General features: G+C 43.2%; 3 protein-coding genes across 6 annotated transcripts in view; 2 read left to right on the forward strand and 1 right to left on the reverse strand.

Annotated features, from left to right (window-relative positions):
• Positions 1-13,453: 13,453 nt before the first annotated feature.
• On the reverse strand, positions 13,454-19,987 carry LOC149271823 (denticleless protein homolog B-like). Its single transcript, XM_089507118.1, has 13 exons — positions 19,882-19,987; positions 19,406-19,504; positions 19,039-19,100; positions 18,565-18,685; positions 18,411-18,476; positions 17,841-17,956; positions 17,542-17,615; positions 17,179-17,282; positions 16,780-16,884; positions 15,747-15,859; positions 15,382-15,471; positions 14,885-15,005; positions 13,454-14,286 (listed from the first exon to the last, which is right to left on the reverse strand). The coding sequence occupies exons 1-13, from the start codon at positions 19,916-19,918 to the stop codon at positions 13,454-13,456; spliced, it is 1,941 nt and encodes a 646-aa protein (XP_089363244.1). The 5' UTR covers positions 19,919-19,987.
• Positions 19,988-21,809: 1,822 nt separating this feature from the next.
• LOC149271824 (integrator complex subunit 7-like) lies at positions 21,810-40,504 on the forward strand. Of its 4 annotated transcripts, none has more exons than XM_089507119.1 (20): positions 21,810-21,909; positions 23,239-23,368; positions 24,433-24,579; positions 25,044-25,181; positions 25,940-25,986; positions 26,921-27,120; positions 28,091-28,213; positions 28,470-28,587; positions 29,287-29,421; positions 30,819-30,916; positions 31,271-31,510; positions 32,043-32,180; positions 34,103-34,309; positions 34,965-35,159; positions 36,079-36,182; positions 36,533-36,601; positions 36,834-36,966; positions 37,928-38,026; positions 38,312-38,497; positions 40,190-40,504. In XM_089507119.1, exons 1-20 carry the CDS (start codon positions 21,810-21,812, stop codon positions 40,502-40,504), a joined length of 2,922 nt encoding a protein of 973 aa, XP_089363245.1. The 4 variants fall into 4 exon arrangements, with proteins under 4 accessions (XP_089363245.1, XP_089363247.1, XP_089363246.1 ...); XM_089507121.1 differs by having other exon boundaries at positions 37,988-38,026; XM_089507120.1 differs by having other exon boundaries at positions 36,834-36,924.
• A 16,639-nt stretch (positions 40,505-57,143) lies between these two features.
• Positions 57,144-72,089, forward strand: part of LOC149271825 (acyl-CoA:lysophosphatidylglycerol acyltransferase 1-like) — a 30,153-nt gene continuing 15,207 nt past the window's right edge. Inside the window, exon 1 of the mRNA XM_089507127.1 lies at positions 57,144-57,381. Within this exon, the coding sequence (XP_089363253.1) occupies positions 57,144-57,381 (238 nt within the window). The remainder of the gene's footprint in view (positions 57,382-72,089) is intronic.

Genomic DNA, 72,089 nt, shown 5'->3' on the forward strand with positions numbered 1-72,089 from the left:
AAATGTATTCCAGGTTTGGTTGAAAGTTTCAGTATATAAACCTTCAGTTCCTCGAAAACACAGATGACTGCAACACATATAAGAAAAGCAAAAAGAAGTACGTTGTGTAAATGTTACTAAGTGATAAAGAACGTACAATGTGTTTCTGCTGATGGATGTGGGTTATAGGTGGGCTACAACCAGTACCTGTGGATGGGGCCTGTGCCTGATCTGTCATGGCCCTCTAGCTGGCCCACTTGGCCTGCTACATGGGACTGGGCCCTCACTGCTACCCATGGCTGGGTGCTTTGGAGCAGGTGGCCCCTTTCTCGGGATTGGAGCCTCGTGGCCCCATTGGGAGCATGGAGCGTAGGGTGGGACAAGGAAGGGGGACCCTGTTTATAGGTTTGTAAAGGGCCCCCAGATTTCTTTTGGGGCCCTGGATATGAAAAAAAAAAAGGCGATTGGTCTTGTACTAACAAGGTAACCTAACAACGCATCCTTACACATTTCTTATTTCTTTTGTATTATTTTCTGGATTAGCTATAACTGATTTATAATCCACCTCATTTTAAGCAGTGTCCTCTACCAGTTTTCAGTCTTTGTGCATACAAAGGCAATTTATCATTTATACTTTAAATTAAAGTTTAATGTATTAATGTGCCTGCAATTTTTACAGGGGAGGGCTAACAACCAATCGGTAACTACGAGTGCTTTTGTCATCTAGGCCAAGATCGGGGGCCCGCGTTGATGTCACATCTGCTTTACATCAGTCCAGCAAACAAGGTTCTACGTGTGGCCCCCAAATCATGGGGACCACAAGACTCTTGAAATATTAACTCTTTAGTAGCTCATTGTAAGGATTCTTTGTAGTGACTGGCCAAATGTGCCAACCAAATGGCTCTAATACCTCATGGAAACCTTAACTCATTTAAAGATGCAATTAATTAAGTCAACTGTATTCAAGCAGGGATGTCAACCATAACATACTGGAAGCAAGAGCACCAAGTGGGTGTTTTATATATGATCCCAGCGGGGTGGAATGGGCAGGAACCAGTACCAGACCTTGTGACCCTGAGAATCTACCCCTTCACCCTGAGATTGGGGCAAAAACCCTGATCGCCCTTGTAACTAGGTAGTGGCACCATAACATAGCAAATCACCCAACAGTGCAATTTGTAGCCTGGCTGGGGCACTGTTGCCCCTGGACCTGCCACCCTAGACCTAGTCGTCCTAGGCCAAAATTTTGCCACTGCTAGCTATAATAATACCCAAGAGGAAGAGTTACATATCTTAAAGAGAAGAAACTCTAGGCGCTGTATGCGGAAATGCAAGTAAAACATACAGAAAAAGCCTTTTGGAACTAAATTGAACATCAGAAACTTTATTCCTTTAAAATTTTGCCTCAATCAGAATTTTTACCGGAGCACTTTAATGTCACGTGACACAAAGGCAGGCACTGATAGGCTGTTGCCATAGAAACTGAAAAATAGCTTTGCATTGTTTTACGTGATTAAACTGTCAGAGGAAAGAATAAAACGACGGATCTGCTAAGGTCTGTTTGCACTCTACATACTAGTGGAGCCACATATTGAAATGTCAGCGAGCCATGTCTGTGCACATACTATATAAGAATAAGCATGCAGTGTTCCGGGGACCGACTAATTCAATTCCTTCCCACGGAGGAGCCTTCTGAGAACATGCTGTTGGACCCAAGGGTTGCTTTAGGTTTCATGTTCTCCAATGTTTGTTTTGCTGCCTAGGGAACATGCGCAGGACCCGTGTCCCTTATGTTCTATTTTGTCAACAGCGCTGTTATTTGTAATGTTGGGAAGTCAGCTGGTAATATTGACTTTGACAATCGTACCTGCAGAATGAATGAAAAGAAGCATTATAACTGCTGCTGTCCCCGTGGGTTGACCGTGGATTATTAAATACAGCATAAAAGACATTATTAAGCTTCTTCTCCGTCGTTAGTTTTATGGAGTGTACTCCCAGGCCCAGGCGTGGTTCAGTAACTCCTTGCGCTTCTGTATCCGCGGCGTTTAATAAAACGCCGTATATCACGTCAGTAAAAGGTTTACAATGAGCTACAGTGACCTCATTTTATACGAGCACTTCAAACAGCGCTTTGTGATGCAATAAAAACATTGCCTCGCAATTTCCATCGGTCCAAATTCATTGAATTATTAGATGTTACATTAAATTCTGTTCTGAAATGACCGGACCCCGTAGTGGGTGGCAATGCTTCGCTTTGCCGTTTGGCTCAGGAGTGTTGGATTAGGCATTTAGGATTAAAACGGATTTCACATTCCAGAACACGTGACATCGGACAGCCTGCAAATGAGCGTCTTGGGAGTTGCTGTTCACCCAGCCATATATATATATATTTATTTTCTAGAAATAAAGGCTGGCAGCTCCTTAATGGTCTCAGCACCTTCTAGAACACATTTTTTCATTTTGATGAGAAATACATTATTTTTAAAAAGGAAAGTAGCACAAAATATCGTCACCATATGTACTTCAATGCAAACGATAGCTGAGAGGCTCCCTTCAAATTAACATGGTGTCTCCCTTGTAAGCGCATAGGGGTATTCCATACCCCCGCCCATATGCATTCCCCCCCCCCCCCCCTTCATTTGCTGCTGTGCAGGAGATTATCCTTCTGCATGTTTAGGGTCATATTCAGTCTTTGCCACGTTATAGAAAGGACAACATCCTTTGGCACAACCCGTTTTATGATTACCGGTCCATTTTTTCTTCTGTGATCCTGTTCCAGGCTACCTTTGGAGTTTACCCCCATTGTGTTCAGAGGAAGGGCAGAACGTGACGTCGTAATGATGTCTGAGATATTCTGCAGGGAGCAAGGAGTTGTGTGATTTGCTCGCTGAGTCTTGGATAGCTTTGCATAATGACAAAAAAAAGGGAAAGGGAAGACAACAACGAGCGAGAAAAACACCAAGAGGGAAAGCGAGCCGGGGAAGGTAAACGGGAGATCGGGAGATGGTTGGGAGACGTTGCTGGTGGAAGCAGCTGTGTTTGTGGCAGCTGCTCCCCCATTCACTACGGAGATCGACAATGAAGACTTTGATAAAGCATGGCCTGCCCGGGGATGCCGCTCACGTGTCATGTAACCTTCCATGAGTACTGAAAGCGTTTCTCAGAAACATAGAATGTGACGGCAGATCAGACCCCTTCGGCCTTCTAGTCTGCCTGTTTTACCTACTGTAAAGATTCAGACCTTAATCAGTCGAAGAAGAAGAAAATGACAGATATGTAGCAAAGTAATAAAAGTGCTGCAGAATAATATGGGTCGCCCTCGGGGTTTGTGGGTCTGAGGGCAAGAATGGGCAAGCAAGTCCTGCTCTCCATACCTGGGAACTTCTGAGCTCCGGCTACCTGGAGCCTACCCTTGCGGGACGCGGCCATGACTGCCCACTGATGTCATAGGGCGGTACCGGTGATGTCGGCGGGCATTCCATTTACGCCAGGCGCTGATGTAAGGAAGTGTTCCCGCTGATATCCCAGGAAACACCCTCATTTAAAGGGGAAATGGGCAGGCGCGTCAAGAGCCCACGACCCAGAGGATTGGGGTGTCTAACCCGGAGAGTTCCCAGGTATGCTCAGAAACTGAGGGAGACAGTAGAGGCGCTGTAGGGTCATCCTCAGTGCCGGGCCCACGGTGGAAGCCGGTTTTTCACGTCTAAAGGTGACCCTGCAGGTTAGATTAGCAGAAACAGATAAAGCAGATGTGTCATTTTTACCAAGTTCTATTCACTAAATAAACCCATGCAACTGTGTTACAGATTATCATTTATATATATATATATATATATATATATATATAATATACCGATCAGCCATAACATTCTGAGCACTGACAGGTAAAGTGAATGACACTGATAATCTTGTTATCATGGCGTCTGTCAGTGGGGGGGATATATTAGGCAGCGAGTGAACATTTCATCCTTAAATCTGATGTGTTAGAAGCAGGAAAAACGAGCAAGCGTAAGGATCTGAGCAACTTTGACAAGGCCCAAATTGTGATGGCGAGATGACCGGGTCAGAGCATCTCCAAACCTGCAGCTCTAGTGGTGCTTAACTGGCACCATGTTTGCCACAGGCTGCCACTGGCCTCTGCTTCCACGAGCTAGATCTCTAAAACTCTCTAAAAGGTTTTAATAAATTAATTTTGTTAACTCGCAGCATAAGAAAAGTTTTGGCTCCACTCCTAACGCAAAGAATGCGCCTCTCACATGTAAATGAACTGCAACACTGAATAATACTTGAATATAGGGACTCATCATAATCATATCATAATGAAATCATATTTAAAACCTATTTTCCTCTTCTCTTCTTCGTCTGGCATGTATGGATCATGATTTACTCCTCACGTCTGTTAAAACCTATATTTCTTGGAAGACAATAAGACTATTATTTCATAAATACAGTTCCATCATGCGCACACCGTGTGTAATGCTTTATTAGTTAAAGTGTTACACATTCCAAGGACTGACATTTAAAGACAAATATTGATAAGGAGCAAATCTATATATTACATATGATAAAGGTTAACTACGCGGAGAGCTGTGCCACTTGTGGTTAGGCTGATTGCAGAAAGTGGGAGATGAATGTTACTTTATGATGTCAGCGTGACAAGTTACTTTATGATGTCAGCGTGACAACTTGTGAACTTCCCAGGGCAGGCTACCCGGAGCTCTCCCTCTTCTAGGGGAGTGGTGTTGTTTGGGGGAGGGGGTTATATCACTGTGTAGGAGGGGCTAGCCCCAGTCTCGAGTAGAAGGGAAAGGGGCTGGGGAGGGGGCATGGCTAAAAGCCACTCCCCTCACCTAGAGAAAGAAGAACATGACCCAGAGAAGTTCCCAAGATTGAATATAGGAGGCATCTCATAAATTAAAAGAAAAAATGATAAATTGGATGGATCTGTCCACTATTTGGCACAATATGCAAATTAATTACTTTACATTGGAGTTGGTTTTTTTTTTTTTGCATAGGTACCTTAGGTTGACAAAAAAATGGGCGACAGTGCAAAACCTATTTATCTCTTGGTCTATCTTTGCTACTATTCTGTAGGCACGGTTCTGGTAATAAAATGACAGTAGACACAGCCGCTTGGCTCCTGGGATTTGTGCAGCATTGAAGACAATGATATCTCCACATAGTGTCTGGAAAATAACTATCTGTCAGGGCCCAGTTAACTAGGGGCACACGCATCATACATCAGCTTATCAGTGCCATCCTAACCCCCCACAGCTAGTCTGTGCCATCATTGCCCCCAAACAGCTTGTCTGTGCCTTCTTTGCTCCTTGTAACATACACTCTGGCACACATACATAAACACACATGAATTTACACATGCTTACACTTATTCATACTCACACAAATACTTACACAATCATGCTAACACACACGCCATCTCACATCACTTACGCACACATGCTCACACACAAACACATACGCATCTATGCTCACACACACACATCTATGCTAACATACAAACACTTACACATACAAATTCATGTTAACGCACACTTATACATACACATCCATACTCACATACAATTATTCATAGACACTCATGCTCACATGCACTTATCAATGCACATATATGTAGACATTCACATTCATGCACATATATGTAGACATTCACATTCATGCTCACATACAAATTAATGCTCACAAACATACATACCTCTTCCCACACTGTGTCATCATGAAGAGGAATCCACATTTTCTTTAAAATTATGTTTTATTTGTGTTGCTGTGGAAAAATAACTGGGTGCAAGAAACGAGTTGCAACTTTAGGATAAATGCTCCAGGACCTCAAGTTCCTTAATCTATCAGTACATTGACTTTTCCATTGAACCATTTATTTCTTACTTTGAGGTGAACCTCTTGATTTTTTTTAATCACAGATAAATTGGTTGATGTATAACCTTTTTTGCCTGACTTTCAGTATTGTCAAATTTTTGTATTTAAGTCATATAGACCTTCACGTTGTCCTAGGCCAGTAACATCTCAATATGGTTTTATTGGCCTGTTAAGGATGCCAGCGAGTAAACCAGTGCTTTCCAGTACATTCTAGAATTCATTCCTGATGGCACTGATAATAGTAATTTGGAGAGGATGCATTGGCTCGGCATGTCTATTATTTCAGTGCCGCATGAGACAGACTGTCCCTGGCTCCCACTTGCTGGACTTTAAATATAATATTATGGCTGTATTAGGTTAGATGAAGATGTGGACTTTCTTAATGTGAATGTCACCAAAAACATTTACCTTTCTGTTCTATATGGGGTGGGATGGAGTTGGGTTACCTGTGCATGATGACAAGGACAGAGAGTATGGACCGGGGGTGAAGCCAAGTACCCCATCCAAAGATAAAATGATATCCCCAGATACCCCAGAGCCTCAGGGACACACCGATAAAGTTTCCAGCATGATTTAATACATTGCTGAAGTATACAATTGCTGTAAGTTGGAATTTAGATATGGTAGGGAAACCATGGGGTATGGTAGTAGGTCTAGTGGAGAGCTGTCCCTGTACCAAGAGTAGCAACACATGGGGGGGGGGGGGGTAAGTGATCCCTTGTGCTCCTCTGCCCAAAGGGCCTTTTGGAGAGATCCGAGATAACCAGTCCATGTACACTTCTGAGATTGGTGTCTACCCTTCTTTGTGTGTCTTCCCTTCCATGTCCTTAAACGATGGGTGTCAAGATATGAAGTGATGTCCCATCGCAGGGTTGCGCGGTGCAAGGAAAAGACCTTCGGCGAGGCAGGAGCAGAACAGGAGGCGCGTATAGGTTATTAATGCCCAGTAACAAAGGGCTGATTCTAGTAAACCTCTGATAATGAAAAAGCATGAAACAAGGGGATACGCTAAGGCTCGTCTCAGTGCGGCCAGGAAACACATAATTATTTTAGCCAACGGAGCTCATGGGCATGCCTGAGGGTATAGCGGGGATGCCCTTTATCAAGAAGATGTGTTCAGCCTATGATGGCTGGAATATCCCTTAAAGTATTACTTAGTTATGCAGGTTCTCTTTAAGTGACAGAAGTAATAAAAAACCCCCCTCTTTTTGTATATGTGGAATAAAAAAAAAAGGATTAGTTTTGTACGGATATATTTATTAAACTAACACACATAACAGTGTTAGGAAGCTCCAGGTCGGATACTATAAGTGTTCTTACACTAAAATACTCAACCAAAAGACCAAGCGATCTCAGACTATTCATTACTTTCTGTGGATTCTTCCCCCATTCATAGATTCCACAAACCCCTTAAACTATGACTCTTCTTTTTGTGTATTACCTCTGAGGAAGCCATTGGGCCAAACGCGTCAGGTCAACTACAAATAAAATATACATAAGTTGAATAAATTCTGTATTGAAAATTGTTTTTTTTATTAAATCCGGACTATATTTATTATGATATGTAATTTTTTTTAATTGTTATTTTTTTTCCAAACACTATAAAATCCTATCCATTTCTAGCGCTGACATCGTGTGCGTTGGATATTTGTCTTGTGTGCCTGGATAGAAGCAGAAATGATAAGGCGTTACGCTATTTACCATGACGGTTTGATGTCATCTACAGAGATATTTTGGAGGAACATACATGATATGTTTTTCCGCCTTGGGCATCTGTGATGTGTAAAACTAAATTAGCGCACCGCTGACCTGTCAAGAACTAGTTGCCGGATTAAATTAATCTCCCATCTACATGTTAAACCCAGGATAAAAATTGCTTCTCCCTTTGTCTGGGTAGAAGGACACAACCGAGATAACGATGTTTACATAGATCTCCGTCAGACGTGGAATAAAAGGCTTGAATGAAGCATTTTACAAATAGTAACAGCTGGCCTTCAGAGTATCCCCGTCACATTCTGTTCTGCACATTCCAACTGTGCTTTAGAAAGTGCCGCTCCTAACCTTTTTTAAAGCGGAACCGTCACCTTCGCAGCTCTTGGCGTAAATAGCATTTGTTTATTAAACTTGTGTACAGCTTGTGCTTGTTGCTCAACTCATTTTTGAGATATTAGTTGGAAAGATCAGCCCCCGGGAAGCTGAGATCTGTGGGAGATCTAGTATAAGTTTCCTGTCCTGAAGTTCTCTTTCCTTCCCCTCGCTTCACCCCTACGAAGCCTGTCTGAACCAATCAACAACAAGCAGGAAGTTATTAGTCGGGAGAGATTACGGTTGGGCAGGAAGACCTTCAGAACAGCAAGTTTTTGCTTTATTTTGTGTAATTATTATCGCTTTGTTGATTAATGCACTGCATTGAAAAAACCCAGATGCGTGTCTAAATGCCCTCCCCTGTAATGACCCCTACCCCCTCCGCTTGGCGGCTCTACCACCGCCTTGATTGAGTACGGCATTCTTCCCTGTAATTGTGCGCCGCAGATTCTGAATAATAACCGTTTGGCACCGGCCACAGCAGCGTTATCTATTATATCTCTTGCAACACCTAACGGTTGTGCCAAGAATTCACAGAAACAAATGTTCTGCGCAATAGGATAAAAGTTTTCTTCATAGCTGCCAACTGTCTCAGATTTGCCAAGATAGACGTGTCAGCTGGGCTTATTCCACGACAACCCTAGCAAATCTGGGTTTTATTGGGTATGCCGGCAGTTTTGCACGGCCGGAGCCTGAATCAGCCGGTGTGCATGTTAAAAAGGGATGGTGGCGGGCTTTCCATGGCACATTGCCACCCCTCTTCATATGTATCATGGAATAACCTACAGAAGACGTCATGTATGCCGCTCCTCGAACACGCCTGGTATAGTCACAGCTACAGAAGCTACAGCAGGATTCCGTTCATATAAACTAGAGCCGTGCCAAGCTCCATTTCCATGCATGGAGATCTATAGGATAAATACTATAGTACATAGCAAGTACCTTATTAACCCTTATTGGTGGGGAACATTTTGACTGTTGCACAAGGTCTTACCCAACCCCTCCGGCCAAATGTTTAAACCATAGCTGCACGTTTTAACCTGTAGACAAATAGAACGGGCTGCTTTAAAGGAATGGATCATTGGAGAAAAAAAAGTAAATAGAATTTTCCAAATTAAATGATTTTCACCATTCGAGTTTCACAGTCCTTTCAATAGTTGAAACGATAAGAAAAGACTTTCAACGACTGCACATATATCCGATCGCACGTATAAATACGACCAGCTATAATGTATCATGTGATCTTTCAGGCAGGAAACATGTAAGTGGCAGAAATAAAATACTATAGTCTATGGAAGCGGTCGGCAAAGTGGACCCAGGATGACGTGCATGTTTAACCCTTTCAGTGACAAACCCATATGTGATAAGAGGATTGGCAATGTGGCCCCCAGGAGCCAATCACGTAAATACACTTTTTTTTTTTCTGTCTCAGGCAGGTTAAGTTGCATGTTATTGTATCAAACAGGGGTTCTCTGCAGCCATGACTACCCCGTGGCATCCATATTCCATTCCCTAACAGAGGCCTCGAATGTGCGGCTCTATAAACACATATCCGTTACCAGACAAGTAAATGACACCGTGGGTAGAATCACATCATGATCAACAATTATCTCCCACCCACACTTCGTTAAATGGCAGAGTGAAAATAAACTGCAGGCCGTGAGCCGGTTAACCGCTTCCACTCCAGCTTTAATGATGCATAGGTAGCAGAACCTATAGATGCTATAATCTGTAATGGAGCATTACTTGTCTGTCACAAGCCCTCAATGGTTCATGGGGGTTATCGCGTAGCTGCTCCATTTCACACATCCATAGATCGTGCAATTAGATCAGAGGCTGCCGGCGCTGTCTGCCAGGGACAAGAGCTTGCGTCACACAACCAGCGATTCATTGTAACGATCTTGTATTCTAGTAACGCAAAGCTCCGTCTATACAGAGACAGTAATCAGGGAATTCCAGAATACATGCAGACCTGGAAATACCACACAATAAATCCGGCATAGCGTCAGATCCATAAGATGCAGTGAGTGCAAATGACAAATCCCCCGGCAATAAGCAGAAGAGGAATACACCGTGTCATGGAGCGCCAACGTGAATACTGGAACGGGAACGTGTTTCTGGCAGGTCACGAGAACGAAACCGCAGAAGAGAGCAGAATAAATCTTATTGTTGGTAACAGAACAGGATACCAGTTTGATGGCAATATCGTTTGCATTCGTGGAACTCTACCAGGAAAGAAGCGGAAACCAAAAGAGAAGTCAACCTCGTCTTATAAACAGGCTGAGCTTCTGTCATTAGAACAAGCCTTCAGGGCCCGGACCGCTGAGGTGAAGAGCCGGAGCTTGGTAGATGGCTATAGCCCACACTGCCCGTGGCTAACGGTTTCACAGCCAAATGGGACATCACCCTACAATGTAGCCATTAAATAAAAAAAAAATCAAACACAAAACACGGAAATTAGAACAAATTAAAGATTTTCTGCAGCTGAGAACATCACTCTGTTATAAAATTGCACTCCCCCCCCCCCCCCCCCCCCATTTAATTCTTGAACAGCAAGTTCTTCCAACCCAAAAACAACCTACAGCAGATGGGAAAAGCTAGGGCCGTGATAAACGTTTTATTCCTCATCAGTAAAGTCCCGATCCCTTCCACACCAACGCTATGCATTCCCCTTGCAGATAATACGGTCCTTTCTGCCACCGCAGCACCGGAAAACCGGTTGGGAACAGCGAGCTTACGACTGCCAGAGCCTATGTATGCTAATTAACCGTTTATGGGTTAAAGTCACCCAAGGGCATGAAAATGTTTAACCTCCCTGGCTTCGTAAAATGTGTTTTAACCAGTTCCTAGCCAGCAATCAAACAGGCCTTTGTGAACCTGATTAAAAGGGACAGTTTAACACAAATTATATTTGTAACGCGTGTTTGTTCTTGCTCTTCTTGCACGGCCTCCAAATGATTTTACTAAATACTGATCAGCCGAGGTACGGTATTTCAGTTTAAAAACAAAATATGTAAATATTAGACTTTGGACTCATTTAACTCCTTCACCTGATGCATTTGGTGAAAGCATAAAGTGTAAGTAGGAAGCATTCGACCTGCAGGATGGAAACCCGCTAGGATGGGAGCACAAGCAAGAGTTCATCTGAATGCTTCATTCTTTTGGGATCTCAGAAGTCTCCTTTTCTGATGGCAGCAACTAAATAATGCCTGGACAGACTTACATGCACTAGAGTCCAAAAATAGTCCCAATAAGTATTTATAAGGAACAGGGCTGGAGTAGACCTTTAAATATATGTATATCCTAAAATAATTACACTGGATTATGGATATTAGATAACATAGCTAGTGCTAGAAAACACTCTGCTAATTATGAAATGAGCATTGTGAAGTCATAAATAGAAACAGCATTCCACTAAACTAACCAACTGGAATAGAAGACTTCTGCCAGCATACAAAGTTATTTATGAAACCGATTTGTGAACACGGTTGGTAGAGAAACGGGAGATGCAAAGAACTCGCTTAAGGGCAGCCAAGCAAGCAGGTTATATCAGAACAGAATACAAACTACTTCCAGCCCATCCCAAAAATACAGATCTCTTATTTTGAATCAGTCTTTCCCAAAATATACTTTGCAAAACATTCCTAACGGTGCTTACAGATTAGAATTAGCAGTATTTAAAAACATACCATGGGAGCAGCCGTCCTAACTTACATTACCCAGGAACCACGTGATCATTCCTTGTTTTAACCCTCATTTTGGTCGATGGCATTTCTTCTGTTTTGTTGGTGATCATGTGTGTGATGTGGACCAAACACCCAAGACATTAATAGAAGAGACAGGCTACTTGTATAATATATCTGTATTTACAAAAATATACAGTTTCATTTTGATGTACATATTCTTAAAACATAACCCTTAAACATTAAAAACAATAAAACATAGCAAAGAGCAGCTAACCTAAATGATTATTAAAACTTACAGGCAGCGTTTCATCATCATCAATGAGTCAAGCGATACAAATTCTAGAACATGCGAGTGTTACTACAATTCTACGATCATTAAATGATTGCGACAAAAACACACATCCAGTATACCAGCTGCCGCGGAGCATAACTCATCCGTATACACCATCTAGCCGAGGAGCTGGAAGACTGAAGTGTACCTGGTGTGTGTCAGCAAAGGGTTAAACTACAGGTTACCAGCTAGGGTATCCGTTCATAAAAGTGCTAGGGGTCCAACTATAAAATTGTAGGTCTTTGTATTGCAGTTATTTAAAAAAAATAAATTCAAATGAAAGAATCCAATGCTCGCAGTAAATAAAATGTAAGGAAAAGAGCGAACTCGATTTATATGCCGGGCCTTCCAGCAAGGAATGTGACCCACAAGAAGCCGGAACTGTTTAACGGAGCAGTGAAGGATGTCATTCGCTACATAGCGATCCGTGATGATGTAATAGTCAGATTGAAGCCAACAAATCCAGTTTGTTAACATGACGTTCTTCTTTTAAAACAAAGATCTTCGCTGTGATAACAGAGGCAACACGCGGCCTGACAGGCGTTCCCAAAGTGGACTCCGGACGCATTCACTCCTCTTCGCTTTTACCCCCCGGGCTTTTTATGAAGTATGTGCAGATCTTGCGCATCGAGACAGGAGTAGTCGACACCTGCGACTGCGAGGAGAAGCCATTAGTATTCTGAACAGTTACAGTGGGAGGGACACATTTGGTTTGGGGTGGGGGGACACATTTGGTTTGGATCTAGGAACAAACTTTTTTCTCTCCATATATTACCCGCTAGTCCGCAGTTAAATGCTTATTGGGGGTAAAGGACATACTTTTCTTCAGTGCTTCACCACTTTCTATAGTACTGCAGTTAACCCCTTCATGCTAATGTTTATTATTACTACTACTACTACTACTACTACTAAAATACATTGAAATGTGTTTAAAACTACTCCTGCCTCCATTTTCTCTCAAATTAACATTTTGGCTAGAGATCTTTCACAGGGTCTTTGTAGCGCCTTCTGAGGAAGCTTTTAGAAGATATATATCGCTTTCCAAAGAACCGCTACTAAAGTTTTATTTATTAAAAGTGTAAATTGGTTGTTGCAATTATTTACTCAGTTCTGTGCCGGTTTCCATGAAGCACCCATCACTTTTTTTAATTGAAAGACTAAGACCTGAAGCTAATGAGAACAGAAACCCAACCAAATGGCTGGCAAGACCTTTCCTCTAATATTTACCAAACACACATGCAAGAAACAATGAATGAAAACGCCAGTGCTTTATCTGCCGTTTGTAGATGACTGCTTCTTCCATCATAGATTGGCAACACATCTCCCCCCCCCCCCCCACGGTGTTATACAATGAGTTTATACCAGACCATATCTCACAGAGAGTGGAAGAGTTTATTAACCTGTTGGTCCCTCTATCAAAATCTATGACATAAGTAATCTTATTTAACCTGCTTGTTACATTTTCACCCTAAAATACTGCTTATAGAAAATATGCCTGTCTCCGTAATATACTCACAGACACAGGAGAGTTTGTAATACTCCTGACATGGTGCTTCTTGGCGCTGCCGCCTCGAGTGGACGGACTGCTGCTGAGTTTGCCTTGTGGACTGAGCTTGTCGGTCTTTAGTTTGTGTCCCAGTACAGAAAGCCAGTTCTTTTCGGGCGAGCTGTTCTCCTTGTCTAGCAGCCTGAACTTCAAGTCGGCAGGCACGCTCTGCAAGGAGGGCTGCTCCATGGGCTCTGCGTGGGGAATGCTCTTGGACTCTGAAGTGGATTTGTGGTCACATTTACGCAGGTCTCCAAGGCTTACACATCCAATATCGCTTTCATCCGCCCCCTGAAGAGAACACAAGTCTAGTTTTGCCTTCTTTAAGCCAGGTTCTAGCTCAGTCACACAACTGCAGAGGCTGAAGCAACCATGCTCTTCGTCCCCATTGCTGGTCTCCAGTCTCCTCTTGACCCTCTTTTCAGACGGCCCCGAGGGTCTCGAGCTTGGAGTCACTGAGTACTGCTCAACAGGCGTGAATGCTTTTCGTGGAGATGGAGTCTTTGTTTCTGGAACAGGGGTGCGAGTCACCCAGTCCTTGATGGAAATTTTTGAAGTTGACAGCTGCTTGGGAGACGAGGTGGAGCGTTGAAGCTTTTGCCTTTTGGGAGTGTGCAGCTTAGGAATCAGCACAGTGGATGACGGAGTGCTGGAGGGCATTGGGAGATCTCCAGTATGACTTGGAGCGCATGTAGCCGGTGTCGGGGAGGACATCAGAGGACTGTTATGTACTACAGAGTTTTTACCTGGAGTACAGAGCCTGGACACTGTCAAAAAGAGAGAATGCTGGGTGAGACAAGCTTAAAAAAATAAAAAAAATGTAACTTTCTGTTCAGGAAAAAGATGGATTGAGGACCACAGTATCATTTTTATGGACCTTTGAGCTGCAATTGCATAAAAAGGTCAACTTAAGGCTAATGTAACATCGTTAACACGTAGCACAGATAGTTTTAGGGATTCCTTATTAAAACGAACATACAATGCATGGGTAAAGGAAATGTTCCGTAACACACAGCAATGCTAACAAAATTCTTTACCAAGATACATACTTACAAATAATGTTTTGTTTTCTTTTTAAGCAATAGTAAAACAACTCTTACATTCTCAGCTAATTGACCCTTGAGGACAGGGTTCAAACAGAATAACCAGTTTGAAAGTATGTTGCAATAAAAAAGAAAAAACCCTAAACACGTTTGTAACTCACAAGCATCCTGATTTTCCATGCCCCCCCCTCCCCTCAAAGGGCTGTATTTTACCCGCCCAACAAAAGCCTAAGAAATGCTTAATGTTTTGTAATTAGCCGTACCAGGAGTCTTCTCCCCAAAGATAAACAGCACAACTTGCTCACATCGAGACCCCACTCACCCACTGGAGGACGTTCCCTTTTCTGACTTGCCCAGCCAACACAGTCCACTTTATCAGCATCATCGCTGTTCCGGTTCAGTCTCCATATTCTTACAGTGTTATCGTCAGAACAGGTTGCAATCTAAAAGGGAGGTCAGAATACGGATGGGGAGGCACAGGTCGTGAGGTTAAGCTCTGTATATTTTATGTGTAATACACAACATTCAAGACAATAACTGCCGTTTCCTTACACAGCATTACACTTGCATTTGTTTGGGAGGGAGCTCCGTTATTCCAAAACTATAACAAGCTGTAGAACACTTGTTTTAGTTCCTTTGTGTACATAATGTAGCCAACACTTATACGTCTAGTTATTCAATTACATCTCATATGAGGAGCCAGTTTAATGTGACTTGTGTACCACTTTCCTAAGACTTTGTAGAATGGCCAAGATACTGTGTATGTTGAGAAATACCTAAATGTTTCAAGGTAAATATGTTAAAATACATAATACAAACATTTGTAAAGTCTGATTGGCACCAAGTGACTGAGGTAACTTCTTGACAGTGTCCGGTCAGAGTCACAGGAGGAGCCTGGGGATCAGAGACCTGGAAAAGGGCAGAAGAACAGCTGGTAAGTTGCAGAAGAAAAACATAGAAAGCTTTTGTCCCCTAAAAAAAAAGTCAAGATGTGGAAAATGCACAACCAAGTGTAGGCTGGATTCATACAAACAGTCAGGGATATAGTAGTTTAGTAACTTAACTGCCATTTCATGTTATTGTTATGGACAAAATTTGGTCTTCGATTTTTCTTTATTTTGTATTAAGTAGCCCCAAACTTTTGAATGGTAGGGTGCACAAATAAGTCATCGATATAGACATACTTGCCAGATGTAGGCACTGCTGTCACTTGATCCACTGAGCAGAAACTGGCCATCCGGACTCACGCTGGACTTGATGTAAAAAGTGGAGTTCTGGTGGCCGCTGAACACAGAGACTTGTGTTGAGAGAGGGGGAAAAACAAAGATCAGGCCATTAACACATTAAAACATGACGGACCTGCTCACCATGTTGGATACAAAAAATACGGAAATTGTAGAGTTAAAAGTAACCTGTTTGCATGCCATTCCTTGCTAATTAGTTTAATCCTCGGACAGAGATTTACGGGCACTACTAAGACTAGCGGAGAATGCTTCTTTACTTCTATTCTCTATATAGCAGATGTATAATTCTAGTATTCAAGACTTGCAAATAGACACATTTCCATGTTTTTCTTCTTGAGAAAACAGAGCTTTGTACAGTATATGGCATGACTAAGCTTCCAAGGGCCAATTAAGTTTTCCTTCTAAACGGTGTTAAAATGTGAAGTAATGCTGTTTAAAAACAAAAACAGATATATAATAAAAGGGCAAATCGGAAGTTAATCTATACACCACCCAGAGCACAGAGGTTAAATGGAAGCTGTCTTTAAACCCGCACACAGGAAGTGCCGAGGCAGCACCCTGCCCTGAAGCCAGTAACACAACTTTGTTGCCACTACCTAGTAAAGGAATTTCTGCAGCATCGTAAATTTTCAGCTCAGCTCCTTTGTACATATCCCTACAGAACGCACACCTTCACTTGTGTACACATCAAGCACACTGCCAGGACCAACAATTACACTGCACAGGATAGGGCGCCCTCTACTGTCCTGCTGTGACCCCTTAAATATCTGCATTTCGAAAAGCCTGCTTAAATAGCAGGCAAAATATTCTTTAGACTGTTAAATCGGGTATTAATGAGCAAATAATTTTTTTTTACCCAGCTCCTAAAAAAGAAACAAGACAAATTGAATCAGCTTTGAGAGACGCGTCATTTCTGTGTGGATCACTAAAGATGTCTATTTACCAGGAAACTAAAACTATTACAATGTCTCACCTGGGTCAGTCCTGAGTCCAGTTGCGTTGAACATATAGATATTGTCATCAGTACAATTTGCAAACAAGTTGGTTCCAGTGGAGTCCAAAACAAGGCTGGAATAACCTGAAATGCATAACCGGGAAGTCTTTATAAACTAGCTTATACACCAAGAGGCCTCTTTCTAAAGATTAATGAAATGTTAGAAGCAAATTTGTATATAAGTGGCCGAAGGAGGAGAAAACAAAGATTGGGGAAATCGCGAATATACATATCTATATTAAATCAGCTGCTTTTAGGAAAGCCGTGGCTCCATATCCCATGAACAAGCTGCATGGCTGCAAAGTTAATTGATTTCAATCCACAATGCTATGTATTAATGTAATTAACACTGGGCTGAAACCGCTGTATGACACATACCAAGTTTACGTGTACTGTTTCCAGGATAGGGGAAGACTTTAACTGCTATTGGATCTTGTCGGTATGCAGTGTAATTTTTCCTTAAGTCCCACATTTTGACAAATCTAGAAAGTTAAGAAAAACACAATTACACAAATATGTCAGTAACTTTTACCACTGTGTAAAGGCCACAAAGTTTGCTTAAGAGCTCATATGTGATTAGTATGTTTAATAGACATCTACAGTCTTAAGAGCAGCAATAATCACAGTAAAGCATCTGTGCTGGAAATGCTTTCCTTCATCCCCAACCTAAAAATAACCTATAAGATGCTAGAGGGTCCACACAATTAAATTCCTTATTCTGGCAATTACTTTTCAGCTTACCCATCAACAGCTCCTGCAGATATAAGTGTGTGCTCATCCTGAAAGATTACCACCGTCACACTCTGCTGCGAGTCCTGAAATAAAATAGCAACAACGTAAACGGCAAGAAATTATATTTACCAAAGGTTTCCATTTAGCACAAAGTCTGATGGCATTTCATGAAGAAGTGAAATTTCTACTTAATGATGGGCTCTAATGACTAGATTCATCACGCACTTTTCATTTGTAAAATCCTTAAATCCTGGTCTGTGATTAAGCTTTTTTTTTATTTAAAAAAAATAAAATAAAAATAAAAGTACCACTGAAGGAGCAAGTCCTCTGACAGCAGGTTTCTTCTTTTTGATTTTGGATGGAGTCTGCTTTTCCAGAGCATTGTGAGCACCGGAGATCTGGTTCACTTGTCTGTAAAATCCATCTGAAATAAGCAAGGTTAGCAGCTTAAGGTTTCTGACAAGGCAGCAAAGCAACTAGGCGAAAAGGTGAAGAATGAACACGGCAAATCCCATATATGAGCATGGTGATATTTGGATACAATTAGAAATAAATTAACATAAAAAGGCAATCCAAATAGAGCATGTTTGGAAAATAATGTTAGTAATGTTAGCAAGTTTTGTCATTATTAAGAAGAAAAAAAAACACTGAAGCTTCCTGGTTAGGGACACAGAAGCAAATATTATTCCTTTGCAATATCTGCATTTTATTTCCCTAAGCTCTAATCAAAGGACTTTATTTAAATTATGTGCTACGTGGGTTTACTTTTTAGAATTAAAATAGACAATTTAGCTTGAAGGAATAAAGACAAAAACCTGCAGATTCTTAACAATGCACAATAAAGAAGATTACACACTATAACCAAAACCATATATTACCTTTCTTGTTGCATCGGGTATCCCAGACCATGATGTTTCCATCTCTCCCCCCAGTGCTGAATACAGCTGTAAATACAGAAGACATTACTTATTATAAGTTCACTCTGCCAAAATGTAAAAGGTAATTTGGGGTGAAATAAAATGTCACACGTACCAGTCTCAAACTTTGAGAAAGCAACAGACTTCAGGCTGCATTGGTGGCCTTTGCACACGCCAACAGCCTCCCCTGCTTTCACATCCCACAGCTTGGCAGTCTGGTCCCCTGAAGCTGTAACCTAATAAGATACCAATGAAAGACATTACATTTAATTAAAGTAGGAGAGGGGAAGAAAACATTAACTCTTAAGTGTTAACAGTACAGACAATCTGATCATCAAAATAGAAACCATATGACAAACTAAACATTTATCAAGCACACATGGAGACTAACAGTACAGAAAGGATCAACAAAATTTAGAATTTGCTCTAGAAGTATGTAAATAAGCTAGTTTTAGCTGTAGACATATCTATATCCATCAAAGCAGAAACATCAGGTTGCCAAGTTTCTCCAGAACTCCAATATTTGTAGTTTAGGACACCAACACGGCAAGACTTACTACATCAGTTTAAGCGGTCATGTGCAACTTACCAGCTTGTGTTCTCCAGGCACCCAGGCAATGTCAAAAACGGCATTAGTGTGAGCCACCCATTCTAAAAACAGATGAAGTATGAAGAGTTTTACAACTTTAAAAATACAAATGGGTGAAAGCGACATGATCAAGAAGTGAAAAGTATGTTTCAACTACGCGATCGCAATTGATAAAATGTTCAGCTACGTTTCATAATGACTTTGTAATTTTTATACCATTTTAGGCATCACTCATCTAATATTTGGAGTCAGAAATTAGGAGGAGATGGGCAAGTCGCATTTCACCATTCTGCTAACTTAACGTATCAGGACTTTCAACAGCGTGGTAAAGATATCACAAAATAGACGTTACTGTAATAAGCTTTACCTTTCACAATTTGTTTCTCTGTGTTTCGGCATTCTGTGTCATACAACCTAACAATGCCTTCTTCATTGGCCACAGCAAGGATATGTGGTGCATCTGCAACTGAAGAAGAAATGGAAATCATTCCAGGTGTTTTATACACCATATACATTGTTTTATAAACCAATGCAGTAGGATAATGACTGCAGCGTACCCTGCGTGATCACATAAGCATGGAGCTGTAATAAGCGCGTATAGGACTAATCAAACTGCAGGCGTATTGAACCGTTTGCTTGGAAAAGCTTTACTCTCCAGATAACCAGATACTTTAGCATCGACAATCTGGGTCTTTACTTAAGCCGACAAATTTAAACACGTTATAAAGTGCTAATAAACTAATGTTTTTATGAATGAAAAAAATGTAAGAAAATGCAATGCAAGTATCACAAAGGGTGCTGCACATGGATTATCATCAGCGGGCAAAGCAAATAAGGCTTTACCTGTGTTGAAAGAACACCCGAAGGGTGGCACTTGCATGCCCAGCTCTCCATATGAAATATGCTCATCCCGTCTGAGACAGCGGTAACCCTGCAGAAGAGACTGGAGGGGATGACCAGGTGAAGTCCCTGCATTGTGACAAGAAAAGGATGTTTTGTATATTAATGCAGACATTAACATAAGACAGAGTTAGGTGTTGATAAGAATACATATTTGAGATCAGATCTATGCAGGCCATGGATGTACAATATATAGAATCACCTAGGAGACAAACCCCAAGGTTTCCCTCGTGTACCCAACACCAGTTCTGCTAACGGTCATATCAAGCAAAGTGTAGCACTATTTAGGCTTCACCAAGCTAATAAACAGCAATGGCTGTTCAGTTTTAGGTTACACTACAATAAGAGCTCACTGGTAGCTGTCCGCTCAAGAGGCAAATAGCATTTAAAACTGTAAAACGGAGGATTCGGAAAAACAAACCGGGTCTGCTTTAAATATTAACCAACAGTGACGGAGTCCGCAGTGTTTGAATGAACCTCTCTGCATGATTAGGGTTGCAAGTCCCAGTTCCCAAACCAACTAGCCATGGATCTCTGCAAACTAAAGTTAAACAATACAAAAGTAACTCCAAACTGTTTACTGAGGGGGTGGAGGCCGATACAGTGGCCGAGGTCTGAGTGTTTACAGCAGGGATAAAGGGCAGACTAGACGGGCCAAACGGGCCTGATCTACCATTAAATCAATGTCTCTACAGTACTTGCCATTGTTACAGGCTTATTTTATTGATCAGTTTGCAAGAATTGCATATCTGCCATCAACAGAGCACCTATGGATACTATATGAATGCAACACATTCTCAGAGTGAAATTTAAGCGTGCCATGAGATACAAGGGCCAATAATTACTGGAAATATAAAACAGATATAGATTTTGTTGATATTTTTTCTAAGACTTTAGAAGCAGGGTGTACAAGCCAAGTGTTACCCACATACCTGGCTGCTGTCTGGGGCATCACAAAAACTATACGATTGAATACAAATACATAGAGAAGCTCAAAAACCTATAGGTAAAGCCATTATTTAAATTCATGCAAGATTTATAAAGCTGTATTTATGAAAGGTTCACTCACATTGAACTACAAGCTTCCCCAACCCCCTCGCATTGCAACACACTCAACAATGCATTTCCCCGCCACCTTTACCATCCCCCAACACACCACTGAACCTGTATAAATTTACTCGCTGTGAAGAGACAGGGCCGGCCTGTACCGACTGGCCCTAGTGGTGCTCCCCCCAGACGGCCCGTATACACTTAGTAACCTACACACTTATTCTATAGAGCGAGCGGCTCAGCCATTACCCAGGGGTTTTGTGGGGGGTGGAGGGGGACTGGGGAAATGATCCTGCGAGACATTAATTTACCTTTCCTGCTCAGTCCCAGGTGGGCTCTGTTAACAACTGACTGGAAAAGCATGGCGGAGATGACGGGGGACGGTACAGATAGGGATCCGGTCGGTCTCACAGCCTGCCGCGCTCCGACACAGCCACCTCACGGGCGTCACACTACAACTAAACTAATCTCCCGCGAAAGCCAGCGCGCCAACTCACTGCTGAATCTCCCGCTAAACCATACCCAGCAGCTAGATTGGCCAGAATCTCCACCAACCACATTCTACTGGCGGGGCGCGACACAAGCAAGAATGTGCCCGCGTGAAAGTCAAGCTTCAGCCAATGGGGAACGTGTTTACCATGTCCTCTGGGTGTGACGGAATAAAACCTCGACGGCGCTTCTCAGTGGTGGCGCATGCGCAGTTTGGGTGTCATGGCTACCTCGTAGCAGTGAGCGATTGATTCAATTTGTTTCGGTTATAAAGTCTAATAAAAGAAGTTAGGGTCGGGTTGGATAGGGTTACGGTAGGATACGATAGCGATATGGCGTCAGGTGGCGGAGCGGCCAGGTCTTTCCTGGCGGATGCAGGGTATGGGGAGCAGGAACTGGATGCTAACTCGGCACTGATGGAGCTGGATAAAGGTAGCTGCTTAATTCAGACTGAGGCCTGGATATCGGATCTGGCCTGGCAGCAAAGGGGTTAACAGATAATCACAGATTGATCTTGCCGCGCCTAATGTGTGTGTATATATATATATATATATATATCCGTATGAGTGATATTGGTACACAATGAAACTAAAATATTCGGGTTTCTTGTTGGTTACCCATAATAAATATTAAAATATCACTATATGCACCAGATAAGCAAATCCATTTCCAAGATTGGCCCTGTAACCTGTGTATTTCATATATTAAGAACTCTATAAAATATTTTTAGATGACAACTTGCGGTTTAGCGATGTAACCATCCTCATTAAATCTTAAAAAAGTCTTATTTAGATATTAAAGGGCATCTCCCACCATTATTTGAGATCTGTTAGTTATTGTCCCGTTGTTACAAGGAATATATTTATAATATTTGTTCCAAAATCAGTATTAAATTAATTTATTTGTGTTTCGGGCGAGTACGTCCCATGATCCCCCTGACAATATAAATGCGAGGGGAAAACAAACGAAAGTTTTCGTTACACCCCGGCGAGAGTTCCGCTATCCAACACCGCTCTTCTTTTACCTTCATGCCTCGTTACACGTCGGTGTTTAACATCCTCGTGGGATCGGTGGATACTTTATAAATATTGGTTAAAAAGGTGTTATTGGATACTGGATTCTCTCATTGTAAATATAGATTTTGACATATGGCAGGAGAATGGCGCTGGTGTGATAAACACCTCTTGATAGACTCTGAAAATAGAATTTAGTTATCGTCAATATTTTTTATAAAAGATCCTAGAAAACAAAAAAACAGTTGTCGGGGAGCCTCTTCCACCGCATAAAACAATTCCGCAAAGAAACAAGCAGATCATGCTTTGTATTCATTCCTCTAATATTTAAGTCACATAAAGCCACGCATAACTCTTTTAAGGAGTTTCTGAGTCTCCATGGCAACAACCTAAAATTCAGTTATAAAAGTTGTCAGAATAGGTGGAGCAGCTTCTATTTTTAATGAAGATGAGTTCTTGTATTGCGCCGTCAGCATTTATTAAATATCTTAATACTTAAAGCTTCCATTCCTTCAATATCTACAGATGTTGGTTGTAGGGGGCACCTTCATTACAAGGCGGTACCGTAAAGGGCTCTTTGCCCACGATGTCCCCTTAAATTCCTGTGTCAGAAATTCTACAATTATACAGTTCCCCGATTCTATGACCCCAAACCATTGTTCAGTGTGCTCGGTATGAATGTACGACAGACGCCATGCGACGTTGGCTCCGTGTTATAGACATCTGTCCTGTTTTTCCGCCCCTTTAGGTTTACGATCCGGGAAGCTCGGAGAGCAGTGCGAAGCGGTGGTTCGTTTTCCAAGACTGTTTCAGAAATATCCATTTCCCATCCTTATAAACTCTGCTTTCCTGAAACTGGCTGATGTGTTCAGAGTTGGGTAAGTGCTGTCTGGGGCGGCGGGGGGTCCCGCTGTCTGAGGCGGCGGGGAGTCCCGCTGTCTGGGGCGGCGGGGGGTCCTGCCATGGTCTGTATGCATGCTGGAGTAAGATGGAGAGATCTGATCGTGGGGGTAGCGTGCAGACTATGTCAGACCCCCCATGGCGCATGGTAACATATTTATATTAAACAGTATAGGTGTAAATGGAGTTAAAGCGATCTGACCTTACTAAACGACATTTGGCCGGGTGATTTCCATGCTCACAGAAAGGACAGGCGGAGACGTTTATTTAAATACAAATGTAATCTCCCGAAGCGCACATCAAAAGGCAAATGTACGACTGTAAATAGCGTATTGCATCGTCCGTGTAAGCAGTAAGGCCTGTTTGTAAATAAGGTGTGATAGGATTTGTAGTGTGAGGCTTTTGATCTCTGTGTATAGAATGTCATCGTCCCTATAAGACTTATGTGTCTCCCCAATACCTTGTTACAATCGTTCACATTCTTGTTGCAGTTAGGTATATCTCTGTTACATACTTGTGATCTCCCTCTTCATTCCCAATGTAACCCTGTGTGTTAGCCTTCGATAGGCTTCATCGCACTATTAAAACCTTCGTTTTCTTATCAAAGAAGCATTTCCTTTTTTCTTAATTTAAAGAACTTACCCTGAGACGAAGGTGTGTCGGCACCTGGAAACCCCTAATTTGGAGTCGGCTATTTGTAATGCATAGTAATATCAGAGATTTTAAAACACCACTCTCCTATAAACTCCTGCCTTAGTGAATAAAACCCACAGTTTATTTTATAAATGAAAGGCAGGGTCCAAATGTAGTCTGTCTGTGTTTGCTGAAATTGGCAGTAAAAGTACCAAATTAAGTGTACTCAGCACCTTTGCATAGCAGGCTTTGAAGGGATAGATAAGTTATACTGGTTATGATTATTTCATGATAGCAGGAATATATTATTATTATTTATTGTTTATATAGCACCATCAAGTCCCGTAGCGCTGATAAACAGTCACAGCCTTGATTTGCTGTTCTGTAACTAATCTGGTTTGTGTTTCAGGAACAATTTTCTTCGCCTCTGCGTGCTGAAGGTGACCCAACAGAGTGAGAAGCACTTAGAGAAAATCCTAAATGTGGATGAGTTTGTGAAAAGAATCTTTTCTGTCATTCACAGCAATGACCCGGTGGCTCGAGCTATTACCCTCCGGTAAGAAAGTCACTCGGGTTGACGTGAGCCTCCGGTTGTTGTTCATGTCAGTATCCTGAACGCTTACATCGGTGTAAAGTCGCTACCTAAGATCGGTGAACAGTTGATAGTTATGGTTGCACTTCTCATGCTGTATTATAACTGTCCATGTTTTTTCAACCCAAAGTATTTTTCTAGGGGTGTTATAACATTCCATAATGTAAATCGACAATCATGGAGTTAAGCCTCAATGATCACTCCTGTGGGGGGATGATTTTTTAACAGACATACCAGGTATGTCATTGGTCTTCAAGGGACATTTATTAATAGCATACATAACACGTCCTCCATTGCAAGGAGGTTAATTTACATTATATAACCGGTTATTCTTTGCATTTGTTTCTCTCTCTTGTGTCTTGCTATATTCCATATCATGGGTCGCTGTTTCAAATGTAATTTAAGGGTTGTCCTCTTATGTTCTGCAGAATGCTTGGAAGCATGGCCTCCATAATTCCCGATCAGAAGAATGCCCACCACAGTATCCGCCAGAGTTTGGATTCCCACGATAACGTGGAGGTAGAAGCTGCTATATTTGCTGCTGCACGCTTCTCAGCTCAGTCAAAGTGAGTTTGGTCTTAAGTAAGCGACTCATCTGTATGAACAGCATGATCCGTCAAGTTTATGTCTGTTCTTCCTGGGGGTGACTGTTGGCCCTCAAAGCAAAATCTGTCACTTTTCCAAAATCCTGCATTTTACAGTCTTTATGCGAAATAAACCTACGAAATGGTATTTACATTTGAAATTGCTAGTAGATATGTATTATAAACTCATGCATATGCTATAGGAGAAGATAACATAACTGTCTTTGGGACCTGCATTATTATTATTATTCCTCCTCATTATTATTGTTATTATTTATTGTTTCATATAGCGCTATCATAATCCGTAGCGCTGTACAATGAGTAGACAGGACACAACAATTTGGCTTACAGAAACATCAGGTGAGGAGGGTCCTGCTCAAAAGAGTTTACAATCTAGAGGAAGTTGATGATTTTGTATTCCTAATCTTTCCTTTAATTCAGATGTGCCTTGTTGAGTGTTCTTACATGTATTTATTTTTGTTACTTTTATATATATTTGTTACACTTTGTTCCAATTCTTTCCATTTCTGGCAGTGTAACCATATGATTAATTTGACTGTTGAATTTCATTCCTTTTAGTCAAAGTATACATTACATTTTCAATAAGAATCCATTAACCATTCCAACTTCCCAGCTCTGTATATAGTGGAAGGGAACATTCATTTGGATTTAGTTGCACAGTCTATTTCACCCCTACTGATACATTCTATTAAGATTGCTCCCCCATCTTATTCTTCCAGGGACTTTGCTACTGGAATCTGCAACAAAATTGGGGAAATGATCCAAGGTATGTGCTTTTAAAAATCCCTCTTATGTAACCCAAACTTCCGATTTTGTGTTTGGCAGCATGGGGTCCCTTCATCCAACCTGAAGATCTCTTAATGCATATTAATACAATCTGTACGTTTAGAGGACTGTACGGAGTAATGGGTGCAAAAGGAGAATGTGATTCCTTGCATTAGCTTCCCTAACTCACATATACTGACTTGCGGAATGTATAAATAGTAATGGTGAAAGTGGTTATTTCTGGGCTTCACTTTAATTGACTGTTTTTATGGTTATATACTGTAGTTTAAACCTCAACCTTCTCTTTGGGGGGGAGGAGTAGGAACTTGATATAAAATAGGATCTATTGTTTTATGGCTGCTGCTATCAGGATTGAATGCCATTATTAAACGGCTGTATAGCTAAAGCTAATATTTGGCTCCATGTAATTAATTATTGACAGGGGGCTCATTGTATTTAAAAGTGTCGAGCCTTCAAAAGCAGAGTGGTTTTATCCTTTGTATTATCTTATTGACACTTCACATTGTCACACAACAGGGGTTTCAAAGCTCCATCCCATTGAAGATGGTGACCACAGGGTTGGATCGCGAGGCAGTACTGATGTTCTACAGTCATTTATTTAACATGATTATAGACAAATTGTGAGCTTATGAACGCTCACAGGCTGCTGTAGGACAAGTAGATTCTTGACTATTGTGTATGGAATTCCAGTATCATTAACTGTAAAATGTAAATATGGATTTCTGCATAATTTAGACAGAAAGTTGTAACAAGGTATTGTAATATATATAGTGGTTTAGTGTGCATGTTCGATATATATATATATATATATATATATATATATGTGTTTTATATATTATATATATATATATATATATATTAGTATAATGAGAGTCTCTCTCTAACGTACCATCCTCTAATTCTTGCTTTGATAGGGTTGGCCACTCCTGTGGATTTGAAGCTGAAGCTGATCCCCATTCTCCAGCACATGCACCATAATGCCATTTTGGCCTCCAACAGTCGCCAGCTTCTGCAACAATTGGTGACGTCGTATCCGTCCACGAAGATGGTCATCGTAACGCTGCACACCTTCACGCTGCTGGCTGCGTCCTCTTTGGTTGACATCCCTAAACAGGTAATGGCAGCTCTTTGACGTATGCTCTAAGGTGGCTGGGAAAAAAGGGGGGATAAAAGCTTGCTATAATTATATATATATTTATATATTAAGGAGTAAAGCCTCCTTTCTATTGTGTAATATTTTAACACTGTCCTGCCCAGAAGAATTTGGGTTTGGGTAAGCCGGCCAGGAAAAGGGCTGGGAATGCATTCAGATCATTAATTCCGCATTTAGCTATGTAATCTGGAATGGATTTTATCCAGAAATTTTAACTTGTTTCAAGGTTAGATTAAAATTTTCCAAGAGGATAATTCATGAACAGTCCATAAAATATGTTTAGTGTGTCCTGTTAGTTTTATTCCATTTCAAAGTAACATTTCAGCCATTATATGCACATTAATGCATATGATAACTGCATGGCTCCTGTACATTTTCACGATACCCCCTTTGAAAATGCAGAGAGGATTTCTGCAGAATCCCCCCATATATTTTTGCCCCATCCCAGCTCCGCAGCTATTTTCCATGCATTCCATAGGCTGCTGAGCTACTAACATTTCTTCAGCAAGGATGATGCGCATGAGCTTGCAAAATGCTGTCTATAAGTTTCAGGTCTCTGCATTTCCGTCTGTAAAGCAAACCACAGATCCACAGAATCTAAATCTAATGCATCTAGTTACATTCTGTACATGCAATCGACTGTTGGTGCTTTAGGTTTTATCTCTTCCATGATAACTCCGCTGCCGTAAAACATTTGCTTGGTCTGTATCCCGCCAGGCTTGTGTATAGAACATTGTAAAGGATGCTAGCAGATGTTGTACACACAATCCTCATTGGCTTTGGATGATTTCTAGACGCAGTTAGTGTATTTTAATAGTCCCTTCATATTTCACTCTGGATATCTTGTTACGTTTGTATGCCGGCCGGCATCCATTTAATATTTTCGCATGCGATGACATCACACTTACTTTAGATTTGGTCTCTTTTGCAGATTCAGCTTCTGTTACAGTATTTAAAAAACGACCCCAGAAAAGCAGTAAAGAGGCTTGCAATTCAAGATCTGAAGTTTTTGGCTAACAGAACCCCTCACACATGGAGCAGAGAAAATATTCAGGTGCTGATGATCTTTTTATTTCTTTTTTTTATTATTGTGCACAAAGCTATTTATATAACTGCAGGAATTAAAGTCTGTGGTCTCCATGCGCAGCGGGACATTTTCTCTTGTCGTATAATGTTAGCTCTGTAAGGAGATGGCTTTGTTAATCCTCGCTAACCCCTTTTTGAGAATTGCAGATTTATGACCCGCAGATCTGGGCGGCTGAGGGTTTGACGTTATCCATTCATTGTATTTCCTATAATTCTCGTCCCAGGCGCTGTGTGAGTGTGCGCTCCAAACGCCATATGACAGCCTGAAGCTCGGCATGCTCGCCGTTCTCTCCGCGCTGTCAGGTAGTATCGCTATCAAACAGTTCTTCAGTGCGGCGCCAGGTAAGTCGTTGGCACGAGCAGCGAATTCAGTGAACGCTTCATACTTTGGACTTGGATTAAAAGAGGAAGCCGTCGTTCAGTATTTCTCCAAAAACAGTACAGAAAATAGACATAGATTTTCATTTAATAAAATTACTTTTAGGAAATCGCCAGCCAGCGTATTAACATTGTGCCTTAACCCCGTTCCGTGGCTATCCTAGCTTATGAAGCAAGCTAGCAAGCCAGTGCACCAGTCCCTTACATTACATCTACACCTTTAATTATTATTGTTATAATTATTATAATTATTTAAGTATTTAAGTCATTCTATCACTTCTCTCCCTCTCTTATTTCCTCAAAGCTTTACATATATATATATATATTTATGGTGTATTGTTCACACAGTAATCCAAAAACCGTAATAGTGATAATATTTTACTTACAATTATTTCCTATCGGATAAGTTGGGCTTTTTGGATCAGCAGCAGGGTTGAATTTGATGGACTTGAGGTTTTTTCCTCTTCAAACTTAATTGCCGAGTTACTGATGCTGAGTATTGTTAGCTGTATGTATTTAATAGGCTTATCCCAAACACTTTATGTACAGGGCATGTGAAATTGTGCTTGGTAGCGTGGAAATATTTCTACGGCTTTAAAATAAAGTTATTATAATAAAGGTTGACGGACTTGGCTAATTCATTTTCGTTACACCTTGTTTTAGGAGCCATATCAGGCCCGGCGAGGTATTCGGATCTAATAAAGTTGGCGCAGGAGTGCAGTTACCACAGTAATCGCGGCATCGCAGCCCACGGCGTGACGGTTCTTACGAACATCGTTTCATCTTGTCAGGACAAAGGTGAGGTCATAAAGACTTTTATGAGTTATATTCGTTCTCAAAATAAAGATTTTATCCGAGTTGAATAAAACAAATTACATTTTATATAAAATAAGTATTACATTATAATATATATTATAGCGTTATTAAATCATATTAAATATAGGTTTGTCTTAGTCTGTCAGTTCTAGTTTTGTCATACCCTATAGGAAGCACTATGTTAATTGTGGGCGCTATATAAATAAAAGATATATGTATATACCCCCCTTTTAGCTTTCTCCCTAGCGGTATAATAAAGCTGTCCAGGCTACCTGTAAGGTTTGCTGTCCACTATACTCTCTAGTCTAATAAACTATCCTGTGCGGCGCTCGGCTTTCTACCGCCTGCCGCGGCCAATAAGCGTAAATCAGAAGACTTGCTTATTACTGTGGGCACCTGGGGCAACTATCACATTATTTTTCTATTGAAGTTCAGTGTGGAAACTTACACTGTAGATGTTTTTGGCCCTTTTAAAGGTTCACTTTTTCTTTCTGATCCGTTTGCGTCATTGGAATCAGTTGTTTTTATTATTAGAGCCGCATGTCTTGTGAACCGTGTTGTTTAGCATGTACTACTAGCGCATAAAACATAACATCTCCCTACACGTGATGTACTCTCCACCAGACAGCCCCAGGGATTGGTTGGGAATGGCGAGTGGGGGTCTTTTTGGTCCCCCGTGCACATGTGTGGCAGGCAGTCTCATTGATTTTAGTGGGAAAGCTTTCCTGCCACTGATTGGCTACATCAAGCAGCCAACCGGTGGCAAGAATCGCCAGACCGAAGAGGAGGGCAGCTGCTGCGCTGTGTCTTCTAGCTCAGATAAGTGCTTTTGAAGAATGCGTACGAAAGTATTTGGTATTTTTAGTGGGGCTGTCAGGAACACTAAAGTGTTAAAATTTTATAAGATTGATTGTAATCTGTGCAGTTTTCTTACTAATCTTGACTGCAATCAGGAGGTTAATCCACCGGGGAAACGGGCAGAACATTTAAATATGCCCCACACTGTATCGTACCAATCATATGTAGGTAAAAATATCAACAGGGGCAAACTATTGCGAAAACAAGTAAAAAAAACACACAGAAAAGCACCGCACGTAACAAGACATTGTGTATTTTGGAGCTATTATTCTCTTGGGAATCTTGGCCTGTGGTAGTAGCGTCTGCACTGTATTCCAGTCTTTGGGGTGTTAGACTGTCCCTTAATTGTACCCCAAATCCTCAAATATCCTTCCCCAAATGTAAATGTATATTGGAGTGCATTAAGTTATCCCATACAGTACTTCAGCATTGAAAAGTGAATAAATGTTTTCCATTTGGTTGGATGTGTATTTGATTTCTCAAGCCCCGTAATCTAATTCTTCTTACTTTTTTCACATCAGATCCTTTGGGTCTAGAAAAAGATGCCGTGTACGGACTGGAATCTCTCTTGGTTCTTTGTAGCCAAGGTAACAGCACAGGAGCTCAGCTAACGTTAAAGGTACGTTACGTGATTACCCTGATTTCATAAAAGAACAGGCAGTGAACATGTTAAATAATGCACTCATTTCACAAATATATATATATATATATATATATATATATATATATATATATATATAGCACTAATTTCACAACCACAAGAAATCTACAGATTGTCAGTCAGACTAAAGATGTATTGATCTTTATTGGGAACCATGACATGGATTCTCACAGTTCCTTCCATTTACTATAATCTATAACTTTCTGTTATGAAAAAACAAACAAAAAAAAGGGTGGAATAACAGCACGTGCTACAGGGTGTTCGAGTTGGAGTTAATGAAACTGTGCTTATTATTCTTATTTTTTTTCATAGATCGCGTTATCATGCATGGTTAAATTGGCGAAGAGCCGTCCTTATCTGAGCCAGTCGGTGGTGGAGTCCCTGTTAACGCAGCTGCACAGCGCTCACGACTCGGCCAGGATCTACATGTGTCACTGTCTGGCGTCTGTGGCCATGCAGCTCCCGGTCTTGGGGGACGGAATGCTGGGGGACATCGTGGAGCTTTACAAAGTAATCGGCCGCTCGTCCACCGACAAGCAGCAAGAGCTCCTGGTAAGAAAATGCCAATAACCGGATAATTGCACTTATACCGGAGAATATGTTATTAGTGCTTGCGGTGAAGACCGAAGTGTGTGGGTTTTGTTTTCCTGTAGAACGTTTTAATAGATATTTTGGGATTTTGTCAGAATGGAATCTTCAGATTAATATGTAATATGTACTATACAATAAAACAAGCATATGTCATTTTTTATGCACCTAAAGTGGGTCTGTTCGCTAGAGAGAGACTTGGCAGGAGAATTCACAAAACAATAGTTGTTTTAAGTCGCCCGCGTCACTATTCATTATGAAGGGCCAACACTGGACGAAATCCCCAGCATTAACAGCTGAGCTGGCCCCGTATAATGCATAGTCAAGTGTTTAAGGAGACTTTCAAGAACTCTTGCTGGTTTAACTAACTATATATTTTAAAATATATATTTATTTTGTAAGCGGAAGACGGTAAAGAGATTATCTGACTTCATTTACATTAGTGATGTCACTAACTATGCCACAGTAAATATAATGGTTTATTTTGCCTGTACAGGTGAGTCTGGCCACAGTTATCTTTGTTGCCAGTCAGAAAGCTCTGTCTCCAGAAGTAAAGACCATCATCAAACAGCAGCTAGAAAACGTCTCCAATGGTTGGACCGTGTACAGGATTGCCAGACAAGCCTCAAGAATGGTGCGTTCTGCGGTCTCTTCTACATTCCGCTTCTTTCAATGATATATATATATATGTCAAAAAATAGAGTATTGCAGAGTATGCGGTGATACCTTTTTTATTGGACTAACATAATATTAAAAAGACAAGCTTTCGAGAGTTATCCTCCCTTCATCAGGTCTGAAGCAATACTAATCAACATGATAGAGGTTACAACTTAAAACAAGTGATGGTATAAGAGAAGGGGGGGGGTGAGGGGGGTGTCGTAAATAATAGGTCTGGAGGTGAGAAATGCAGAGAGGTAGAGAGATAACCCAGGGACAGAACAAATAAACTTAGGGAACCAATAACCACAGTAAAACATCAAAGATAATAACAGCAATTAGACATTGGATGACTAGATGAAGTTCATATGAAGTTCTGGTAGTGTGTAAGGAAGCCAGAATCCACATAAACTGGCCCCAGAACAGGAGCATACACGGAATGGCACCGTACCATGCAACAAATCCCGCTGCAAACTTTGCCAACATATATGTGACAGCAACACAGCCAGTCACAACAACAAAACATACACCATCAAAGATTCTTACTCATGTACATCGGCAAACGTGGTATACATGATACAGTGCTCTGCATGTGACAAAGGGGGCTATACTGGAGAAACGGGGCTTAAGCTGCACCTTAGAATGAACCTGCACCGAAGCTCCATCAAAAACCACGAGGAAGAAAAATATTGCACCCCGGTAGGACATCATTTCACACAGAACAATCACTCCATCCAAAACCTAAAAATTAAAGTACTCAAAGGAAATTTCAGAGACTCTCAGGAAAGAAAAACATTTGAGATGAAAATGATTACACATTTTAACACCATAAAAGAGGGACTTAATGTGGATTCTGGTTTCCTTACACACTACCAGAACTTCATATGAACTTCATCTAGTCATCCAATGTCTAATTGCTGTTATTATCTTAGATGTTTTACTGTGGTTATTGGTTCCCTAAGTTTATTTGTTCTGTGCCTGGGTTATCTCTCTACCTCTCTGCATTTCTCACCTCCAGACCTATTATTTATGACACCCCACTCAACCCCCCCCCCCTTCTCTTATACCATCACTTGTTTTAAGTTGTAACCTCTATCATGTTGATTAGTATTGCTTCAGACCTGATGAAGGGAGGATAACTGTCGAAAGCTTGTCTTTTTAATACTATGTTAGTCCAATAAAAAAGGTATCACCGCATACTCTGCAATACTCTATTTTTTGACATTGTGTCTACTGGACTAATACGGCTTCACCCTTTTACATTATATATATATATATATATATATATATATAAAGACTTTAAAGCATGAATCTTCCCCAAATCTTGTATTTTATTGTTCATTATACTAAATTAACCCATTGTGACTAATCCCTTAGATGAGGGCCACTTAAGTCAACGGCCTTCCTGATTTTGAGGCTTGATGGAGCTTAAATGTCTCCTCCACCTGTTGCAAGCTTTAGCGAAGTCTCAGACTGGACCCCGTACGGATTTCCAGTCAGCTGCAAAGTGAAGGGGGAACATTTACCCACCTTGCTCTCCATCTACCCCGTCCAAGAGACCTGTGTGTATATATATATATATATATATATATATATATATCTCTATCCGAGCAGCACATCTCCCTGGGGCTGTACAGTGGGACTCTGGGTCATTAATATATGGAATAGGGGTCCTCCGTAGGTTTATACCATGGGACTCCCTATTCTCACGATCTGCATGATTATTCCTCCCATTAAGTTATCTCTCCCCATTTATTACGTTGCTAAGCTTTTTTTTGGTTCTGACAGCCTTTGTAAGGGTAGGAGGGAGAGAAGGAACTTGATCAGATAACGCTCGCTCTGCTTTTATTTTAAGTCAGAAAGCACAGAATACATTATTGTCTGTCTTTCTCTCCGTAGGGAAATCATGATATGGCCAAGGAGCTGTACCAGAGCCTGCTGACACAAGTGGCGTCCGAGCACTTTTACTTCTGGTTAAACAGCCTGAAGGAATTGTCCACGGCCGAGGAACGCCTGACCGCGCTGCAAGAAGACGATTACAGCTCGGCCCTCTCTTGTATTTCCGAGTCTTTGAAATCTTACCACAAAGGCATAGCATCGCTGACCGTGAGAACATTGGCTTTATGATCTTTGGGAGGAGAGACATACAGGGTGTCTCTATACGGAAGAATACGTTAAAGCTGTAATTGTTTCCAGCTGCCGTTCTAAAAACCCCCACGTGGAATGTTTTATTCCAAGACTGCCGCGTTCGGATATACTGAACGTATCCGCGCAGGCGACATAAACGTGATATGCGAGGCTTATTCTGTATAGCGTTACGTTCAGACTATTCCCCGTCCTGATTCCTGCACCTGTAGAGTAATAGATTTAAAATATTTTCTTCTCTTAACCTATTTAGGATCAAAATTACTGTTTTTATATATTTTTTCCTTTTCACGTGAATATTTAATATAAAAGTGACAGCCCGTAAAGATACAAGCCCTGTACAGTGCAAGTCTTGGAAGCGGCTTAGAGACCCCAGTAGGAATATAGTGTCGTCTTTACTGCTGGATCATTGGAAACGAAGGATGGTGTATTAAATGGCCTTGTTACGCATGATGTACGAGCTAAAAATATTAGGCGGATTCACCTCGAGACAGATAACTGAATATAATAGTAATACAATGAATGCGTCGGATGTGCCGCTTTCTCTTTAAACATGAACACGATTCGCTGAGATGTTGCTGAAGGACCCCTGGTAATTTTGTCGCTTGGTTTTCAGGCTGCCAGCACCCCCATGAACCCGTTAAGCTTCCAGTGCGAGTTTGTGAAGCTGCGGATCGATGTCCTGCAGGCGTTCTCTCAGCTCATCTGCACCGGTAACAGTCTGAAAACGAGCCCCCCTCCGGCCATCGCGTCCACCATAGCCATGGCTTCCGGGAACGATCTCCAGCGCTGCGGGCGTATTTCAACCCAGGTATGTCCTGCGGCTCCTCACCCTGCGCGTGGCTCTCTACGGTCCTGCAAGCGAGTGGTTTAGTGTGTGGGGGGCAGAAGGATTTATAGTTAGGAAATCTGCTGCTCCCCAAAGCTCCAAGCACCATCACGCTTTAATACAGACTATAGCGGAGCGACAGAAGACAATCCCACTCCAAGCCCAGACCCCCAGGATTGTGGCCCTCCTAGACCAGGTTCTGTATGTGTGTGTGTGTGTGTGTGTGTGTGTATATATATATATATAATGTTAATACATACAATTTAGCTGGTGGCAACCATTCAGCCCGTCTGGTCTGCCTCTTTTTCCTGATGTCAAGACTCAAACCTTAATCAGTTCTTGGCCTCGTCTTTGATTTAGGATTCAGCTTTATGCTGTCCCATGCATGTATAAATTCTCTTACTGTGTTAACCTCTGCTACTACTTCTGCTGAGTGGCTGTTCCACTTATCTACCCCCTCTCTGTAAAGTCAAAGTTCCTTATATTACATATAAAGCTCTGACCCTCTAGTTTTAGATGACGACCTCATGTTCTAACGTTTCTCCTCCTTCGAAACAAACTCTCCTCCTGTACTTTGTTAAATCCCTTTAAGTATTTAAATGTTTTCAATAAACTGTTCTTGGCAGAGCTGTGTCGGCTCACGCTGTGTCCTTTTCTCAAAATGCTGCTAAATACCCTATGTTAGAACAAGAGGTCATTAACTAAAACTAGCGGGTCTGGTGTTTAGATAAAGGGAACAGTGTCCAGAAAAAGTGGTAGCAGCTAATGCAGTAAGGGAATGTAAACATGGATGGGATAGGCAAAAGCTTTCGTGAATCTAAGGCAATATCAAGGACAGACTAGATGGTCCTCATCCACCGTTGAATTCTGCGTTATTTGTCGCGTGTTATTTGTCTTGCAGATGAAGCACTGTATGGAGGAATTCAAAAATCTCGCCGCACGCTACAATGATCTCTACAGATCTTCTTTTGATGCGGATTCTGCAACTTTGAGAAACATAGAAATGTATCCTTCATTATTGTAACAATCATCGGAACTTGTTTTCCCCCTACAGAAGCCATTTTCTAGATTAAATCGCATAGACTACTGTAAGAGCGAAGTACAGCTTTCTTTCATGCAGCCCTGCTGCAGCAGCTGCCTTCCTCCTTCGTGGTCTGGCATTAGATGTCGCTGATTGGCTACTTGAAGCAGCGCAGGAAAGCGCTCCCATTTTAAGCAGTGGGAGTGCTTACCACGAATACGCACAGCGGTCTCTGGGATACAGATTTGCTTTTGCCGATCTGGCCGAGGGAATTTATCTTATTTTATTGAAAACATTAACAAGCCTTAACTTTTTGCTATTGCTTACGATCCAGACAACAACAGAGCTGCCTTTTGATTTCGTATACCATCGAAGCCCTTATTTTGGACCCGGAATCTTGTAGGTAAGTGTGCCGTGTCCAGATCCCGTATTCATATTTACTTTGCCCCTGTGAGTGTCTATGTTCATTAAAATGCCAGTATTTAGAGCCACATGTTGGTCTCCAGCCAGCGCATGGGGGCAGACGATGCTTTGTGTAGCAGAATTGGACACCTGTGGACCTCTTGGTGTTGGCTGACTCCCATTAGCCTCATCCAAACTTGGTAATTCATGCAAATCTGTTATTTGTATTGCAGTTTCCAGGATTGCAGCCTGAGTGGCTCTGGGCAGGCCGACAGCGAATATGAGAGGAAGATGCTGTCCGTCTTTAACCATGTACTGGAAGAAGTGGAGCTCCTCAGCAGAAAATACCCCCCTGTGTCTTACCTGGTAAGCGACCGGGGCAAGTTTTAGGTGATTCAGATACCTAGCTGCAGTACGACAAGCGTCTTCAATGTGTATTAGTTGTTCCTGAGCAGAGCGCATAATCCTCCTAAAGATCTCCTGAGATACATAGGTGGCGAGCATTGCTTTGTTCTGCTCCCTGACCCTTTAATAGGAATATAATTGAAAGTGTATCTGTCATTCTAGGCCTTATACATATGAGTTAAGTTATAGTAGACAGTCCTTATAATAAAAAGGGTGTTTTTCAGTAACAGAAATGGTGAAGGTTAAAAGTCAAGCAGTGTCAAAGCATCCTATAGGTTGCTATGGTGATTGCATCACTTTGTACCACAATTCCTCCGTAAATGCATTAGTTGCGTGGAAATCATCCGATTAAATGAATCTCTGTATGCTGTTGGTGCGACTGATGAAATGCATGAGAAAATGAAATAAATGAGCGTGGAAGAGCAGTATTAATGCATGCGGTAATTTAATAAACACGGGAGGGATACACGGGAGGGATACACGGGAGGGAATTTCGGAACAGATCTGATTGGCTGTGTAATTGAATACGGTGAAGCCGCATGGTATGGTTACACGTAGGGTTACCTGGCAAACAGCGGGTATCTTATGTGGTCTGGCTTTACAGACAAACCAACTTACTTATCATGTTTTTAATATTTAAACATTTTATTTTCATGACACTTATCTACACCTTCTCACACATTTACAAAAAAAAATTTATTTGTTCACCCCTTAGGGGGAAACCCTCCATATAATATCTAAATATATATTTATACTCCTGATTAATGTATTTCCTCTTTAAAGAGGGTCTGAGATCTGTGACCGCTGCTGCATTCTGCATGCGGCAAATATACTGATCACAGGACTGATCCATTCACAAAGTAAGTACGCTGGATACATTAATTGACTGAAGTTTTTGTTTTCTGCATCCGTGTCTCCCCAGCACACCTCCTGCCTGTGCAATGCGGTCATCAGCCTCCTAAAAGTCCCGCTTTCATTCCAGAGATATTTTTTCCAGAAGCTTCAGTCCACGAGTATCAAGGTAAGAACCAGCCTTCCCGTGCCAAAGTGTAAAACAAATCGTGTGTATTGGATTTTGGATTGTCAGAGCAAAAATACTGTATATAAATATACATGGGTATGTGTGTGTGTGTGTATATATATATATTTACATATATACATTTTCTCTGCATCCTTCAGTGAGTTAAGTGCTTAATGTAAAAATAATAGAATTAGACAGCAGATGAGAACCATTTGGCCCATGGAGTCTGCCATATTTTTCATGCTGTAAACCTCAAAACATATAACAGTTTTTCTCCTTGTTCAGCTTGCCTTGTCCCCATCTCCTCGCAATCCCACGGAGCCGATCCCCGTCCAGAGTAACCAGCAGCTGGCCTTGAAGGTGGAGGGAGTTGTACAACACGGCTCCAAACCAGGGCTGTTCCGCAAGATCCAGTCCGTCTGCCTCAACGTCTCGTCCGCGCTGCAGAGTAAACTGGGCCAGGACTTTAAAGTAAGTGCTGTAACTATCATAGGATACCCACATTCATACTCCTCAAAGTTAGCATCGCCCTCTGTTGGGTGAAGTGTTGCTCTGTGTGCTTAAAAGAGAAGGTTCTTATATGAAGGCACAATGCTGCTTTAGGTAAGGATTGTGCTTCCATAGGCGGTATAAATGTAACCTGTACCATTGTGTTGAAGTGTTGGGTTTGGATACTGGCGGGTTCTATATGTTAATCTTATACTAAAGATAATACCGGGATCTTGGCGTGTTAGTATAAAGAATAACTACCCTTGCCCCCCTATTAAATACCCCGGACAGAACCCGTCAAAGTTCCCTAGTCTGTTGGTGACCGGTCACCCCCTTTATATGTTATTGGACTTCTTCTTTGTTAACCGTGTGGTTTAACGGCCCTTATGACAACATATGAGGTAGTGATCCGCTTACGGAAAGGCGGCCAAAGAGTGTTACTTTAAACCTTAACAAGGGTTGTTCTAAAATAGTATATATTTGTGATGATTTTATCATCTTACGGTCCTGGAGCTGCTTTTACCTTTTCATTACATTGGAGTAACACAAGGTAGGACATACAGGTACAGAAAGATAAGGGGACCCTGCTCCTGCCAGCTTACGATACATGAGAAGTCTATTTTAAAGTGTACCTGTCAATGAAAAATAACAGTGTATGGGGCAGCCTTTCACCTATACATCGTGCAGCCATTCAGCTACGGAATGTATAAGAGGAAAGATATTTAATCTTAAATTCCCCCCCAATACCTCTGTGCCGGCGCTAAGGTACCGGTGATCCTAGCTGGTATCCGAACGGTCGCTCTGTGGACATATGGGCTTTTCTGCTCGTCTGACTCGTTTGCACAGATGGAAGCGCTTAGTATTCACGTTCCAAATGAAGTGACGCTAGACCTCATCTGCCACGTCGGGGAGAAAATAAAATGTTATACAATAAAGAAGAAGGAATCCCACCTCATCACAAAACATAATATACCTGTCTGAACAGTCCCAAAAATCAAATGTTAAGTAATTCTTCAGCAGTTTATTGCTTTTTTAATCACGGCAGCCTAGTTTCCCCGTACAACTTATTTCCCCAAAAGCATAGTCAGAAATGTAAAATTCCAGAGCCGAAACATCAGCTAAATTCTTGATTTCCACGGTAACATTTTGGAGAATGAATTTCTTTTTCCTTCCCCGTACTTAGCACTTTGCTGGGTTCCGACGGCGATGCGTGAAATACAGGATGGCAGCCGTCAAATATATTAACTCCAAATATCACGCTACTTGAGAGTCGTTACAAAAAGGAAGATAATATGAGACGGGATGGTATTTTTCCGTAGATGGTGTTCTATGCCGCTTAAGCTGTGTATTGTACACCGTAAATGTAATGCATTGTGTGATGTGCTGTGCTGCATGTACGCTATATGGGAAGCTGCAGCTGGGCAGAAAAAACGTAGCCGTTCCCTGAAAAATTATGAGTGAAGCAACATTTTCCGTGATTAAGGAACTTGGGGGGTTCCAGCAGTATGGTGTTGCTCAGCCCCCGGGATGTGAGGATATTTAAGCTTGATTTATAACCGTGAACAGCTGCTTTGTAACCCCATATTTTTTTTTCCTGTATTTTCTAACCCATTTAATAATTTGCATTATTCATTTTAATAATAAACCCCACACTGATGACTTTTTCTTTGCTAGATCTCTGCAGAGGGTATAAGAAGTGAGATGGAACAGAAGGTTGAGCCGCACAATGATTACTTCAGCACGCAGTTCCTGTTAAACTTCTCGGTGCTCGGGACGCACCAGATTACCGTGGAATCATCCGTCATAGACTCTAACGGGATCCTGTGGAAGACCGGTCCAAAGACTACAATCTTTGTCAAATCTTTAGAAGATCCGTATTCCCAACAGATACGATTGCAGCAGCAACAGCAACAAGCGCAACAGCCGCTGCAGCAGCCACTCCAGCCGCCACTCCAGCAGCAGCAGCGAAATGCGTACTCTCGGTTCTAGTTGGCCAAGTACCGGCGACGGGATCTTAATACAGATCTATTCCTTTTGGTTTAGTTACAGTAATGGTATTTTGTAATATTACCGTGAATGGGGGAATAGCACAATGTATATGTTTATTTCAACATCTTTGCTTTATTCTGTCTGCATAAAAGTGCAACTTCCTAAAGCAGTATTCTTGTTTACAATTTTTTTTTTCTTTTCTTGATAAACAACGCTTTGTTCCTGAAATATGCGACCTGCAGCTCCTCATCTATGGCTTCAATCTTATTACCCTCAGCCTGCCTTTATTGAGGTTGAGTTGCTGTTGAAAATTGTCTGTAATCATTTGGTGCAAACATTTTTGTCCGTCTGCAGTTTGTCGAGCATATTTTCTTCCGAAGAAGCATCATTTTGGAGAGCCAACACGCTTGATGTACAAAGAGCAATAAAGAGGTAATATGTACGACAATCCCCTATTATGTCTATCCCAAAAAGGTCATGAGCCCCTAATTCTAATTTTAGGAATAGTTCTCTGTTTGTGCTGCAATTGGTCATGGAAGTCATCATCTCTAAGCACATACTGGCTTTACACCTAATATTCCTTGTTGATGTTATTTTCATTAGTGTATGGACACGGTTATCTGTTTAAGATGTCTGTTTTTGGTACAAAATGAAATGAATGAGGCTCTGGAATGTGTTTTATGTATGGGCTTTAGCAACGTTATTTAATGTACAGGTGGTGTGATGGTGTGGAATTAATATATTGATAATACATGTAATAAATTCAAAGAACAAACAAGGGCAGCCCCCAAAAGTACTATAACGATTTGTAATTCAAGGCAATTGTAACCATTTTCATACTGAGTCATAAATTACAATCTATGAGCACATCATCATCAAAGAATATACATTCTCAAGCATGAAACGTAATGAAAACAAGCTGTACCCAGGAGATCCTGCGCGTAGACGCTGTTACCCAGGGTGAAGGCGATGTATATATGTAATAAAGCACGGTTCCGTTTGGTCACTATCGGTCACTATCGGTCAGCGGTGACGTTGTTGACACAAGGCTCTCGTGTGCTGTAAGGTTACTGTGTTCTGGGATGCAGCCAGATCTCCGGACCAAAGTGCAAAGATATATGTTAAAGGTCTTTACGGGATAATAGTGAGTAGTGGTTGACACGGGTTAGTGGGTCATCCAGCATTAAATACGTTCTCGTCAGGCCTGGACTGGTAAACGGGGTAAAAGAGCTGCTGCAGTTACGGGCTACACATTGTATAAAAACCCAACACGTCTCTGTAACCAGCCAGTTGCCACACGCGTGTCGTTTGGTGTCCTCTGTCCCTAAAGTCATCCCGAGTCCAGCCTTCTTGCTCATCTTCTCCCGAAGCAGATCGCGGGCTCCATGGTCACGGGTTGAATGCAATGTACACCTATTCCTAGGCCGCGTCCCAAATGTTGTAATTACCATTACTAATGTTTCTATGCCCAAATAAAAGGTCGTTTTTATGAGCTCTGAGGGCACTTGATCAAATGTGTAGCCCACAACCAGCTATCGGAAACGTGTCTAGTCCTGCTCTCCTGACGTTCCTCCCTTTGATCCTACATGACCTTATATGCTCCAATCCTTAGCAACTTGTCTTCACGCTGGGGCCATGTACGCAGCTAAAGCAGAGGAGAGCCTATGGCCACAAATGCTTAGGGGCCTGAGCCTGGGAAGAGCAGCTTCTCAGGTCTGACCAAAGTCGATATTTACCATCCTATTGTACGTATGTGCCTTGGTGATAATATCCGGAGCACTTGGGGGTGAAATGTTTTATGGCTTCTTGGAAAAAACGTAAGATCTACTAATATAGAATTTGACGGCAGATAAGTTCATTTTCTATAGGTCTCTTAGGTCGAAACAACACGATTTTTGTTGAATTCTTAATGTATTCCTGGACCTGGAAACAGGAAAAAAAACTATCCGTGTTTTATATTCAAGACATTTTATTTTAACTGTGCTAGAGTTTAGTAAACCATTAAAAAAAATATTTCCATTGATTTTATGTGAATTTATCATTTAAGTTGCTTTGAAGATTCCATCCAAAGTCTACTTTTTATGACATAAGAGATAAAAAATACTGATTGTGATTGACAAAGCAGCACGGGTAAGGATGTCACACACCTCTTGATGGGCTGGTGGGGAGATTAAAGATCGTGTGACATTATAGATGTTTAGACCTCCACCATCTTGTACATGTGAAGTAATGAGGACCACAGGATATGACATCATATCCCAGCACTTGGAGCAAATCTAGTAGGGCGGTTGGATCGGGCCAAGGCAGCAACCCCTATAAATACTTTTCTTCATAGGGCAGCAGGGCCTGTCCTGCAAAACCAGAGGTAGACCTCCCTTGCTCACTTACTACCCAACCTCCATAATGCCTTTACCTGACACTATGATGTAGCTGAGGGCCACTATATGACATCAGACCCTGGCACTTAGCAGAAAGGACAGTAGCGGCAAAGGTGTCCACTCATCAGGACAAACCCCAAGACATCATACAACAGGAGATAAAAGGACTGGAGGCAAAAGGAAAAGGAACGTGTTTGGTTAATGTAAGAGTAGGCAAGACCTTGACAGAAGGACATACAGAATAGAATGCTGTTTGCGACCAGGACTTCAGAATATTCTATCTAAGAAGACACTTTGCCGTCTGCCTCAGAAGAACAAACGCATCTAACATTCTGAAGAACACAATGGATAGTTTATTATATGCTTCACGAGGATACTTTGGATTTGCAATATTGATTCATTTCAGAACTGTTTTTATGTTTTTTTTCTTAATAGATACATTTATAGAGATTTATAGAAAAAATACAGATACTTGGAAAAAACAAACCTGATGTTCCCATTTTCATCCCAATTAACCATTCAGTTTGTGAGTTCAAGCATGTGAATAACCATTCGTACGTTTTACATGGCGTTCTGTTCCATAAAAAGTATAAAGTCCATTCTAAAAATATACACCATATCTACAAACATGTCAGGCTGCTCTTACTTAAACACAATTATTTAGTCTCGCTAACATCGCGGGCCCTCCGTGCCAAGTCCCAAACCAACATTCCCAACTCACGCTGTAAGACTAAGGGCATTGATTCACACCCAGCTAAAGAACTGGTGTGGATTATATATATCTATATCACACACACATACATACATACATACATACATACACACACCACGGCTCATAAGTCATGCTGGGGTCACTTAGCTGCTTTCGTGGAAAACAAGGACATTTCTGGCTTGAACATAATTACAAAAGGGGCTTCTAACCATCAATTAGCCTTTTAAACTTTCATTAGTGACCACAACGTGCCACAGGAGTGATGGGAGTGATAAAGGGCCATTGGAACACAGGAGTGATAAGAGTGATAAATGGCCTCTGTACGCCTATGAAGAGATTCCATTATTTTAGAAACACTTTTCCTGCTCTGGTTTTGACTTAGGGTTGTAGAACACTTTGATCTCTCACACCCAGCGAACATTCTGAGCTCCCAGAAGTGAGGGACATAGGAGGAAAGAGGTACGTAGGGTCTTGGGTCACAAAGAGGAACAGTACCTTCCAGAGAGGGACACATGGTTTCCAGGTATCTTAATGTGTGTGCATATGGTTCCGTGTGCAAATGGACTCATATATGAACTAGGTGAGTCTCGGGGGCCGTTAGGACAGGGTAGGTAGATTCCATACTGTAAGGTATGAGATTGATCGGTAAAAGGCTTTTAGGTTTTAGGTCTCACGCTATTAATATTTTATTTGGCTCACTTCTAACACAAAACATTCATAAATAGGACGATACCGGCCATTATGGAGCAAATTCCTCCCATCATCATCATACATCCATCGCTCACTCGCAGGCTGATGCCGAAGGCCATCCTCTTCACCTTCAAATTTAAAAAATGGCGCTGTCCTCGCAGATTTCATGAATAAAGCATGTTGTTCGTGTTTAAAGGAATAACAAATTCAGTTAATTTTACCATATTTTCAGGACAAAAACCCTCATAGGTCATTTAAAAAATGTAAGATCAAACGCAGCATCAAATTGCTCCAAACTGAGGCACCTATACTGCAAGAAAGGAGATTTACTTAAAAATATTTGTTAAATGTGGGAAAAAGTAAAATATTTTTTGGCTGCATCCGAGTTTAGGAGCTCATACCCTGCTGCTTAAATAAGCGTAATATTGCATATTATATTTACATATATATACATTTTTGCAATAAAAATCTGCAGGTTTCTGTAGCTGTAAAGTTCAGTTTTACTTTAATATTTCCAGTGGGGTCAGGGATGGCCGTAACGAAACCTAAAGACAGGGCCCACGTGCCCACCCCACCCCATGCTCTTCCCACCACCCTGCCCTATGCGCCTCCGAGTGCCCCACCCCATGCTGGCAATGGGATCATCAGGCTCCAAATCTTTGGAAAGGGGTCACTACAACCCAATTCCCAGAAAGCAGCCATCTGGGGCCCAAAGCTTGAGAGGGCCCAGTCACGACAGACAAGGGGGGCCTTTCTGCTTGCCTGGGCCCCCATACACGTGTCCTGCTTGCACCCCTGTGTGATTGAATGTGTTTCCATATACAGATCCACTTGTTGGGGTGACCATCGCATGCTGGAAAGTTTTGCTGCAGACTCTTTTATGGACAGGATTGAAATTTTGCTCCTGCATAGCCAATGTTGTTAATGGGCCCATAGCAGAATATCCTATGATGTCATAGTGATGTCTACGTATTTTGGAATGGGTCCATGCATGACGTCACACAACCTCACATGCAGGCAGCAAAAACAAGATGTTGGTAAAATGTCAGAATTTAAACTATGATATACATGTGTGATAAATAATGCTTCTTAGTGTATGTAAGCCATGTTGTAAATAATTAAGGTGCTGTTCCACTTACACAAGCATTGCTTGAACTCTCTTAGACAAACAAACCTTAGCAGATCTGTCATATTATTCCTTCCGCTAAAGGCTTAATCACATAAAAACGCCAGCTGTAATACCTTTTTCAGTTTCTATAGCAACAACCTCTCAATGGCTGCAATCAAGTATTCCCTGAAAAAATACCAAATATTTTACATGGTTAAAGAATTAATTCACAGCAGGTTGGAAATTCAAAAGCAATAGGAATGACGTTTCTAATGCTGCATTTAGTTGTAAAATTCAGAGGAGTTGGTGGAACCGCATCCTTAATTTTTTTTTTACAGCGATAAATATAAAGTGCAAGAAATCCAATAAAGAAGATACTCCTTTTTGTGGAGATCAGGAAGGCGTCCACAGCGAATATATGGAAAAAAAACACAAAATAGTGCAATATATATATATATATATATAAAAATTATGAAGTATTTTAATTACACTGACTTTTTAAAAATGGCATTTTATAGCATGTATAAATTGCAAATAAAGTTCACATTAAACCAGCTTAAAAAAAATTATTTGGCTGCTATATCTCAGCGTGACGACGAAGGGCGAGGAAACGACAAAAACCACAATCTATTTCCGCAAGGCTGTGGGTAGCGCCACTTATTTGGCCATAACATCCACAGACGTGGTAGCCCACTACGATGCCCCCGATGAAAATCAGACAGGGAAAGCGTTTCCCAATGGATAAAAAAAATAATATGCATTACACTCAAATACACAACAGAGTGGGGCGTGCGCCCTGGAAAATGGATTTTACAAATGTAGCTGAAAAAATCTTGGGTTTTTAAAGCTATATTACTGGGGAAGAGTTTAAAATAAATACCTTCATTTTGTCGCGAGACAACGTTTGAGGTTTATTTGACACAATGCCCTTGCGGCAGACAATATGTCGGACGCGCCTCGGAGCACCAGGGCTACATGAGACGAGGTTATACCAAACATTTCTGTTAGAAGGTTGTCGAGCTCCTCTGCGTGTCCAGGGGGTCTAAACATCACACCGCTTTATTACAAAGATCTAAAGTTACCCAAATGGCTTCCAGGTTCTCCTTATTACTTTTATTAAAGAATTTCCTTTAGGCTATTTTTTTACATAATTTTTTTTCCTCCCTCCCTCTCTGCCATCTGTATCTATATAACATGTATCGTGGTATGGCAACCTCCCAGTCATTCCGCTCAGTGTACCAGGTCTCAGTAACCACATTTAAATCAACATTATTCCCAATCGTAGTATTATTATTATTTATTGGTTTATATAGCGCCATCAAATTCCGTAGCGCAGTACAATGGGTGGACAGGACACAACAAGTAGTATGTAACATAACAATTTGACTTACAGAGACAACACGTGAGGAGGGCCTATCTATACCTTTTCTTTTGCCTTCCCAACTTCCCAAAGCTAAGCCCTGCCCTGAACCCCTTTAATTCTAACTTCACCCCTCAACTCTAGTTTCAAATTTCTTCCAACCCTCTAACCATCTTCTCCCCCAGTACCGCAGACCCCTCATCATTGAGATGCAGCCCATCCCTGCTACAGAGTCTGTGCATTTATCTCCCCAACCTCCCGCTCCCCCTGGTGTAGCGCGGGGTACAGGAGGTGTTCCGGAAAATATTTCCTTGGAAGTCCTTTCCCTCCGTTTGTCATTTAGTGCCATAGAATCTTTTTTTTTTTAAGGACGCCCCGCCTGCCATTTATTTGTCATTAGTACCAACATGGACTGTGACCGCTGGATCATCACCAGCCCTTCCCAACAATCTGTCCACCCGGTCAGGGGCGTAACTAGAAACCACCAGGCCCCGGGCCCCCCAACTTCAACAGCTGGTCTGTGCCATCATTTCCCGTTGCCCCCTTCCAACATAAAACATATGTACACAAATTACACACGCTTACTCATACTCACTAACACCATCTCACCCCACTTACACATCCATGCTCTCACACACATACACAAGTACACATTCATACTCTCACACACATACACAAGTATACATCCATGCTAGCGGGACCCTGCCAGGACTGCTCACGGACGTCGGTGGGCAGACCCATGACGTCAGTGTGGGACCCACTGATGTCAGTGTGCGGTCCCGCTGACGACGGTGGGCGGTCCCACTGATGACGGTAGGCGGTCCCACTGATGACGGTGAGCGGTCCCGCTGACGTCGCTGGGCAGGCCCGCTGACGTCTGTGCATGGTCTGACTGGTGTCGGGGAAACACCCCCATTGAAAGGGGAAATGTGCAGGGAGCAGGGCGTGTCAAGACCCCGGTCCCGCGACCTGGAGGATCCGGGTGTTGACCCAGAGAACCGGAGAAGCGATACTTCACCCGGAGATCCAAAGAGTTCCCAAGTATGGTGGCCACCTCTTGTGTGTCCGGCATATGTTGGTTTGGCCATTCAAGGTGTGTCTTTCTCTAGACAGCTGGAGAGCAAGTGGGAGCCGATTCCGAGACGTGGGAAGTGTTAGCTGTGGTTTCACGGTTTCAGGTATTACCCCACAAAGCTCAAAAAACTCTTCCTCTGACTCCGGTTTGACTGTATTTGTTGCGGTTTTTGTAGATATTATGGTTTCTGTTTTCACAGTTGTGTCTTCGCTGTCACTCCGTCTGCGTTCCCGCTCTGTAATCCTGTTTGTGTTAATTTGCTGCAGCATAAAAGATCTAAGATCTTGAAAGCGACGTTGAGGATCTGTAGCATAGGACCGTAGATCGCTTTGACCATGTCAGCGGCAGATCTTTAGGGAGGAAGATGTTGTTGTATTTAGTGGATCCAGTCATGGTCGTTAGACACGCAGGTAATATGTGGAACATACTGCAACTCGCCAGCTCTCGCTGTGGGGTAGTTTGCAGAAGTGTTAGAGTTCTGTGATTGTTTTATTTTTCCCCTCTTTTTAGATATTAGGCTTTTAATGATCATACATAAAAATTGGACAGTACTGGGATTATGATGGGGTCATTATTGCCCCAGTATATTCTTGTATATATAGGTTTTTCACCTATGGGCAGTTCTGTAAATGTGTTTATGGGTATATTTGTAGGGTGTGTTATTCATTTCCCAGTAGGGGAATAGATTATATGGCTGGGGTGTCTCGCTTTTTATCTATGGCAGCTATGGGGTCACTGCAGAGAATATGGCAGTTTTTTTGCGCCAATAGCACCAAAGCAGCCATTTTGTAGCTTTTTTTCAGGCCCCCCCGTAGCGCGGGGGATTGGCTGACGCAACCTGTAAGGAGTCGCTGAGCCGTCGTTCCCCTCGATGGCTCCGACACGTGCAGAGGTGTACTTCGTTGGGCTAAGTGCGCTGTTACCTCTCTGATCTTGGAGCTGGTAGGCAGAGCTGTGTAAAAACATGGCTGCCCGGCTTGGCTCTGCCCCCAAAAGTCTATAAAATGTCAGCTTCATTTCGAGCGTGGATTGTATAAAATAGTTTATCATTTTGCACGGTTTTGGTCCGGTTTTGTGTCTTTTTCCGTATGTTCTTCTTTATACATATACAGGGTTCTTTGACACTTGTGTGTGCTGTGTTACGTGTGGCATGTACGATGCCAAAAGAGGAACCTTAACTACTTCTATCCAGCAGTTCCCTGACACACGATCTATCCATCCCATTTTATTGATGTACGCAAAGCAGCTTTTGCCCCAATCTCAGGGTGACGGGGCAGATTCTCAGGGTCACACACTATGTTATGGTTGATATCCCTGCTTGAATACAGGTGACTCAATGGACTGCGACGACTGGAATTAGAGCCGTTTGGTAACTACGTATAAAGGGTTAATATTTCAGGAGCCGCAGGGCCCGCTCGTTCCCAGGTATGGTAACGAGATCTCTCTGGGCGACCAGCAAAGGGAAAATGTCGCAAGCTTTATTGTGTTAAATGGAGATAACAGGAAGTGTTATGCAAATAAGAGACTTCCTGTGCGGCAACGCATGAGCCGGAGCGATTAGAAGGCCCGTGTCCCGCTTCTTCTGCGCTAGTCACATTACGGGCAGTCTACATACATCACGTTATGAGCTGTCTCGTGCGGGTTAGACGCTCTACAAACCCCCGGTATTATCCCGCGACGGCCTCACATTCTCTCAGCGATGAATGCGTTCTAGTGTTGCACATTAGTCGGGATAAACAGAAGTTCTAGATCAGGCCTTCTTAGAACGAAGCAGAAATGAGAATGTTTGAGAGTCATGTGACATGTCCAGCTCTGCAGAGTGTTTCTATAAGGAACGCTCTGCAGAGCCCCCTAATCCCACCAGCTTGAAGCCATACCTGGGAACTCTCCGGGTTTGATCCGGAGTCTTACCCGGCTTAACTTTAATATAAAAAATGCATTCTTTGGTTGTGTCGTGAAATAAATATTCTTTCTTAAAGCCTCCAATAGAAAAGGGCAGTGCGGGGGGGAATCAGAAAACACGTCAGGTAGGTGAGGACCGTATCGGATGGATGAGGGCAGCACCGTTATTCCCGGGATCGGTGCACCGGTAACGTGGTCATGGAGATCCCTCACCTCTCCGCTATCCTTTTACTGACCCCCCCATAGCCTGCGGGTGCCATGTTTCTGTTTCCGGCCATACATCTTTTATTCACTAACACCTGTCCGACAGATCAGTTAAAGGCACAGGGTTTCTGTTACAGCTGTAAGTAAGAGGAACCGGCGGGGAACACGAGATCCTCCGTCAGGAGATCCTCGGAGATCGGAGCTGCCGTCCCACCTACTCGCCGACACGTTTCTAACTAAAGTCATCAATTCCCAGCATTGTGGGAAGCCCAATCCTTTCCAAGAAATAGTTCTTTAGAATTCTGCCCACATTCATGTAATTTTTTCGCCGGGGACATTTATTTGTCATGTGACCCTGTTAAGAAAAATGCTCAGCATACTGGAGATTGCGAAAAATCCTCTAAGTGGGACGGCAGCGTTAACGGCCCCTGTCTATGGACATAACATAATTGTGTTAACTGTTAGTGATCCAAAGCGCCAGGATGGAAATCCCATTTCAGGAGATTATTAGATGTGAAATAAAGAGACAAGGAATGTGTAATTTACGGAATATCCTGATACGGAGCGTACAGCGCGGCAGATATTCTGTGTAACGGGTACAAAGTGCGGCACAAGGGGCAGATTCTCCAGGTCACACAGTGTGACTCCTTCCTGTTCTCCCCCGCTGGGATCATATATAAGACTCCCCGTTGGTCCTTTAGCTTCTAGTATGTTATGGTCGAATTTCCTGCTTGAACACAGGTGATTCAATTAAGTGTATTTTTAAACAGTACAAGTCAAGGTTTCCATGATGACCCGTATAAGGGTGATTTGGGTAACACAGTTGATGAGTTACTACGTAGAATCTTCCCTATGGGCTATTAAAGAGTTAATATTTCAAGGGTCTCGGGGTCCGCTCATTTAGAAAGTTCCCGTGTATAAAGGGCCAATCCCAATGAGCTTCTGCTGCAGGAAGAGCGTGGCTGGTCCTGTATAAAGTATAGTGAAATCAGAGAGATAGTCTCCTTAGCCATTGAATTATACATTATACAGGGCCAGCTCAGCCTGACAGTGTTATGTCCGCCTCTGACATGATTCAGATTGTGTCGGCGCTGAACCCGGAGGCACCTCCGGCCCCCGGTATTAAATAACCTTCTAACCCCCACTATTAGGGCTCTAGCTCAGGGGTGTCCAACCTGCGGCCCTCCGGCTGCTGCAGGACTACATCTCCCATAATGCTCTTTCAGCTAAGGACCTGGCAGAGGAGTATGGGAGATGTAGTCCTGCAGCAACTGGAGGGCCGCAGGTTGGACACCCCTGCTCTAGCTGATCAGAATCGCTGGAGTTTGCCACCGGGGTGTCCCGTAACCCCTGCATAGGGCCTGGGCAAGCACAGGGGCCCGGGTTCCCTGATCTCCTCGTTGGCAGAGGGGGCCCCAAGGTTTCAGATTGGCTCCCGAGTTTCCTTATGACGCACCGGGAAATAAACGTAAAATAACCATGAAATATCTGCAAATAGAAACTCATTCATAAAACGTTTTTATATAAACGGGGCTTTTAACTAAACGGGGCATTTAAACTGCTGTATTAGAACGTCAGCCCCCCAGGCCTTTACAGTCCAAACGAAGAGTGATTTAAAACAATGTGACCTACCCCGACAGCATCTGTGACATCATACACACCTTATTACATAACATTACAAGCAGGAAACACAAACTCACAGGCAAGACAGCACGAGACAGTCCACACACAGGCGAGACAGCATGAGAGACAGCCTGCACCCAGGCGAGACAGCACGAGACAGTCCACACACAGGCGAAACAGCCCACAGGCGAGACAGCACTCTACCCTTACAAAAGATTACCCTGATCTTCTGCCAAAATGTTGATAAGAGCGCTCACCTGCGAAGGGCACGAGCAGACAGAGCCAAGACAGAACACACACAGAAAACACATCAGCATCTTAACTTTTTCTTTTTGACTGTATAAAAAGACACAGCTGCGCGGGGCGGCGGATCTCAGGTACACCAGAAGTGCGTGAATGCCTACTTCTTCAGAGCACCTGCCGACGAGGAAGAGCCTGCTATACAGGTGTGTTTAAAGGGACAGCCCTCTGTAAATATGACATCACTCTATTATGGCTCATCCACTAGATTCCCTTCACAGCAGACCCTCAGAGATCAACCTGTAGATCACATCTATTACAGCCCCAGCACCAGATCAAGAGCCGGGATCTGTTACTGCTGCATGGAGGAAGCAGATGGTCGGTGACAGAAAAACGTGGGAAGTACGCATTCAGACTTTATGCACAGTCTATCTCTTTATTAGAGCGTGTTCTGCCTGTGAGTGGAGCGCGGTGTGACATCACAGACCTACCTGGAGCGGGAGCGGGATCCATCATTTCCTGGATCATATGATAAAAATTTAATTTTTTATGTTTACTTTCTGCCTTTTACTTCTATGTGTCCAGGACTGAATAATATCAAAGCATCCCAACAATGCGCACACACTGGATCCCAGCAATTTTATGCTTCATCCACTGGATCACACTCTCACATCTCAAACACTGGATCCCAGCAATCTTATGCTTCATCCACTGGATCACACTCTCACATCCCACACACTGGATCCCAGCAATCTCACGCTTCATCCACTGGATCACACTCTCACATCCCACACACTGGATCCCAGCAATCTCACGCTTCATCCACTGGATCACACTCTCACATCCCACACACTGGATCCCAACAATCTCACTCTTCATCCACTGGATCACACTCTCACATCCCACACACTGGATCCCAGCAATCTCACGCTTCATCCACTGGATCACACTCCCACACACTGGATCCCAGCAATCTTATGCTTCATCCACCGGATCAGAGCAATCTCATATTATGATTTATTGTTTTATATAGCGCCATCAAATTCCGTAGCGCTGTACAATGGGTAGACAGGATATTTTTCCTCAGTACACAACAATCCCAGATGCCACTCAGTGGGTCACCCAGCAATGTCACATTCACTCACTGGATCACAGAAATCATACACTTCGTCCATTGGATCACAGTCTCATTTTCCAGCCATTGCATCACACAGCCACTCAGTGGATCGCCCACCGATGACACGTGTCACTCAGTGGATCACAGCAATCTGTCACTTCCTCCAGTAGAGGAAGGCAAGCTCATGTGGGAAATCACGGCAGCCCCACCACTCCCCGCAGCCCAGAGACCCGGATTAAGCGGCCGCAAGGGCCCGGGTTAAACCCTTATCACGCCCCGTCCTATTCCCTTATCTCGGATAATGACCCTGCCGACCACCCCCTTCCTCATGGCTCTGCCCGACCGCGGCCGTTCTAACGCCCTCTCTCCCCCGTTACGTCACAGGCGGGGGAGGTTTGCGGGGATGAGATTGGCCGATCCCCCGGCGCTTCGTCCAATCGGCGGCTAGGCCAGTGTGAGTGCGAATAGCGCTGGAGGGGGATCTCAGTCCGCGCTGCTGGGAGGAGGCGGTGGTGGAGGCAGGCTCTCCTACCCCCAGCTCCTCCAGCCGACACCGCCGCACACCGACAGCCGAGGGGGCCCACAGGTGAGCCTGGGACGTAGCGGCCTGGTGAAGGGAGCCAGGGCCGTGGAGGGGGGCGAGCGGGGAGACATCCGCTGCGAGCCGTTATATGCAAGGAGTTGTGCGCATGCGCTGTACACTGAACAGCGTGTCCATCCGTCCGTCTGCACAGTGCTCGTTACTGATGTGTATGGCTCCGTATCACTGGATGTGCTTTTACACCGATCGGGCTGCACGGCTGCTGTCCCGGGATATGGCGCTGAATGTCCGGTAATAGCAGTATATCTACTGCTAGTGCATTGGGAGGCACGCGCCGGTCTTAATGAAAGGGCTCTGTATTTATGGGACGTGATTTTGTCTAATAATAATAATAGCGCATGACACATATAACATGGGTAGATATCTCTATGGGGGGGGGATCAGGCATGTGCGGTTGCATGTGTTACCTGTATAGCTATATGTTACATGATGGGTGACAGACATATGACATGTGCAGATACACAGATCTCTATGTTCATATGTTTAACGTGTGTTCAGTCTGTAAGGCGGTGTGCGGGTCGGGGCCCTATGGCAGCGGATAGATGTCTCTTCATAGAGTTTTGTTCCGTGTGACAGCAGATCGGATCCGTTTGGACCGTCTAAGTCCGCCCGTTTCCCTGCTGTGAAGACTGAGGCCTTAATCGGTCCTTGTTCTAGATCCAGGAGGCATACGCCTATCCCATGCTTGTTTAAAAGCCCTTACTGCTGGGAGGCTGTTCCACTTAACCACCACTCTCTCGGTAAAGTGAAACGTCCTTTACGTTTCCATTCTCTCAGTGCGCCAGAGTTACAGGACCATAGCGTGCTTTGCGGGGGATACTTCACTCGAGGTTTCGTACAAATCTCTTTAAAACTAATGGCTGTGAACGGACAGCGCTGGTTCTACTTCGTAATTCTCCAAGAAATCTAGAACCTGCGATGATGTCATCTGGTAACTTGGCAGCTCTCTCCTCTCTGATGTCATCCAGGCTCTTCCACAAACTCCTCGAAGAAAACTTGAAGTCCGAACACAAGATCCCAGCCCCCCCCCCAGCTGCGTTCGGCCTGTCGTATTCTCAATGACATCCGGTGGGCAGAGGGATTCCCGGGATGTCCTTGAGCTCATTCATCCATCCGCGGTTCCCTGGTGGAGGATCTTCCCGAGGGGGGGGTTCCCTGGCGGCGGATCTTCCCGAGGGGGGGTTCCCTGGCGGCGGATCTTCCCGAGGGGGGGTTCCCTGGCGGCGGATCTTCCCGAGGGGGGGTTCCCTGGCGGCGGATCTTCCCGAGGGGGGGTTCCCTGGCGGCGGATCTTCTCGAGGGGGGGTTCCCTGGCGGCGGATCTTCCCGAGGGGGGGATCCCTGGTGGAGGATCTTCCCGAGGGAGGTTCTGGTGTCAGTTCGTGGCTTGTAACCGTGGGCTTATGGGCTAATAAAACCACCCGAGAGCTTCAGAGACAACTTGCTTTCCTTAATGGACCTCCAAGGACATTCAAGGAGTCCGTCGGATGTCTTTGACTTAATACTCCAAGCTGACGTATTTTGGGCGAATAAAGGCCACGTTGATGAGTTTTAGTGATTTGTATATTTGAGCTGTTTCCTTCGTTGTGTCCCGGTTAGTATATGCGACCCCCGTGGGTTCTCGGTCTCGGGAGGCGTAATACTCTGCATTGCCCAGTATAGCCGCCTTAAGGAGCCCCCAGGCCGACTCGTAAGACATTCTTCTACATACAGAAGCTGCAGCCTGTGATATTAGTGTATACAGCCTCGGGGGCCACTGCCCGGATTTATCTTGTCATTAAACATTAACATTTTTCTTGCAAAGTCCAAATATTTAATTGTTTTATGACAACCCTCTTGATCAGCGCTGACATTATTTTATTGCTGTCTCTAGCAGGGCGAGTTTAATGATAACGATTGTGCAATTTCTTTTATCTCATTCATTCACTTTTTGTGTTTTTATTGCATAGGAATAGGAACATGGAATCTGACAGCTGGTTCTGCCCATTTAATCTCCCCTCTACTCCTGATGTAATCAGTCGTTGGTCTCGTCTTAGATTCAGTAGCTATATGCCTATCCCATACATGTTTAAATCCCATCTTCCTCTTCGGCTGGGAGGCTATTCCACTCATCTACCACCCTGTAAAGTAAAACTTTACTATGGCCTCTTGCTCTAAATAACATTTTCCTGTACTCTGTTTTTTTTGATAAAGCAGCCAGGATAACCGGCTAAACTCTGGAAGCTGTCGTCTGTCCTGCATGCGTGTTGAGCGTGTGCCCGTCATGTGCCCGTCTAGCGCGCTCTCTCTCTCTCCGTACGTCGGATTGTCTCCTCGGATCCACGCAGATCTCTTCTAATCCCGCTTTCTGCTGACACGCATGATACATGTGCCAGATGTGTATAGCGTCGCATGTGCCGAAGTTTCAGTAAGGACGTATATGTTTCAGGTTGTGAGCCATTAAGCAGACAATGCCCGGCGGGGCGTCCCGGACTACGTTTCCATACACCGCACCGTGATGTATCCGGGCCAGATGTTTAACGAGATAGAGAATAAGGGTATCGGGTTGTACCGTGTTGGCTGAAGTATTATAGACTGCAAGCTTTTGAGCCGATCTGGGTCTCTCTGGAGAAGATGTGATAGAAGAAGCATTTTAAGGGATTAAAGTACAGATGTTTTTTTTTGCTAGAACAGCCTCCCAGCAGAAGTGGTCGGGGGAATTGAAACATGCATGGCATAGGCATAGATGAGAGCAAGAACTGATCACACTAGACGGTCCTCACAGGTCTGATCTGCCGCCGCGTTCTGTAACACGTGGTGACGTAATATTACCGTGTTTTAAATCCTTTCTGTGTTTTCGCCCAGATTGCCCTTTTCTTTTTTTCTGTGGATGTTGTTTTTCTGGCGGCTCCGCTGCCCGGTTTATGGTATTTTGAGCTCGGCTGGGAATGTTTGACGTCCTCTGGGTTACGTTTAATGCTGGCCTGGGGTGTCGCTGACGTAATGTTCCTCAGCAGGTAAAAGAGTGTAAGCTCCCTTTACTATATAATACAGTGATAGGTGTGATGAGCATGCAGGGTTAATGAGTGTGGCCCCGCACTTTGGCGTGCTGTCTGGCAGTGGGGGGTCGGGCTGCCTTTCCCGCAGCAGAAAGCGTTTAGTGGGTTTTGGTGACTTTGCCCCCCCCCGTTAGGACGGATCCCGATTTGGGATGTCGAGGGGGATCTCGTTCTAGACACGCAATAAAAGGCTGCGTTACTGCTTTGTGCGCATGCACTCCGGAGGGCAGCTTGTTGTGTACTCGCAGGTGAACACGCATCTTCTACCCTGTGTGTCCCCCTAACAGATCTGTGCCATCATGGGGGGGGGGGGGGGAATAACATGTTGTCGGTAATCGGTATTGGCTGCTCCGTTGCTGATATCTAGGTTTTTGATGATATCACATACCAACTGTCCTGGGTTTTGTAAGGCAGTCCTGATTTTCGCTCACTGTCCCAGTTTTGCCCCCAATTGTACACCTGAAATGTTTAGGGGTGGGCTATAACCCGAGATGAGATGGGGGGGGGGGGGTGAATAAAAATGTTTCTTGCTTCTTACTGACGCTTGTTTTGTTTTGATGCAGGGGTTGCGGCAGCGCTGCGCGGGTGACGATGGCCATCGCCGTGGATAGAACGGGAAACCTGGGATTTCTTATACTGAAAATGATCCTGCGATTTGCTTTTATGGTCGTCAACAACATGTTTGCGATTCCGTCCTACGTGTTCTATTTAATAGCTCTGCAACCTTTAAGACTTTTCAACCCCAAGCTCTTCTGGTGCATCGAAGGAGTCATGTTTAAATGGCTTCTGGCAATGGTGGCATCGTGGGGCTGGAGTGCGGGATACACAGGTACGTTCTCGCGTTCTTACATAAACGGGGGCTTTATGGGGCGACGTTCTGAAGGAAAGTGAAGAACCTTGTAAGATTTATTGCTCGAGCCCCTCTGCGCCGGAACGCGCAGCCCCCCGTGCCATCCGCGCAGCCCCCCGTGCCATCCGCGCACGGACTGGAAACAGGTAACCCAGCTCCGTCTCCCAGAAAACACGGATACCTATTTTCTGTTTTAAATGTGGCCGCTGGCAGAGGGTTGGATACAAACTGACACAAAAGAGTTCCGATTTTTTTTTTTTGGGGGGGGGGGGGACAGGTGCCCTTTAATTGGTAATGTGCTTTGTTAGGACATGGGAGAACTGTCTGTGTGTGTGTACTGTGTGTACATATAAGTTAGTGTGTGTGTACAGTGTGTGTATGTATGAGTTTGTGTGTGTATGTACAGTGTGTTTTTATGTATGTTAGTATGTGTGTGTGTTTGTGTGTGTATGTACAGTGTGTTTTTATGTATGTTAGTATGTGTGTGTGTTTGTGTGTGTATGTACAGTGTGTTTTTATGTATGTTAGTATGTGTGTGTGTTTGTGTGTGTATGTACAGTGTGTTTTTATGTATGTTAGTATGTGTGTGTGTTTGTGTGTGTATGTACAGTGTGTTTTTATGTATGTTAGTATGTGTGTGTGTTTGTGTGTGTATGTACAGTGTGTTTTTATGTATGTTAGTATGTGTGTGTGTGTATAAATGAGTGATTTTAGTTGCAAGCCGTGCGATTTGCTTATCCATTGATTATTCCTGAAATCTGGCGTGGCTTTTCCGCCCCGGGGACAGAGACGTGAAGCGGACGGATGTCCCCGGTTGTGTAAGTGACGATAATGACTGTGCTGTCGCTTCTGCAATAACCTGAAAGTGTCGTCTGGTTTTTGGTTTAGTTGGAGTTGTGTTTTTTTATCGTGAAGTTAAAGTCTGGGCTCCTCGTGTGTTTGGGGTCCTCTGCGAGAGCTCAACGCAAACCGGATATATGTATTACGTCGTTTTCTCTGTACATATCCGCCGTCGTGCGTTTTATCACCAGGTATGGTGGTCTCTCAGCACACGCCATACGTTCCATGGAAAGACCCTTTTTCGACGCCTGGCAGCAGCCGTTTTCCAGTGAAAAGGAGCTTTTCAGAACAAGGGAACCTATTTACTTTTAAGGCAAGGAACTCTTTAAATACTTCTTGTTGAATCCCATTAGCAGCATCTCAGACGTTAAAGTTTGCAGCAGTTACAGTGCAGATCGGGACACGTACCTCCCCGAAATGCGTGAGGGGGAAACGGACCGAAGAGCTCGCAATCCGCCGGATCCTGGGAGCACAGCAATAGTGTTTTATTTCATGCCGAGCGCAGGATTGGTTTTAATGTTTGTGTGGCGTGGATATTATGTGCAGCACTTTAAGCAACCTGGTCGATGAGATTCTGTGCTTCTACAGTCTGTTACTTTATTTTTTGGATAGAAACATTGATAATTCCGTATTGACCACCAAAGCGCTTAACAAAGCGTCAAAATAATCAGATGATTTGTCCATCATACGACCGGACCTCTGAGATCTTAAAAAAAAATAAAATAAAATAATCGTCTACCAGAGTGCGTAAGAATTGGTAACAAACCATGAGAAACCGTATTGGTGTAAATGTGGCATTTCTACGTGTGTGGCCGTTTATTAAAGGGGCAGTTACGGTCCCAGGCAGCTGCGTGAAAGGAAGGTGGGGGGCATCATGGAAATGTATCATTAAAGTGAACATGTTGTCAGGGGGTCCCTTTAATTGAGATGCCGTATTAATATTGACTCCTAAAATGATTATTGATTGATATAGCGCATCGTATACCGCAGCGCTGTAAACGATGACTGTGTCGGTACGGCTGATTATTTAGACGAAATCTCTTCTGTGTCGGACGAGGGGCATGCCTTGTATTTTGATAATTTGCTCGTCTGCCCGAAACGGAGAACATGCGGTTCCTTTTCTTGGTATGTTTAGCGTGGGGTCATACGGTGGATGCAATCTTCGCCCAGCTCACTTAACTAGAATATATCTGAAATGCGAGGCATTAAGCTGGCTGGTGGTGATGTCTTTTTAAGGAGTATTCGTAGAATGCGGGTCGAATCCGTGACGTAACTGCAAAGTTTTTCACAAGAAATGCACCTAAAAAAGTTATTTTTTATTTTTTTTGTTTTTCTCCTGACTTCCTGGAGTTTTGGTGGGACTGCGTGGCCGGCTTCAGGTGACCGGACCTCAGTTTGGGGAGGGTCGCGATTGTCAGCCTTAGGGGGTAGTCTGAGTGCCAGAAGTCGTCACAAAGGTCATCACATTATGTGAGCTCCAGTGCCTCTTTAGCAGATCGCACCCCACCTCCGAAACACAAAGCCGTCGCTCCATACACAGTCGCTTTCTTGTGAAAATCACCTAAGCATCGGATCATTTTGCCTATCGAGTTACCGTAAATGGTGTTAAGTAGATCATTCTTTGTTACGGAAGGGCAGGGTCTTCAATAGTTGAATTGTAGAGCGCTGCGGAATACGTTGGCACGTAATAAATAAAAAATATAATAGCTTGATTTTATTTTATTTTGATGTTGTGTTCACATGCAAATGTTTGGATTGGAATGCTAATTATGCCTTATTTAAAAAAAAAAATAAAAAAAAAAATATATATATATATTTTATTTTTTTTTAATACATCTATATAATGTTACAAAGAAAATATTCTGAATGTTTTTTTTTTTTTTTTTTTTTTTTTTTTTTATACCATTTAGACTCTAGTGAAGGTGAATGAATTTTATTTCATGCTATATTCCGGTATAATGCCTTTTATCACAATTGTGACTTATGATCTACAAAGTTACATTTATCATGACCGAGGAAATTAACATGTCCGGATTTCTCTTCTTTTGCCGTTGACATGAGTCATTGTCTGGTAACAGTCTGCTGCTTATATATCTTTGTGACATTAATGCTAAGGAATGTATCTTGGCCTCCGGCACATGCTGCTTTGCTATTGGTCAAGATCATTTAGTGGGATGGGCCTTCCATTTGTTTGGTATGTCCCTTCAAAGGTCGTCAGCCGCCCCCCCCCCCCCCCCCCCCGCCTGTCACCTTGAGCCATTCCTAATTCTGTACATTATGGAGGTTATTTGATCCCGTCTCGTCATACCAGGGAGGCAGCCGGCGTATTAATAGAATAATTCTTAATGGTGTACAATACTTACACACAAAAGCTCGTCGACATAGAGCAAGTGTGGAATAACCTCCTACTGCTGTTTGGATTTCAACTCCCATCACTCCTAGCTGGATAGCAGTGATGGGATTTAAAAACCTTCAGCAGCTGAAAGTTGCAGGCGTTGTCTCCGCATACTGTCACAATCCCATTCATACTTTCATATACTTTCAGAGTACTTGCATTGTTATTACTGTAGAATCTGATGTATATGATCCCAAATGCTTCCCTGTTTTATAAGATGTGTGTGTGTGATACACAACATATATAATAGGCAAAGTGTGTAAGTGCGATGATAAAGTCCTGATGTTGCCTATAAAAACAGTTCTTTTAATCCAGATCTAAATAAAACATTAAGAAACCAAAATTGAATTTAAAAAATGACTAATATTAGGTCGCCTTTCAAAAATAAGACTTAAAACAAAGCCTTAAGGGGGCATGCATCCCCCCCGAGGATTAACGAACGTCGGACCAAGAAACCCCGCAGAGTATGAGGGAGCTGGGGCGGGGGATTTGCGATAGGAATAAAATGAGGTCACTGTCCCTTTAAAAGTCACATTTTTCATATATTTACCCCCAAGGTGTTGTCTAAATTAGATCTGCGTAGCATGTTAAGCATGTGTCATAGCCAGTGTCTTATAGTACATTTTATTCCCTATACAGCCTTGGCAAAGGGGAAGTCCAGTGGGAGAGGGGGTTAAAAAATATTTTTGGCATAAACCCCAGCGCTGTATACAGTAAAATATAACCCTCCCCGGCGCTGTATACAGTAATAACCCCAGGGCTGTATACAGTAATAACCCCAGCGCTGTATACAGTAATATAACTCTCCTGGCACTGTATACAGTAAAATATAACCCTCCCCCAGTGCTGTATACAGTAATGTCGGTCGGCATTGACAACCTGGTTTTATCTCATTTTGTCCCAATAATCTGCTGACCTGACGGCGGCCATTGTTGTCAGTCATGTGATATTTTGGGTGACTTTCCTGCCCAATCACCACACTAAGCCGATGCTTTATCCCTCTCGGCATTTGCATCCCCCCAAAGAACAATAATGGTGGCCGTCGGCTCTCATATTCTCTCACATAGGCCGGAGCGTCGCTTTAAAAACAATTTATTACACAGACCTATAGAATACGGGCCTCGGGTTATTCCCGGAATGCGATCCATTCTTCAGCAGGGACAGAAAATGATTTTTATTTGGTAAATTACCCGTTTACAGCGTATTTTGTACACCTCGATCCTAAATTGATTTGTTTTGTGTGCTGGAGTCTCTTGCGAATGGACATATGTTTGTGTTCATTCCCGAGATAGAGAGATTCCTCGGAGACCAAATTAACCGGCGATGCTTCGCAGGCAACTGAATGTCTCTTTCCGAGCGGAATCCCACTGCTTGTGATTGCTCTTTAAAGCGGAGCTCCCACCACATATGATGTCATGCTAAAAATGTGATTAAAACGAGGTTTCTGCTTAAAAACCGTTCTAGTTTTTACGTAACCTGACATTAGACAGCTGTGCGTTAGTCACGTGTGTGTAGAGCTCTGGTATCCCGGCCCGAACGCCCAATTCATATTATACTGCCTTGTGGTAAACAATAGTGACTCAGTCTTAATAACCCAAAGGGACACTCTGACTAATGAAGGGTCTATGTATGGAATTATCACTGTCCGCTGCAATATGAATTGGTTAATGTGCCACAACAAATGGCCAAAATGTCCCCTTTTAAGTTGAAATGTGCGGAATGGAACCCCCGCTTAGCCCTCCGCCTAGAATTATTTACACAAAAGAATAACTTAATCACCCAGCCGGACCCTCTGATTAATGAAAGCCTGTGTAGGAAGGGACTTCATTAACATTGCCATAAAGCATCAGCTCAGTGTGGTGACTGCAGGGAAAGCCTTCCAGAATATCATATGACTGACAACAATGGCCGCCTCCAGGTCTGCAGAAAAAGGAAGTTTATTGGAACAAAATGAGATAAAACCCATTTCTCTTTATTGCTTTATACAACACCGTGCTTTATGCTTAAAAATATAGCGCTTTTGGAGCCGTCTCTTTATATCAGCCTGGGGGGGGGTTCCTTGCACCTGGAATTTTAATTCTCAGGGTTTCGTTCGGAAGAAGTAAGGGTGTGAGGATAAATTCTAGGGTCTGTAATGTACTATACACGATGCCGATTTCTGTTTAATTCCCTGCCCTCTCTGTGATGGAGGCGTGCGGTTTAGAGCGCAGGATTTTCCTGACCGTCCGCTTCAGAGACGTATCGCTCTCTTTCTGTTTGTCATGCGTGACATCCGTTCCCTTTAAAGGTCATTTTATGTAGTAAAAAAAAAAACAAAAACTGGGGGTTTGCGAATGTGATTACCGCGGCCGATCTGCCGACTAAGCTTTATTTAATGATTTACAGTGTGGTCAGTGCTTCCGAAAAAAAGATTTGGTGCGATAAACCACAATTTTATGCAGTCTTTCAGTATCTGTATGTAAAAATTCAGTAAATATAAATGTATTGTACATTTTTTTTTTTTTTTTTTTTTATTCGTATCCTTTAGCGTGAATAATTTTTTTGTTTTCTGGCGTGTGATGGGTTAAACACCAACTGCTGGGAATGTTCTCTCCGTTGAACCCCTTTATTATTTCTGTACGGGAGGGAAGGAGTACCTGTCGCCGTGCCGCGCATGTTACTCTTTGGTCCTGTGGCATTGCAGGCTTATTAATTAGTACGTGTTATGGAAGCGCTTTAACCCTTCGCGTGCTGAAACACTGCGGGTAGAGCTACTATTCGGAAAGTAGACTTATTTTACCGCTGAGGGTATTGCGGTGCCAGCCGAATACTTCTGTTTAGATTAGGTCACCATGGTTACTATGGTGAGTTTTTTTTATTATATATTTATCTAAACGCCTAAACCTAGAATTTATTAATTTAAATTATTTGTTAAATTAAGAACAAACTTTTTTTTTTTCTCCCCAATGCTTTTAGTTGGCTTTGGTGATTCGCTAAAATTCTCCTTATATTAACAGAATGGTAATGAAAAAATCTTCTCTTTTTCCTAGTCTGATGCAGAATGAATGTTCTCATTCTCATTCTTTGCACAGAGGATGGATTTCATTCATAAATGTGTAATTTGAATTTTGATTTCTTATAGTAATAAACTTTAACATCTAATGGAGATGGAGGAGGATGCAGGGTCAGATATCTGTCATCTTCCTCCTCCGAAGGGTTCACTATATAGAAGCTAAATTTCCACAGATCGGCCCTATTTGGCCCCCGTCTAGTCGCCCGTTTTTCTTGCAGTAAAGACTCTGACCTTAATCAGTTGTTGGTCTCGTCTTAGATTCAGGAGCCATATGCCTGTCCCGTGCCTGTTTACATTCCGTCTCTTTATTAGGCTCTACCGCTTCTGTTGGGAGCCTGTTCCACTTATCTACCATGCTGCAGCAGAATAGGTAAATCAATAGCTTATTCACCACGCCTAAAGGTACTTTTTTGTTGTGGCACATTGGAGCTGGGATGATTTTCAGTTATTACGTTAGTGGTTTTACGTGGCATTAGATGAGCGTGTTTCCCGTAAGCTCCGTGTACCGCAGACATCCAACTATCATTACAGCTCAAAGCCGCACATCGCTGCTCCCCGGCAATAAGGCACCGCCATTTGCCCCATTACTGACTTTTTATCTCCAATGCAGTCACAAAACCTGGTCCCTCCTTCTGGATCATCTCTATTTGTTTTAAATGTAAAATACGGATTATTGGTTTTTAACCCCTGCTCTGTTTGCTACTTTTGAGAATCAGCGGAGATTGTGCCCAGCAGTGATGGTCCCTTGTGGGGTCTCCCCGTGCAATGGGTGGGCAGCTGGTCTGTTCCTGCCAAAAGCGACGCTCTATTGATTTTTACTTTATTTCTTTATACACTTGAAGGGGCTGAGCTGGCCCTGTACGATGTATATATCAGTCTGGGAGGAGACTGACGACATATCAATGCTTTAACTACACATTATACAGGGTAAGCCAATCCCTTCCTGCAACACAAGCTCACTGATGATGGACCTTCATAATGTTAAATGTCCTGTCAGCTCTCCCTTTAGTGAATAGACCCCGGTATTGCTATAACCCATATTGTGGGGAAAGGTAGAATATGCTAATTACCCATATCCCGGTTTTGGGGTAAAATGTGACCCCAAGATCCTGTCGCGTTCATCAAGTGCCTTCTCTGATAAATTGTATATGACCGTGTTTATAATAAAAGGGGCTTTGTGACGGGAAGACTTTTATTATAGTATCGGAGAAGACAGATGGTTTAGAACTCAGACTCTCCGGAGAGTTAATCAGTAGAGCATAAAAACTGTTTATATGCCGTGTTATCATTTTTATAAAGCGCTTCAGCAGTTCTAAAGCTTATTTTTAGCGCTCCAGATTTACTGCTGGGGGCATCGGGGCGCATGCTTCGTGCTCCTGTCCATTGAGGATTAAAAGGGCACGTTCTGTGATTTTACACGGTGAAGTTTTAGCATCTGAAGCTTTCGTTTCCAAAACACGACCCGCGGCCTGAAACGGGGACGTTTCCGTGTACACTCCTGTTCATACACAGAGCCGTTCTGCATGTACGGGCTACGTGTACGGCTGGATGTACCCTGTATGGATGTGTAGTGACCGCCGTACCCCGTCAGGGGCTTAGATGTAAGGAAGTTTAACTTTAATGAGAGGAAGGTGGATAAGTGGAACAGCCTCCCAGTAGAAGCGAGTATGCATTATACAGTGGGGGATTTTAAACATGCACGGGATAGTCATATGGCTCCTGAATCAAAGATCAGGGACTGATTAAGCTTGAAGTCTTTACATCAGGAGAATGTGATCTGCCGTCACATTCTACGTTTCTGTGCTCTTGACCCACGCTGTTGGAGTGGTTGATGCCGATGTGGCATTAGGTAACAGAGGGGCGCTTTACCCTACTGGGGCATGTAGGTGGGCCCTTTGGACTGGTTCTATCTAAGGGTTTGGGGGATGTTTTTCGTAGGAGCCGAGATTTGGGGATTTCTGTGGGAAATCTTACACATGAATGCAACGTGCAATCGAGCCAAGCCATTGTTGCTACTGGGGTCCTTTCTTATTAAAATCTTTAATGTTACACGTCCTTTCTAAATATATCCCGTGCCACCTGTCTCTGACCCGCACCCTGTAACTTTCCCTGCCACCCTGATCACTCGCACGTCGGAGCTTTCGGTGCTTCTGTTCCTGGAAACCTGTCAGCCGCTTGCCAGTGACTCCTAGAAATTATCACCAAAGTTCAGCAAGCAAGACACGGGGAGCCCTTTAACATGTATTTGATAAAGGGCCCCATACTGAGTGTCCAGTGAACCGGGCAAATTTGTGTAGAAGTTATGAGCCACTTGACAAATCCGGGAGTCGTCTCATTAAATAACCAGAAGGAGGTGCACCTGTAGAGATCCGTATAAAATGGTGCAAAAAAAATCTCCGGCTCCTGGGATATGCTGGTTTTAGACACTTTTTTTCTCTCACCAGTACCTTTCAGTCCTTGATCCAGTTGCCTGGAAGTGAAGCTCATGAGTGCGGCCCTCAAAAGCCCACCATACTTGCCGGGAACTTTGTATGAAAGTGCCATAAGGCTAAATTGGAAGCTCATGTGCCCCCAACTGCTGTATGGATCCTTGGTTGGATCGAAGCTGGTGGAATTGGGGGACCTTTCTCCACATTTGGTGGAAGTGCCGACTGATGGAACCTTTTTAGGTGAGAGTTCAGTGGGATGTGGTGAGCGGCGGTCTCTTTAACGAAACATCTGTTTAAGAGGTGCAAGGTCCTCTCCTTTATGGACCGTGTAAATACTGTGGAGGACTTGATCCACGCCACCCCGGTTGCATGACAGCATACTCTGGAATGTGGGTCAGTTGGCTTGATTTTACTACTGACGAGACTGGCAGATTATTGTCCGGATTTGGACCCTTGGTGAGGGGTTGTCAGAGGCGACTGGCTCCTTCTCTTTTCCCTCTCTCTCTTTTCTCCGTGTCCTTTCCCCATAAATTTGACTTTGTCGCGTACTTCTCTTTCCATGTCTGCTTCGGTTGATTTGGGGAGCTGTGTGTATATCCCTGGTTGGGTCCTTGGGATGACCATTCAACTACCAGGTGCTGGGGTAGGATTTTTGGGGATCCTTAGAGCCTTACAGCCCTTGGACGGGATTATTATTATTATTTATTGTTTTATATAGCGCCATCAAATTCCGTAGCGCTGTACAATGGGTAGAAAGGACATAACAAGTAGCATGTAATATAACAAATTGACTAACAGAGACAACAGGTGAGGAGGGCCCTGCTCAAACGATCTTACAATCTAGAGGGGATGATTACTTACTGTCTGCTGGAGCCATGTTTCTACTCTGGTAACATAGTGAGTGATGACAAGAGCTCAGCCCCATATTATGGCCTTTGGCCTGTCTGCCTATCTCTTCAGGGCTCCTGCTTTTGGCCTTGGTGGCCTCCTGCCCTGTAGATCCCCTGCCTATTTTTTGTCAGGCCTCCAGCCTGGGCTTGCCTAGGCTTGCCTATCTCTCCAAGCTTCCTGCCTGTGCTTGCCTACCTCTGCAGACCTCCTGCCTGCCTATTTCACCAGGCCTCCTGTCTGGGCTTGCCTTCCTATCTCGCCATGCCTCCTGCCTGGGCTTGCCTGCCTATCTCACCATGCCTCCTGCCTGGGCTTGCTTCTGCGGGCCTCTCTCCGGTTCTACCGGCCTCTTGCTGGGGCTTGATCTGTTGTGCTCAGAAGGTCATCAGTTGTAACGTTTGACCCCCAGCAGGAAAATGAATTAGCCTGTTCTAAGCTAGAGTCAGTTACAGAAGTAACACTTCTACAGGCTACGTACCATGTTTGAACTGCTACGTTCCCTCTGACTTTTTCAGAAGAAACTTTTTCTGTGCACAAAGTTAAGTTGGCAGCCATAAGATCGTTGTTGGAATTATAATAGATTATAAACAGAAGGGATCTTAAGCATTGCTGTTACTTCTGTGGTTGATTAGTCAGGATTGAGCTGCAGCAACTGGAGGAGCTACAGAAGAGATACAGGAACTTTACATTTGGACTCGCTTCAGTACCTACCTTGTGTCTTTTTACTAAGCTCCCCACAGCTATATTAATGAAGGAAGGCATGCAACTTATTCCTTGCCTGGGTGTCTGTCTAATGGATGATGCATCTTCTATATTCTCATATCCAGAACCTTACAATCCCTGAGAGACTTTAGGTGGATGTTTAATATGTTCCACCTTCAACCGTGCAGACACTGAGGTCCAGAACCTCATAACATATTTGTTACAGCTGTGCAACAGCGAAGATGCAGTTTTTGGATTCCAGTTATGGTGACAAACTTTCCCAGATGTTGCCTGCAGAAGGAGAGACTGCGACTAGGAGTGTCCTGGGCAGATCATGTGCCCTCCACTAATATTGGCGCCCTTGGTAAATATAAGCAAAGAAGGCTGTGAAAAATAGTCTTTATTGTTTAACCTTTTGATAACCTTAGTCAATACTTGCTACCTCGGAGTCATCCTATAATGCTTAATGAGGCTGGAGAATATGCAGCAAGGGGTCGGAGACCGTTCCTCCATACAGAATCTCTCCAGATCCTTGAAATTTCAAGGTCAACAGTGGTGGACTCTCCTCTTCATTCACCCCGCAGGTTTTCTATGGGGACTGAGATGGCCATGGTAGGACCTTGATTTTATGGTCAGTAAACCATTTTTGTTGCAAGATCAGAAAGTATTTTATCAATCCCTTGGAACTCGGTCTGAGAAGCTCTAAACTGAAGATTTCCCAGTGGCCATGAATGAATTAAAATCACGTGTCCTGACTGAAGACAATTCGAGAGCTCTTGGAGTCTATAAATGGCCATTTCCCTGCAAGTAGTCAAGGCCTGACGTGTGCTGGACATAGATCAGATCGTATCTGTGTGCATCCAAGCTCTGTCCCGCTGTACTGATCAACATCAATTATCTGAGATTTTTCTGTCAGCCAAATATCAGATGTCCTTCAGAAGAGATTTCAATAGGTCTTTAACCGGCTACCCTGAAGATACAGATACTACACTAGTGCCTTCTCCAGCTAAAAATAAGTTTTTCATCTTTAAGAAGGCCTTTTCTCTTGGAGTTTGGTAAATGCAAGAAGCAGATTCTCAACTTTCTGGGTTCTGAGTTTTGCCTTTCGAGGCTAACCTCAACACATAAACTGGAGGTCCATTAGGAACCGCACCTCCAGTTTATGGTGTCTCAAGCATTCCACTTTGTACCTGGATCAGATTATTTGCCAGTATTGTCCCAATCCAAGGAATGTGAAGGAATTCCGGCTCTATGCGTTTATATCTCTGCCATGTATTTTGATATGACAACATCCCGGAGAAGTGTTCAGGGCTACCTTTGATGGTTCCACAGCTTACGCAGGCTGGAATGGAACCTTCTCCTGAACGATGTGCTCCTGGCGTATCTATGATCAGGTTAGGTAAGGCATCGGTTTTGGAAGAATCTGCTGGACACTTTTGGGCTGAATCTTCTCTAGCTGAAGCTTCGTATTTGGCAAGAGTTCTGCTGGCAGTTATTTTGCTTCCTCCCTGCTGCTTTGTAATATCTCCTTCCATGTCCCACCCTCATAGTTTGAGGTACAAAAAATAAAATAAAGAAGAGTAAATGGGGCTTTTCCTTGGCAACGTTCTAGGAAGCATCCCATTTCCTGATGCCGTTGCTCTGGGTTAGCGTGTCTGGCTGCATACACCGGAGTCGCCGGCCTCTGTACGGCTTTGGCTGATATCCATTCTTTTTTGGCTGTCGTACAGTTTCTGGTAGTAGGCCTGCGAAGCATGACTTTGTGTACCGTGGCGATTTGCAGCCGACCGAACTCATGCATATATTATATTATATTATATACCGTATCTGCTCGATTATAAGACGACCCCCCCCAAAATCTGAATATTAACTTAGGAAAAAAAAGAAAAAGCCTGAATATAAGACGACCCTAAAGGAAAAAAGTTTTACCAGTAAATGTTAATTCATGTAAACTATTTTTTTAATAAAAGCTATGATTGAGAAAAATATTTTTTTTGTTTTTATTTCCTTGTATTTTCCAACCTGTCCCCCAGTTATGCACATCTGCCCCCAGGCTTGCCAAACCAATATGGCACTGTGGCCCATGATATGCCTTTTAACCCTCTATATGCCACTGTGCCCCATGGTATGCCTTTTGACCCACTATGTGCCACTCTGCCTCCAGAAATTCCTTATACCCCTATATCCCATTCTGGCATTTAGGGGGTTAAAATGCATATTATGGGGCAGAGTGGCATATAGGGAGGTATAAGGCATTCCAGGAGGCAGAGTGGCATTAAGGGAGTTAAAAGGCATTGTATAGAGCACTCTGCCTCCAGAAATGCCTTATACCCCTATATGCCACTCTGGCATTTAGGGGGTTAAAAGGCATATTATGGGGCAGAGTGGCATATAGGGAGGTATAAGGCATTTCAGGAGGCAGAGTGCTCTATTAAATGCCCCCTTAACGCCACTCTGCCTCCTGAAATGCCTTATACCTCCCTATATGCCACTCTGCCCCATAATATGCCTTTTAACCCCCTAATTGCCAGAGTGGCATATAGGGCTATAAGGCATTCCAGAAATGCCCTATGCCCCCATTTAACACTAACACACACACACACACACACACACTTACCGGTGCTTCCAATTTCCTGCTGTATTGCCGGGGCAGCGGGTTGACGTCTCCTTCCGCTGCAGCCGGAAGGAGGTGGAGTTGGCAGCGGGGGTTTGTCTGCGTCCGTCGCGCATACCTTCCCAGACTGTCAGAGATCAGAGTTCCCCGCAGCGGATCGCGTAGACGTCAACCCGCTGCCCCGGCAATACAGCAGGAAGCACCGGTAAGTGTGTGTGGGGGTGTTAAATGGGGGGGGGGGGAGACAGGAGGATCCAGGTCCCCTGCAGCGGTAGAGCGGTCACAGCCGGGGCTGCCGGTGATCTTCGCCATCAGCAAGATGGCGGTGGCCCGGGAAAAAAAATAGTAAAGATGAAAAGGTTCGCTAGACGGTCTCCAGACCCTCTAGAGAACTGTGGCTCCACTTGCAGGTTGAATACAGGTACTGCATTCAACCATGCAAGTCAATGGAGCCCTGCTTTCTAATCACAGTGTGATTAGAAAAAATAAATTAAAAATAAAATTAATCAGGGGAACCTTCAAGTTGAGAAAAAATTTTTAAAAATGTTTTAAAAAAGGCAAAAAAAATTAAAATATATATATAAAAAAAATATTTTTGTGAGCAAGTCCTAAAATTAGCACATTAGCTTAAAACAATTCTCGCATGGAAAGAGTTAAAATACTGGCATATTAAATGCCCATGGGGTGTCTACTTTTAAAAAATGTATGATTTGATGGGGTAAATTGAATTGGCCGGGTTCAACAAGGTCCCAATTCACACGGGGGGAAGGATGGCCACACATCTAATTTCCAATTAGAAAAATGCACACGTACCAAATGTGGCCTTTTAGTTCCCCCCAAAAATGACAAATGTGGGGTATCACTGTACTCAGGAGATGTTGCTGAACACATATTGGGGTGTCGTGTGACAGCGGCATATACCAGGAGCTGTAAATTCATACATAAAGTAGGTGTGTGTGCAGGGCCGCCCCGACAATGGAGCCGAGTGGGGCAGCCGCTCCAGGCGGCACTTCGCCGCCCCAAGCCCTTTTTTTTTTTTTTTTTTTTTTTTTTTTTTTTAAAGCGAAAGAGAGAGAAAGTGCCCCTCTCTCTCTCCTCTGCGGCGAGTCTTCCTGTTCGGTCTCGGTGCCGGCTTGTAATGCTGAGTGCTCAGCGCTCAGCATTACAAGCCGGCACCGAGACCGAACACGGAGACTTGCCGCAGGACTGCTGAAAGGTAAGTACAAGAGGGGGGGGGGCGGCAGGGACGGAGGGAGAGGAAGGGTAGATAAGGGGGTGGGGGCGGCATTTTAAAATTCGCCCCAGGCGGCATTTTGCCTTGGGCCGGCCCTGTGTGTGTGGGAAAAATACACACACAAAAATACTACTGCAAAAATGCTGGTGGTAAAATGTGTGCATGCAAAGAGTTAAAATACCAGCATTTAAAATACCCTGGGGTGTCTAGTTTTCAAAAAATATATGGCTTTATTGGGCACACTGAAATGGCCCGGCTCAAAGATGTACCAAATAGGGCATGGGCAGTGGATCCCCAAATGCCAAAGTTCAACATTGAAAAATGCGCATGCCCCAAATGTGGCCCTTTTGCCCCCAAACAGCCAGGCAAAATCATTCATGTGAGGTATCGCTGTACTTAGGAGATGTTGCTAAACACATATTGGGGTGTTTTATGATAGTGACATATACCAGAACCTGTTTATTCATACCTAAAGTAAAATGTGTGTGAAAAAACAAATGCAAAAAAAAATGACTACCATAAAGTTCGAC

The sequence above is a fragment of the Sceloporus occidentalis genome, unplaced genomic scaffold (assembly GCF_023333645.1).
Source record: "Sceloporus occidentalis isolate IW3139 unplaced genomic scaffold, rSceOcc1.0.p SCAF_459, whole genome shotgun sequence".
NCBI classification, from domain to species: Eukaryota; Metazoa; Chordata; class Lepidosauria; order Squamata; family Phrynosomatidae; genus Sceloporus; species Sceloporus occidentalis.

Bases quoted from the DNA above. Each gene is read 5' to 3' on its own strand.
- LOC149271823 (XM_089507118.1), bottom strand. From the start codon at position 19,918: ATGCAAGTGCCACCCTTCGGGTGTTCTTTCAACACAG. The intron at 17,957-18,410 runs GTAATATATGGT...TGCTTATTTCAG, and splicing joins TACCCGATGCAACAAGAAAG to ATGGATTTTACAGACAAGTG. The intron at 15,860-16,779 runs GTGAGACATTGT...TCTCAACACAAG, and splicing joins TGGACTCAGGACTGACCCAG to TCTCTGTGTTCAGCGGCCAC.
- LOC149271824 (XM_089507119.1), top strand. From the start codon at position 21,810: ATGGCGTCAGGTGGCGGAGCGGCCAGGTCTTTCCTGGCGGATGCAGGG. The intron at 23,369-24,432 runs GTAAGTGCTGTC...TTTGTGTTTCAG, and splicing joins GCTGATGTGTTCAGAGTTGG to GAACAATTTTCTTCGCCTCT. The intron at 25,182-25,939 runs GTGAGTTTGGTC...TTATTCTTCCAG, and splicing joins CGCTTCTCAGCTCAGTCAAA to GGACTTTGCTACTGGAATCT.